Source organism: Cryptomeria japonica, chromosome 1 (genome assembly GCF_030272615.1).
Source record: "Cryptomeria japonica chromosome 1, Sugi_1.0, whole genome shotgun sequence".
Taxonomy (NCBI): Eukaryota; Viridiplantae; Streptophyta; class Pinopsida; order Cupressales; family Cupressaceae; genus Cryptomeria; species Cryptomeria japonica.
The window spans coordinates 165,945,429-166,017,517 of record NC_081405.1 but is presented as its reverse complement, the minus strand read 5'-3'; the positions used below and the strand labels follow the sequence as shown (position 1 = coordinate 166,017,517).

At 36.3% G+C, this 72,089-nt stretch overlaps 2 protein-coding genes across 2 annotated transcripts; both read right to left on the bottom strand.

Moving 5' to 3' along the window:
- Positions 1-10,069: 10,069 nt before the first annotated feature.
- Positions 10,070-10,651, bottom strand: LOC131065070 (putative ripening-related protein 1). The gene has a single exon (XM_057999471.2). The coding sequence runs from the start codon at positions 10,649-10,651 to the stop codon at positions 10,070-10,072; it is 582 nt and encodes a 193-aa protein (XP_057855454.2).
- Positions 10,652-39,588: 28,937 nt separating this feature from the next.
- LOC131856977 (putative ripening-related protein 1) lies at positions 39,589-40,170 on the bottom strand. Its single transcript, XM_059208947.1, has one exon. The coding sequence runs from the start codon at positions 40,168-40,170 to the stop codon at positions 39,589-39,591; it is 582 nt and encodes a 193-aa protein (XP_059064930.1).
- Between the last annotated feature and the right edge of the window lie 31,919 nt (positions 40,171-72,089).

The window sequence follows — 72,089 nt, the reverse complement described above, 5'->3', positions numbered from 1 at the left end:
AGCTGGATTACATAGGATAACTATGGGGCTTGGAACTGAACCTGCTAAAGATGAAGATAAGCCTAAGTGGTTTAACAAATGTGATGAGGCATATAGAACATTGTGTTTGTCTATTTCTCCTAACTTGCTCTTTCATATTGAGTCTTTAAATTCGCCAAATGAAATCTGGAAAAAGTTCGAAACACTATTTGGCACACAAGATTCAATGAGGGGTCATATGTTGGAAAATGAACTAATTAGTTTAAGTCCAAGCAATTTCAACACAATCCAGGATTTCTTCACTAAATTGAAATCACTAAGGTTGCAGTTAAAACAATGTGGAATTGAAAAGAAAGATGAACAATTGATTCTTAGTATTCTCTCTAAGCTAAATTCAGAATATTCTGTGTTTGCTTCTACCTTCTATGCTACTAAGGGTGCACTTGGTACACAATTTACCATGCCATCTCTAGATGATTTTGCTATCTCTCTCACTCAGGAACAAGATAAGCTAATTCAGATGGGCACTCTTAAGTCCTCTAAGTCACATGCCCTGGCTGCCAACCAAGGCACAAAAGAATAGAAAGGAAAAAGTAGTAATAACAATAGTAAGGATAAGAAACAAAAGAATAGCAAGGAGAAGAAGGATCAGACATCACTTGCTTTAAAAGCAACTAATGAGACCCAATCTTCCAAGGGCGACAAGCCTAAGAAGGAGAGGGTCCAATGTGCCTATTGTAAAAGACCTGGTCATGATGAACATAAATGTCTGAAGAAACAAATTGATCACTTGACACACATTCTTGAGAAGAATAATATCAGTGTTCCTGAGTCAATTAAACAGAGTTCTAGTGAGGGGTCTAACAAGGCAAAAGAAAACAACAAAGGGAAAGGAAAGGGCAAGGCCCTTGTTGCATTTGCTTCTTCACCATCCACTTGGGTTCTTGATTCGGGTGCTTCACACCACATGGCTTCATCTAAGGAAGAATTTGCATATTTGGAGCCGTGTACTATGCCTTCTATTTTGATGGGTGATGACACTCCTATTGAGGTGTGTGGGAGAGGGTCTGTTGATGTGAGGGATGGCACATTTGATGATGTTCTTTGTGTGCCCTCATTATCAACTAATTTCCTATCAGTATACCAGATCACTCACACAGGTTCAGGCAAGCGGTTTGAGTTCACTCCTGATTCAGTGGAGATTCGTGAGTTGCATAGTGATTCTACAGTTGCAGTTGGGAGAGCAGATCATCAGTCATGACTCTATCTATTTTCTCACTTTGCTCCTGATCCTCCTTTGACTGTTTTGCTCACTCATTCCAATGATGTGAGTAGATTATGGCATGAGCGGTTTGGCCATCTTAACTTCCGCTACTTGCAGCAACTCAACCAATAGAGTATGGTCACAGGGTTGCCTTCAATTCAGTTTTCAAGTGGTGTTTGCCAAGGTTGCATACTTGGTAAGCATGCCAAGGAAAATTTTGATAAAGGAAAGGCATGGAGAGCTTCACAGATACTGGAGTTAGTTCACAGTGATTTGACTAGTCCATTTTAGCATCCTTCATTCAGCAGGGCCAGATATGTCCTCACATTCATTGATGACTTTTCTTGATATACTTGGGTGTACTTTCTCAAATAGAAGTCTGAGGTATTTGATCAGTTTCAAGACCTCAAAACTTTTGTAGAGAAGCAATCCGGGAAAGCCATCAAAGTTTTGCGCACTAACAATGGTGGTGAGTATGTCAACCATCGGGTTGAGAGCTTTTGCACTTCAGAGGGAATTGATTTGCAGCATTCAATTCCATACAATCCTCAGTAGAATGGTGTGGCAGAATGGAAGAATAGGTCCTTGAAGGAAATAGCGAATTGCATGATTCACTCCAAATCTCTTGCACCACAGTATTGGGCAAAGGCCATTAATTGTGCTTGTTATATCCAGAACCGTGTTCCTCACCGAGCCTTGAAGGGAGTCACTCCTTTTGAAGCTTGGAGTGGTCCGAAACCATCAGTTAAGCACTTCTGAGTTTTTGGTTCTCCTGCATGGGCCCACATTCCTGTAGAGAAATGCAAGGCCTTGGATCCGCAGAGCAGACCTTGCATATTTGTAGGTTATCCTGATGGTATGAAGGGTTATCAGTTGCTCCACCCTACTACACTTGAGTTGTTCATTGAGAGGAGTGTTCAGTTTGAGGAGGGCTCCTCGAGCTCACTTTCTACCACTTCTCCAACTCCTTCTACTTTGGTATTGGAGTCACTTGGGATACATGATAGCTCCTCTGATGATTCAGATTCACCTAAGCAGTCTTCTACCTCCACTTCTGATGCAGAGAGTGATTCAGAGGACTCACCTCCTTCCTCTCCTAGTCATCATTCAGAGGTTGATGATTCTCCATCTTTCAGTCCACTTTGGGCTAGATAGACCTTGCAATCTGCAGGTGATTGGGTTGGGGATCCATCAGACACCAGGCGGACTCGTTCATAGTTCTAGGGTGCTCCACATGTCTTCATTGCTACTGCCTCAGATCCACAGTCTTTTCATGAGGCTTCTGGTATTCCTGAGTGGGATACAGCTATGCAGGAGGAGTATAGTTCCTTAATGAGGAACCACACTTGGGATCTCGTCCCTCTTCCTAAGGGAAGAAAACTTGTTCGATGTAAGTGGATCTATCGAACAAAATTTGTAGTAGATGGGTCGGTTGACAAGTATAAGGCTCGCTTGGTCGCCAAAGGATTCTCCCAGGTTCCTGGGATTGACTACTCTGAGACTTTTATGCCAATTTCTCGAATGAATTCCATCCGACTTGTTCTTGCCATTGCTGCAGCTAATCGTTGGGAAGTGCACCAAATGGATGTGAAGAGTGATTTTCTTCACGGTGACCTTCAGGAGGAGATCTACATGGAGCAGCCACAAGGGTTCCTTTAGGATTCTTCACTTGTGTGTCATCTTCGAAAGTCTCTCTATGGCCTCAAACAGGCTCCTTGGGCCTGGTATGCCAAGATGGACTCCTTCCTTCTATCAGTTGGCTTCACTCAGTGCCATTCTGATCCCAATGTCTACATTCTGCAATATGATTCACTCCTATTTTTGGTTCTGTATGTTGATGACTTGTTGATCACAGGGAGTTCTTCATCCACTATTGGGGCTGTCAAAAATGCCCTTCATGGCAGGTTTTTGATGACTGACTTGGGCTTGTTGCATTACCTTCTCGAGATTGAGATCTACCAATCTTCTTCTGGGATCACCATCAACCAATCCAAGTATGCTCTAGATTTTCTCTCGAGGTTTCATATGGTTGATTGTAAGCCTGCTCCAACTCCCTTTCTTTCTGGAGTCAAACTTGAGGCTCAGTGTTCTTCTCCACTTGTTGATGGCACTTTGTACCGACAGCTTGTTGGGAGTCTCACTTATCTGACTCATACGAGACCTGACATTTCATATGCTGTAGGCATGGTCTCTCAATTCATGTAGGAGCCAAATGAGTTGCATTGGAAAGCAACCAAGAGAATCCTTCACTACATTCAAGGTACTCACAGTTTTGGGATTCACTACACAGCGGGAATTGAGCTTGACTTGGTGGGCTACATAGATTCAAATTGGGCGGGCGATTCTCAAGATCGCAAATCTACTTCAGGTTACAACTTCTCACTTGGTTCAGGTCCTATTTGTTGGTCGAGCAAGAAGCAGTTTGCTATTGCCCTATCTTCTACTGAGGCCGAGTATCGAGGGCTATGAATGCCACCACTGAGGCCATTTGGCTTCAAAATCTCCTCACTGAGTTTGGTATCCAAATCAGATGGCCATCAGTCATATTTTGTGACAACTAGAGTGTCATTCAGATCTCATGGAATCCGGTCCATCATCAACGAACCAAACACATCGAGATCCACATGCACTACATCCGAGAGCTCATCCATGGCCACGTCATCGACCTTCGCTACTGTCCGACTTCCGCGTAGGTTGCTGATATCTTCACCAAACTCTTCACTGAGAGCAAGTTCCTTCATTTGCGAGCTTTGCTAGGGGTGCGGGATGCTTCATCTTCTGGGGGGGCTTCTTCCTCTCACTCGGAGTCCTGACTCTCTCTACTCTTTGGGGGAGTCTTTTTTCTCTCTCTTTTTGGGGGAATTTTATGTACATGGGTACCACATCAGGCTTGATTTGTCGAGACCCATTTCTACATCCACCTAAGCTTCGCTTATGGGGGGGTGTTAGTGTAGGTTTTTATTCCCTAGTGGGTTATTTATTTTTTCCCTATATTCCTAGGTTTTTTCTACACTTCTTTTAATCTTGCTTAGGTTAATAAATCATGCTTAATTAGGTGAGTGGTTATGAGGTGTCACCTTCCTACATGTGTGCATCCATTTTCTATCTTGGAAAGATACTTGCTATCTTTAGTCCAAGAGATGGTTGCTCTTGATTGGTCGGTATTGCCACCTCTTCCCTCTCCTTGGTCTATAAAAGCATGCTACCTGGCTTGTATTTGGTATCTCTTGATTTTGCATCCTCTTAATGCTATTTTTCTTCTAGCATTTGCATTACTCTCTTGGAGACTAACTCTGTGTTGCTACTTTGATTTCGTATCATTTGCATTCATAGTTTAGATATCTATTCATTTGCACTAGTTTTCTGGGTTTATAATCTTTTCAGATTTTATCAAAATCAACAAAAAATGTGAGATATTACCTATGATGTGGGTCCCACTAGGCATGCTAGAAATGAGAGCAGAAAATTATGCAAAATAAAAATATTGAAAATCCAAATGACAAGCTAAAACTAAATAATTATCAATCCCACACTCATGGTTAGGATGCTAGAAAGCAAACCAAATTATGCAAATTATAAAAACAATAAAAAGCACAAACCCAATTTACTTGATTTGATTGTCCTATGATTTGATGTGTGCTCGATGCTATGCTTTCAAAGATGATAGAAAACACTCAATGATGAATGGATATGTAAAACTAAGCTAAAATTGTATGCATGGTAGATTGATGTGAGAAATCAAAATGGCATTATGACATTACAATCTAGCATGAAAGTGAATGGATAATAAAGGAAAAGGGAGAATTTAAATAAGAATTGATGGAGATGAGAAAAGGCTTGAGAAAACGCCACTCATCTCAATTGGGGACAAATGGCAATGCAAGGAGTGACAAGTGTCCTATAAGAGGGCAAGTTCCATTGCAAGGCATGACAAGTGTAACCAAGAACACATGTCTATTTGGGAGATAAACACCCAAAATGAGTTTATTTTACTAATTTATTGAATAAGGGAATATGCACATGCTTTGGATAAGGTTAGCTAAGAGGATAGGGTTGGATAGAACCCTTGGGTTAGATGGTGGGTTAGGGTTAGATGGGAGGTTAAGATTAGGAACCATGTCCTCCAACTAAATTATTTGAATTATTTAAATTCAAATAAAAAGGTTTGGAGGAATATAGGAATGTGAATTAAATAAGATAAATAAAATACTCATCTTATTTAATAGAATAAAAGATAAAAGAGGTTAATTAATTAAATATTTCACATGGAGCATTAATTAATAACTTAGAAAAGAAAAACATAATTAATTTAATAATGTCAGTTATTTAATTAATACATGCAATTAACTTGAAAGAAGGTTGATTGCTTGCTCACTTCAACTTGAATGATTGATGTCAAATTGAATCAATGTGTGTGTATTCTAGTGTCTTGAATGTATCTCAAAATGAGAGGGGTTAGACCTCTTTTTATACTTGCCCATCAAAAAACAACTTAATTTTCTGACATGAGCCGACACATGGTCAAGGTTCCCACTCAAATTGTGTGACCATTAAGGGGCTCCAAAATGGGTCCTAATTGGCACCCTGGTCCTAACCAATCAGACACAAGAAAATGAAGGGGCATGAGGTGCAGGGTAAAAAATATGGCAAATATGCATGGTATGAGCATAATCAAGTCTTCAATCAGCCCTTGTGACATGAAATCCAAGGTGAGGGCCTAAATGAGGACAGAAATTGAAGGGAGTATAATTTAGGATGCTACAACTACTACCCTAGAATTGTGTAGAAATTAATCTTACATTGACATGAAGTTGTTTCCCTCTGCAAGTTTGTTACAATAAAGCAAGATTATGAATTAACTAAGTAAACTTAAAGAGAAATAATACAATTGAGCAACTGCAGATAAAGTCATCAGCAAATAAGCAAGCCCACGGGCAAGGTATCTCCCATATTTAACTACAAAGAGTGAAATATCTTCCCATAAGTGATTTCAGGTCCGCAAGAAGCTATACAATTGAAATTGATTAGAGCTACACTAGCCTTGAAATTAACAAACTATTTTTCTTTAATAGTAAATTATAATCTTGCTAACTATTCCTTTTATATTATAAAATTAAAAAAAATGTTTTCAACTAGTTTTTGAAAGGACCATTATTGTCATACATGTGTAAAGGATTACAATTAAAAATATTTTTAAATTAATTTTCTATCAACTGATTATCTACTTTTTTCATAAATCTATCTACTATATAATATTTAGACAGGGCACTAATCTATCCAAAATACCATGTAATTAGTCATGTAGAGAAAATAGAAACAACATTAAACACCTAATACAAATTGACAATAAAAAAGGATGACAACCGAATTGGACCTTAGACAATATAAACCAACAAAAAAATTATTATTTCTTAGACTTCTTATGGGTCCCTTAATCCATGTCCTCAATGAAAGATTTAATTTGATTCTTTGAACCATTGAATCTGAAAAATATTCTCCTTAAGTCAACAATTTGGGTAAGACTGAATAGGGACAACAAGATGGGGGGGGATGCATTATCCTTTTCACAAGTGTGAAATGAACTATCAGACTCAAACATATTTTGATCTAGAGCCACATCATTATCAACTACAATTTAATTACCATATATTTTAGAGCCACTAAAAAAATTAGTAAAATTAAAATTTCTGAAACTACAAACATCATCTTGAACATTATTTTGAATTAGCCAACCAACAACACCATAGTCAGTATCTTCAGAACCATTTGACCAATGGGGATCTTAGTCAACATTTTGAAAGTAAATATACCTCCTAAACAAGACTAGTTCCTTTTTCTCAACAAATATTCTATTTTTTAATTTTAAAAATAAAAAATGTTTCATGGAACTACCCATAGCTTAAAACATAGAGAATTAGTTATATTCATTCATTAGACTAAATGACCTTCAAAAATTTGAAGAGATAAGGGTAAAGAGAATGATAACAATAAGATGCAAAATATCACACCCTCTTGCAATATCACACCAACTCTTTTTATGATTTGGACAATTTGTAATGAAGAATTTTCTTATAGGTACTTAAAATAGGTATAGATAGTTAAGCATTTGTTTGACACCTTGCTCCAAAAAATAAAAATAAAAAGGATTTTGGGAGACAAATCAATTATGAACAAGCCTACATATGCTTGAAGTAAATAGCAAATTTTGTATCTTCCTTGAATTGAGATAGTTGCATATAAGATGTCTCAGCATCTAGCAACAAATCTACTCAATGTAGTTAATATTGCCTATTTGGTGAAAATAGGGAGTTTTTAATTTGGGCTATGGAAAAATGCAATATATGGTCAAAATAGGGAGGTTTTAATTTGGGTTGTGTATTGGGTGGGGGTGACAAAAAAGGATTTTAGGGCAATATTTTTAAAAAATATTGGGATTATTTAGTATGCCATGAACGCACGTGCTATAACCCAAGTTCACTAAGTGAAGCCCCCGTGAGTCAAAGAGATCCATAATCAACCTTTAGAAGTATTCAAATATAACCATGTTCTTGTAGCTAAACCTACTAATTCTAACTAGCGACCATCTGCCTATCATAATACTAGTATACAAAGTATCATCAAAATTAAACATAGCAATAGTATTCACCATTAAAATAAAGTCGAGTTTACAAGGCACACAAGCCCAACATCTTATAAACATAATAAAAAACACTAACCAACTCCTATACCAAGTAAAGAACTTAACATAAAAATAAGGGGGATTTCTAATCATTATTAATCAGGTTCCAATTGCACTTCAGCCTATCAACCTAGATGGCCAAATTTTCCTCCTGTGTATCCTCCCCACTTTCCGTGTCCACCTCTTTCTTCCCCTGTTTAGTCGACTTCTTGTTTTTCTTCTTTATTTTTCCTTCTCCAGACACCACTCCCATAATCGCCTTGCTCATCACACAATCGGTGATTTTACAGAGAACTAAAAGCCTCGCATAGATTATCAGATTTTTGTTTATAATCTTCATTTTTTTCTTGCAGGCTAAGAACCCATTCTTTGAGCTCATTTATCTCATCCTCCACATTATTGTTGTTTTGTCTATCCAATCGCATTTCCTAAGAATAGGGGACCATCTCATCATCTTCCATATTATTGAAGGGTTGTGGGCTCTGGTTAGAATTTTCAAAATCTTCCTCCATTTCACTCTCTTCCTCCATTTCTTCCTTAAATTGTTCCTCTTGGTCATCTTCTTCAACTTGGAAACTTAAAATTAAGGGGTTCCTCAATGTTTGCCATCATCTCTTTAGTTTTAGTCTTTCTTTTCTTTTCTTTCACACGGAGCCTAGCCGATCTTCTCTCCCCTGACCTACCATCTTTCCTTTCTTTTTCCAATACCTTCTCCTCCTCATCTTCAGAGTTATGTAGGTCCAGGTCAATTGTGATATTCTTCCTTACCGAATCTTTTCCTATCTTTTTGGCTTTAGCTGGGCTATTCCTAGGGGTTTACATTTTCCTCTTGTCGAGGTTGATATTCAAAAGAGCCACCTCCAAGGGTTCAATTTCTTGGAGCATTAGGATTTTTTTACCCTTGGAACTACCCAGGGGAGTAGAGTCTGGAGAGCGGAGGTGTTTGGATTTAATTAACTCAATCTTAACAGAGGACCCTTGTTTTTTCTTATTTTGATCAACATTAGTGGGTAAGGATAGAAAACAATTGTGATTCAGGGAGTGGTAAAAGAAAACAATTGTGATTAATCCTTGGTGAATCGGTGGATTGGCACAATTAGCAATGCGGGATTCTAGGGACGAAAACATAAAATATGGCATATTACCCCTTTCTCCATGCCTAATGTGATTCAGGATTGGGAAGTGGTACCCATGGACAGTAGTGTAACGCCCCTCTAGAGTAAAGTATTTCATGACAAGAAAACTAACAATTGGGTAGGGTCTAGGAAGTGTAGAGCAACCATACCCATTTTTTATTGCAACCGGCCACTCGCCCTTTTCAAAGAACTTCTTCATATAAGCTCTATAGTCTCCATTGCTTCACCTTTCCACTTGTTCACCTACATTTTTTAACCCGGTGACCTCTGCAATAAACTCTGGAGAAATTGCAAAGGTAATGCTCCCCACAGTGACTATAATGTCTTGCCACGAGTTGTAGAATCTTGCAAATAAGGCTCTGTTATACCCCTTCATAACAAGAAAATAAGGGGTTAAACGCACATTGAGGAAGAGCTCCCAAATTTCTTCATTATTCTGCAATTCTTCACAGTTTTTTGGTTTTTTCCTTTTGAGAGGGCCCACCATATTGATCTATGTCTTTGCAGAACACAACGAATAGATACAAAAGTGACAAACAAAGCTGATAAGATTTTTTAGAATCACTTTTTCCTTTAAACAATACTTTCTAAAAAGGTACTTTTTGGCTTGATGGGCTTCGTTATCCACACATGCGGGATTATTTAGAATTTAATATGTTGTAAATGAGTCAGACTCTCATTTACCAATATCATATTCACTTTTCATCAAAAAGAAATCTCAAGATCATTTTCTATTAGAGATACCATTTATTGTTGTATTGCAAGATGTAATAATCTGCATGAAAAATCATGGAACTTATATCTAAATTTATTTAAATTTATACCTCCTTTGAGATAATTTATTTTGCAATTATATAGATAACTACTAGTTTCAGAAGTACAATTACAATGGAGTGTGCATCTTACAAACGAGACCGGTACATTATTATAGAGCAACAAAGAAATGGGATTGCATAGGTACCTAATGAATGAGAGTGCAATGGATGTAAAGAAAGAAGGGAACGAGTTAAGCTAGGCGTCGGACCATGTGATACTCATCAGACCAGCATCCTTATCGTCGACTCCTAAGGCTTTCCATACGGCTGGAGAAGCATCTACGATATTGTTGGCGCAAGGGGGTTGGAAGTCATGAACTTTATCACACCCAGAGAAAGAGTCGCACTCGTCTACCACCATGGCCTTCACACTTCGTCCATTCCCTGGATTATTGATTTGTATCTGTTTGTGACACCGGCTGCCACCGGCGTACCAGCCGGTGGAAAGAGCAACTACAAGTTCGCTATTTTTGTGGTACTTTCCATCACATTCAGAAGGTCCTCCTCCGTCTTCATTCCTGTCAAACCCATTCAAACTGAGAGTAGCTTTAGTTTTCTCTGTCACACGGGGTGAGCATTTGTACTGCGGGTATTTTTCCCCTGACTTGCAGCACTCTGAATTATGTCGGCGATTACACTCGTGGGAGTTGCCCTTCAAAAATCCGCTAGGTTTACATGATGAGGCAAGGATTCTTTCACCATCACGCCTACTGCATTTCGCTGTGCTTATGCTCAGCATCAATACAAACGCTATTATTAACATCATCTTCATCTTCATTTTCCCTGCGAATGCCCAGAGAAATAAAACACATCTATTATATTGAAGAGGAGAGGAGAATACTAAGTAAAAGCTTTCTGTTATATTCAAATCAACAACAAAAAACCCTTCTAATAATCTACAGAATATTGAAGAGAAGAACAATAATTATTACCAGAAGCAAAAGTATCTGCAGATGTCCGAACTTAATATATTATGCGAAACAGATTCAGTGATGATTCTGCTTAATATATTTTGTGGAAACAGATCTTGTTATGAATCTACTTATAGGTAGGACACGACATCGTTAACAGGTAATCTCCTTCGTTTGCACCGCGTAGTTGTATTAATTTATTGTTATTATTAGTTTTAAAGTGTTCATTTATTGTTTGGAAAGCCCGATGAATCGTAATTTATATGGATTTATTAGCATGGCTACAGCGATTTCAAATAATTTGAAATGATTTTAAGCGATTGTACCGAAAGCCCGTTATAAATCATGCATGAGATGAGCTGTTCTTTTGAATGTTTTTTCTTCATCCGATTAATGGACGACTTCTTCCAGTCGGCTGTTAGCTTTCACGTCATATATTAGAAAGAAACAATTTTTCATTAAAACCTATGACAAGTGTGTGGTCAATAATTTAAAGATAATGTAAAATAATGTTTTCTGATATATTTTATGTAGATTTTTTATTTTTTTATTTGGAAGAAAATGATCATTATGATTTTGGTTAATTTTTAATAAACTATTTGTATCTTTTCATTAAATAAGATTTTTCTTACCTTATGCATTGTCTTTGAAATCAAAGTATGATAGGAATATATATTTTAGGTATTGAATATGAGTGTTGTGTTCATTCCTTCTAAAAACACAAATGTCTATCAAGCACTTGTTAATTATAATGTTGAATGTCAAACATTTCAAATTAAAACTCCTACCCCAAATTTAGAACATGGATGTCCCTAGCAACTAATCCAAAATCTCAATCATGACTTGATAGATCTACAACAAGTAGTTGCACTTGATACTAGAATAAGTGACCACTACGTCAATAAATTCAATCTCCAATTATTTCATAGGGATCTAACAATTACCCTAAATTTTGAAATGTTTTAATTCCCTATCAAAAGTGATAATTAGCATATATAAACAATTCTAAGGTAATGAAAGGCTAAAAAATATTAAATGGAGAGTAACCATGCTCTTAGAAATGATGAAATGTATTAATTTTCTTTTTCTTCACTCCCACTTGATCCTAACATGAGTATAAACAACATGTTTAATGTAAATCACATAATGGTATTGACATCAACATAGTAAATATGAAGCATAATAGTAGTCAACTTATCGCTTTTGGTAATGGGTGTAATAGTTTAACCTTTATAAATATGAATAAGTTGGAGAATTTAGATTCACAATGATTTTCAAACTAGCCTCATTATTTTTTGTACATGATGGTAACAAGATATATCTAGCATTCTATCGAGGGAAGAAAGTGATGGGATCATTCAATGCAATCGACTAGATGATAGTCATAATTCTATACCTAAAACATGAAAATTATTCATTCAAGTACAATGGCAATTTAACTACATCTACCAAAATGGGCATGGGTGCTCATAGGGTGACCTTAATGATCAAATTATGGAGCACCTTTAGATTGATTCCAATAATGACATTAATAATTAAATGATAAAATAATTATATCATACCAAGATAGTTTAGCTCGATTAAAAAAAGGTTATACACATTAAAATTAGAGGTGGCATTATGGCACATGTAGAAAAATTTGAGAAAATAATTCCATGCATTATAGATTGCATGGATGTAGATGATGAGAATTTGTATGATTTATTTGATGATGAATCATATGCAACATTTTAGAATGGTGGGAATTATTTGTTATGCGATGTTTTATTAATCTAAATTTATGGATCCAAAATGGAAATGCCTTTGAATTAGAATTAGTTCTCATAGAAGTGACATATATAGTGAATATTTTTATGATTGGTGTTAATTAGGATAATGATTTTCTAAATAGTGTTCATGTGGTGATGTGTGGACATGTGAATGTTATTTTACTCATATGGAGATGAAATTTTCTTATTAGGACCTAATGATATCTAGTAGGTGTTCACCTTCACCTAATAGTAGTGAAAAATATGATACTTTCATTTGTCCACCTATTTAATTTGATTATATATCCTTGAATCATGGCATGTGCATAAAAAAATCAATATGATATTTAATAATAAAAATCCTAAAGTTTTAATCCTACTAGATGAATGCATTTAATATGTTTCTAAATTGTACAATTTTTTTATCTAAAACCATAAATCAATTAAGATTTAATATATAAATAGATAAATTGTAGGAAATAAAATAGTGGCTAGCGAGAGAAATAGGGTTTCAAGATGCTTATCTAAGGCACATGATGAAGATGAAAGTGGCCTAGATGGAGTTGGGATATCTTCCTAGTGGATTGTTGGGTTTCTATTAGCCTTGGTTTTCCCCCTAAGGTTTTTGGTGGAAAGGCCTTCTAGGTTTTTTATTTCTGGTTGGTTTTTTCTCTCTCAACCTAGTTGGGGGCTTTGTGTTTTTTTCTTTTTTTTTTTTTCTTTCATGGTTGACAAGGCAAACCCTCAATCATTTTTCATTTTTTTGTGGTGTTTCTATTGGATATTAGAGTTGTTGGAATGTGTTGTTGTCATTGATGTCAACATATTCCCGTGTTGCAGAGAATTGGTGTATTAAATAAAGTTATTTTGGTTATTTGTTGTAGATGTGTTGATGCGGTTTAATGTGTTTTGAGATACTTATCTCTAGTTGATTCAATATGAGTTTCATGATTCTATGAGGTGATTTCATCGAGTTATGTGATCCGGTATGATGGTTGGTTTTTTAGTATTTTGTGTTGTAGAAATAACACAACTCTAGCTGGTATTTGATCCATATTGCTCCAGAATGATTATATCTTTCAAGTTGCAGATTAAAGAAAGTGTTTGGGATGTTCATGTGTGTCCTCAGATCGGGTGGTTCATGATTTGGAACTTCGTAAGCATATTTTTCAGTTTGTTAGTTTTTGTTCTTGAGCTTTGATGATGGTATAATGAGGCATCTTGTTATTCAAGTTGTTGCGGTGATTGTGGTGGAATTCACGTTGCTTTTTTATGTTCTTTGATTGTGTTCTATGTTTTTTGGTGGTTTGCATTGATCATGATGTGTGTTATTGAAGATCTTATTGGTTCAGTGGTATTCTTCATGTTATGCGACATATTTGATGGTGTAGCATGTTGCGGATGATATTGGCGAATTATTTGATGGTGTAGCATGTTCGAGGATTTGAATTGGATCCATGCTATGTCCTTGTCGATATTGTATTGGTCTAGTTATGAATTTATGTATATTGTGATGTAATTTTGTAATTAGGTCTTATGTGTTGAGCTGACCTTAAGGTTCAGGTTCATGATTGATATAAATAAGTATTGTAATCATGTAAGTTGTATGTATACAAGTGTCTGCAAGTTGTATGAGGTTGTTGTGTGTATGAATAAGTGAATCTATCATTTGGAAGTGCGGAAGACCCGAGAATATTTGTTGTATAGACAATGTGCTTAATCGAGACTATAATCAGGCATTTGGAGATGTTATTCCTTTAGTTCATGTAATCTAGATTGTTGCCCAATCTTTGTAAGCCAGTGATCCTTCCTTTGGGTTGTAGCCCTTCTTGTTTTATATTAGTGATCTCTAGGTAGTGTATCTTAATGCATGTGCATTCCCCACTATAATATTTACACATACTACTGCAGAGTATCATCTTATTGTGGGTAGGTTCCCATTGTGGTTTTTCACTTAAAACTGGGTTTTCCACATTAAAAATCCATGTGTTATGTGTGTTGTTAATTTGGTGTTTATCTTTTCTATTATTGTTCCTAATCAGATCTGAAGTTGTGCATAATTTAGTTGAGTTTGGTGAAAATTGATTCACCCCCACCTCTTAATTTTCTTGCATTGTTGTTGCCTTGCTATCAACAGTTTCAAGTGTTTCTTTGGGGTTTGTTGGCTCCCTATTATTTTGGCATAAGGGTTGCATTGTTGCATTGTTTTTGGCTTCTGTCTTGACCCACTAGTGTATTAGACCTCTAGAGCCCCATCCTATGGTAGGAATGTCCTTTTTGTTTTGTTTAATGCCTCTTCCGTTGGGATTCGATGGTGAGGTCTAGGGCGAGCTAGATGTTGTTACTGCTTTCTTATCCTACTTGGTTGACAGGTTGCATTGGGAAGGAGCTCTACCCCCTCTTTTAGTGATTATATTTCAAGACCTTATTGTAGGTTTGCACTTGCCTCTAGTGTGTTGTGGACTACTACTTAAACAATGTTTGCTAGCAGGTAGTGAGTGAGTGATGTGTCCTTTTTCAGCAATATCTTGGTTCTGTTCTTCCCTACCCCATAGTTTTATGTGGCTTGTGAGGAATTTGGTAGAGTGGATTGCCCTATTTTGACCCCTCTTGTGGTCTATAATCCCTGCTCTAGCTAGTGGTAAAAGTTTCTAGGTTCCTTGAGAGGTTTTTTTCTCTCCTTGGTGATCTATCACTCTTTCTTTTCTTATTTGATAGGGGTCCAAAGATTATTCTTCAACGTCCATATGCTAATGGGGATGGGTTCAAACTACACTAAAGGTTCTTCTCTTTTTGGAGGCCCTATGGAGGTGGATCTTTCTTGGGTGTTTGCTTCTCTTGTGCTTCTCTATTGTTCTTATGGGTAAATTGTGGGTTCCTATGGTTGTTCAAGATCTTGTGGATGTTGACATCCTCTCTAGAGTAGGTTATCATGTTGTGGTGAGTGTTACTACTAACTATGGACCTATTGAGGTGGTCCAAGATGTCTTCTTAGTTAGGCCTTCTACCAAGAAAAGGTTTAGGGACACCTTTCAAAATCCTTTGCGCTTTTCTATTCTAGTTCATTCCTTGGTCATATTTTTTTGTGGTTCATTGGAGTGCCTAGGTGATCTTGTTGTAACAAGGTTTAGAATTTTTTCTAAAACCCTTTCGATTTGTCTATTCTAGTCCATTATGTGACTATCTTGTTTTATGTATGTCTAAAATGGCTAGGTTTTTCTATTATCATGAGGTTTCTAGGTGCTTTCCAAAATCATATCTTTTTTAGAACTTTGTGGTCTCCTCCCTTATTAGAGAATGTCTTTGTTCATGAAGGTCCTTTAGGCAAAAATTTGCAAGAAGCCTTTCAAAACCTGCTATTAGCTTTTTGTTTCCTTGTCTGTTTTATTATTAGTGCAAGGGATTTTATTTGGAATATGGTTTGAGTTGCTCTCCTAAACCCCTCTGTTATGAATATAAAAGGGGTTTTCTCTTTTGGCTCTTCGTGGTCACACTTCTTGTGAGTTCCTCCCTGTTATGTTAAGGGTTTTGGCCCTCTTCCTCTTTAATCAATCAAAATTAAGATTTAATATATTTTATCTGTTAGGAGGTGCATTGGTTATACCAATAGTGAAGTATACTCTGAATAAGAGTTCAAAATAGCATAACGTAAATTTTCTATTATTAGGGATAACTATTTATAATCTAAATACAAATTTATTTGAAAATATAAATTGGTCAAAATATTTTTACAATATATAAAAATGATTCACTTAAGCAATTGATTACATTGCTTACATTCATTTTTTTTATTTTTGAGATGTCTTATTTATTGTTGTGAGTGGCATTTACCTTTGATTACCTAGTCTCATCAAGAAAACCATTTTTTGTACACCTTGTAATCATTGCAATCAAAGACACAATATTTCATTGAGGGATGTCTTGAAAAATATTTAAACCCTCCCCAAGAATACCATTGTATGCATATCCTACAACCACTGTAGTCCATGAGATTAAATTTTTTAGATAAATTTGCTGAACAATTATATACACCATATTTATTAGAATAGATTAAAAGTTAGTGTATAATTAATGACAATATAATGATTATGATATTTTGTTGAAATACAAAAAACTAAACATTGTATTCGATCATTATTCATATATATTAGTTACATATAAAATAATTTGTTTCTATTAATATTTGTTTTGATAATGGTGTAGGTTGGATCTTACCATTGATTTTTACGATCTATTAAAAAATATTGTTACGGTATTTCCATAAGATCCAACCTGTGTGAAGAAAACCTTGTCACTAGAGTTATCGAACAAAAGGATGGGTAGATAGGGGTCCAGAAGTGACACCCAAGACAACTAGAATAAGATAATAATCTTTTGTCTGACTTTCTAGGAATAATGACAATGGAACAATAGATTGTTAATACTTTCCTATACCTCTTCATGCAGGACACATTTATTCACAATCAGGATACCCCTCTTCTAGAGATTGACAATAGTCAAAATAATTTTATGATAGGTCATCCACTAGAATAAATAAATTTTTGGTATAGTTTTAGAGCTCCAAATATTCAATCATTTGAAAAAGGAATGAAGGAAAGGGAGAAGAAGCTCAAAACTTGAATTAATAAAGTACTGTATATCCTTAGAACAAGCCCGCGGCAGATTTTCTTTAGTTTCTATTTTGAAAAATTTTAAATTGTTCAGAATCCTAAGAAGTTCCTAAGCAGCAGTTCTAAGTGGAGGATCAAACTGTGTAGGGATGAATTTCCATTTAGGAGGGGACAAGCCACGATACCAATAAAACATTAAGAGGATACCATATCTATCAACTTGATCTTTGTTAATAGACAAATAAATTAGGTGAAACTTTAAGGGAGTATAGAAGCATAAGGATCCTTCTAGAATCTAATAATCCTACCATCCCTAGCCTACCCTATCAAACCTTTCTATAGTAGAATTTTGGATTTAATCAGATTATTCCAAATGTGAGGCCCCTTAGGAATCTATTCACTAGAAAGAAAGGATCTACTATTTCCTCCATTAAAGTACTTGCACTCCATCACATTTGACCAATTCACCTTCTTCGTAGTAAGTATCCAACCAATTTTAGCAATAAGGTCCAAATTGAGAGATTGAGAGTCTCTAATTCCAAGACCTCCCAACTCCATCTTAGAGTACATTGTCTGCTAGTCAACCAAGGAAATCCTAGTATTCTTCTTTTCCACTCTTGACCACATGAATTTCCTCTAGATTTGATCTAGTTTCTTTGCCTAGGTAGTGTGGATATGGAATAAATATATGAGGTACACAAATGCACTCTAGAGAGAAGCTCTCAGGAGTTGAAGTTTACTCACATTACTCATAAAGGATCCTTTACAACCTTTCAATTTCCTTTAGATTCTCTCAAGCAGTTTTGACCAAACAAAATTCTCTACTTTACTAGAATTGAGAGATAAGCCCAAATACAAAGTCAAAAGACTAGCAATTTGACAATTCAAAACTCTAGCAATGTGAATCTAGAGATGAGGGGAAACAGTAATGAAGTACATAGAACTCTTATCAAAATTGAATTTTTATCCAGACACAATCACATACTTAGATAAAATATAAATCCATTGTTTAGCTTCCACCACTAATACTAAACCCAGAATAAGGGATATCATCAACAAAGTTTTGATGCAAAATAATTAGAGGGGATAAAGAAGGTTCAACCCCTTTTAAGGAACCTTGGTGGATACAAGCCTTAATATTCCTACATAGAATATCTACCATACAAATGAATAGATAGGGAGGTAAGAAGTCTCCCTATCTAAGACCTTTAGAAGATGAAAAATAACCTTGGGGAGAGTCATTGACTAAGATAGAAAATATGGGCAAGTGAGAGAAAACCTCCACCATCTTTAAAAATTTTCCTCCTCCAAATCTATTGAGGACCTTCGAAAGGAAAAGCCATGAAACCTTTCCATATTCTTTGGAAATATCCAACTTTAGGAGCATGTTATTTTTTACTATTCTCTATAGGGTGGAGGGATTCATGAACCACGAGAATAGAATCAAAGATCTAACGACCTGAAATAAACTATTTCTTACATTCATGAAAAATTTTACTAAGAAAGATTGATTCTATTAACCAAATGTCTAGAGAAAATATTATATAGGGTATTACAAAGACTAATTGGCATGAATTCTATCATTTTATTAGCCCCATTCTTCTTAGGAATTATTAAAATATAAGTGTTACTCTTCTCTCTGAGAAGACTCAATAACGATCTAGGAACTCCCTAGCAGCTAGAATGACATCCTTGCACTCAATGTCCCAATATTCCTAGAAAAAAAGGCTGGAAAGCTATCCAACCCTAGGTATTTAAATGGGCCCATGGATAAAACCACCTCCTTTACTTCCTCCTCCATAAAACTATGTACCATAAAATTATTATCTTTTGAGATTACAAGGTTATGGACAACCCTAGGGATCTTCTGATAAATATTATTTACTATTAGGTCCTAAGGGGGAGGAGGGTTAATCATGGAGGAGAAGTAAATTACTCCTTAGAATCTATGAGTGTCTTCCTCTTTCGAGAGTAGATGATCATCTGAACTAATCAACTCCCTCAACCTATTCCTATTCTTATGACGAATAGCAGACTACTGAAAGAACTTGATATTCCTATTGCCTTCACTCACCCATTGGATGTGGGATCTATGTTTCCAAAATAGATCTTATTTTTAAAAAGTATTATGAAGATCATCCAAAAGACACTTTTCCTTTTTAACTCTATTAGGATTAACTCCAAAGCATTCCATGTCTATTTCCAAATATTGAAGTTGGGATTTCATATCTTTCTTCTGGGCAAAAAAATTATCAAAAGGGGATTTACTCCAACTTCTCATATTCTTCTTCAACAATTTTAATTTATAAGTGATTTTGAACATATTTGTGTCCTTAAAATAAGTGTTCAACCATTGAGCTATCAAATCTTTAAAGTTGGGGCGATGAGACCACATAAGTTCAAAATAAAAAGGGAAGAGTAGGATATGTCCAGCCAAATCTCAATGAAAGAGGATAGAAAAGTGATCCAAACAAAAATAGATCTCAAAGGAAAGGTGAAACTATTTGAAAATATCTCATGCTAGTGCAAAGGTTGCACCAAGAGAAGTTCCTAATCTCAAAGTCCAAATCAACTAATTTACTCTTAGCTAAAAATTCATGAAGATCTTGCATATTGTTAGAGAAGCCAAAAGAACCTCCAATTAATTCAGAGGTAAAAAGGAGGCTATTAAATTTTCCCATGAGCATCTAGTTAAACTTTGGAAAAAATTTAGCATAAATCAAGGAGTAAATCCCAAAACATTCTTCTCATGACCAGATTGTTGTGCACATAGATATTAGTGAAGATCCACTCCACTTTAGACATACCATTCACAAAAGAAATACTTTGATAATGTTTTTCTTGACTCCTAAGGATCCCCTTGATATTATTGGATTTCAATATAGTTTCCAAGACTTCAGAAGCACCACCAACACTCATAGCTATGGAACTAGAGAAGGGAAAAATGAAGTTGCACAAATTATTCAAAGCACCAAAACTCATTTTAGTTTCCTAAAGAAGCAAAATGTTTGGTTTAAATTCTTTCATCATATTTTTCACCAAGGTCTACTTGTGGGAACCATTTGTTCCCTATATGTTCCAACAAAAGACTGTAATTTCTTGAGTTTCCAAAAACAAACCTGCACTGGGGTACTTTTGCTACCATTAGCCACATCTCTAGCTACATTATATTTCCTCAACTCTTTCACTAACGTCTTCCCCAAATTTGAAATCTTTCCCACATATGTAGACTTTCTATCACTTTTTAACAATAGAGGTTGTGGACAAGGAAGATCCTTGAACAACTAAAATTCAATTTGCCTAGTTTGGAATCATCTTTAGAGAGCATACAAGGAGAATTGAATACCACTTCAGAATCTAGGGATTCTTCCAAGACAAGAGGACCCAACCACAAAGAGGAGCGACCTTCTAAGGAGAGGTCTTCGAGGCACTCATAGAGGGGGAGGCCCCTTAAGGAAATCTAGAACCACAAAGGGAACAGTATCCAAAATAGGGGAAGGTGAGCTAGAAATGTGAGGCCTTCCAAGTACCAGAGGACAAACAATCTCCTTCAAAGTATTCTATAAAGAGAGCACAACCTCCAAAGAGACTTTAGGATGAGAATCTAGTACCCCATTTAGTGAGGCATCCTTGTTGAGACTAAGAGCCTATGCAAGTGAAGCTTCCACACTCATTAACTTCAATGCACCTATAGCTTTAGATTCTACTTTCTTCCAGGTTGATCCCAAGGGGATAGAGCTAGAGCCAAATGCCTTAATAGTTGAGGTTCAAACCAACAAGCCTTTACCTTTGCCATGTAAGATACCCATTTATGACCACCACTATGATAATTCATACTAAGATGACCCATTAAAGATCAAAGCTAACAAAAGAGAGTCGAGTTTTCGTACTCAATCGATTGTCCAAGAACCTAGATGAGACTTCAACTCAACTGACAAAGGTAACGATGAGCTAGGCATAACACTAGTGTAGAACTGCACAAATACTAGTTTGGACCTTTGTTTAGTGATAGATTCCAAATAAATAAACTAGCCAAAGGAGGTTGCAATACGTGAAATGATTTCTTCATCCCGAAATTTTAAAGGGCTGGGAAGTAGATCCATGTTGGAATAGCCCCTGCCAGGTGGATATTAGGTTTGAAACCTAGATGCCACTTACAAAGAAGAAGCTATCACTTAGCAAAGAATTATGGCCCAAAAGAGAAAATATACATGAAATATTCCTTGAGCGAGAAGGAGAAGCAAAATATATAATTATGAAGAGCTGAGATAGATAGACTACCCTTCAAAGGCCACTTAGCTATCATCCACTTTCTAACCATAGCAATCTCCATAATTCTACCTAGAAACTTACTTTGTAGAGTATTATCCCTTGGATATTGCTAAGAAGTTTGTTAGAATGATGTGTTGTCATTAATGTCAACATATCCCTGTGTTCTAGTGTTGCAGCAAGTTTGGATGAGTTGGCTTGGCTAGTGTGTTGCAGATGAGTTGTTACAGATTAATGGGTTTTGAGATAAGTATCTCTATTTGAATCAGTAGAAGTTTTAGAGGTCTACATTATTCTTTGATCAAGTTATGAGATCTGATATTATGGTTGGTTTTTTAGTTGTTCGTGTTATTTGGTATTCTGGAATTTTCTCTGCATTCATCTAGAATTGCAATATATTGGTTTGTGGATCTGGTAGTGTTTGGGACATTCATATGTGTCCTCAATTTATATGGTTCATGATTTGGAGGTCCGCAAGTGAATCTTTCAGTTTGATAGTCAGTTTAGTGTGTGTTCTTGAGGTTTGGTATAATGATGATGAATATTCTAGTACATGTGGTGATATTGTGGTTGTTGTTATGGTAATTCATGTTGCTTGTGGATATTTCTAGATTGGTTCCTATCCATGTTGATGGTTCACATTGATCATTGTATGCGTTATTGATCATTTTCTTGATCTGGTGGTGTTCTTCGTGTTATACGACATTCATGATGATTGTAGCGTGTTGCAAATATTCGAGGCATAATTCTTGGAGGTGTTTCTTGTGTGTGGTATTTTTTTAGGTCCAGACTATGTCCTAAATGACATTGTTTTGGTCCTCATGTATTATTATAGTGTGTGAGGTTATTGTTTTGTAATTTTTGTTGAGGATTGAGCCGACCTTGAAATATAGGTTGATGATTTGTATAAATATATGTAAAATTCATGTGAGAGATGTATCTACATGTGTGAACATTGATTTGATCTTTTAGTAGAAGAGGAGAAGTGAGAAGAAGTGTGAAAGAGGAGTTTGTGTTATGTTCTTAACTTAAACTATAACCAAGCATGAGGAGATGCTATTTCATCAATTCATGATCCTTCAGATGTAATATGAATATTTTTGTAAGGCAGTAGCCTTCTCAAGGGACGTTGTACCCCTTCTTGTTTTATGATTTGAGTAGTGAGCTTTAGGCAGTGTTCCTAAATGCATGTGTATTCCCCATTATAATATTTCACTTACTCCTAATAGGGTATTATCTCATTGTGGGTAGGTTCCCACCATGTTTTTTCCCTTAACCAGGTTTTCCATGTCAAAAATATTGGTGTTATGTGTGCTTGATGTGGTGTTGATTTATACCTTCATTGTTAATTATCAGATCTGAATTTAAGTTTGAGTTGTGTGGAGTTTGTGAGCAAACTGATTCACCCCCCCCCCCTCCTCATTTTGTTGCATCATTTCCAACAATTGGTATCAGAGCTAGATCCTCCAGAAGAAGCTTGACCACTTGAGGTGATTCGAGATGGCAAGCTTTCCTTTTAAGAAGGATAGTCCAAGATTTGATGGAATGAATTAGAGTCTTTGGAAAAACTAAATGAAATGTCACTTGAGATGCATCGATGAAGATTATTGGAATATTAATAAGAATGTGTATAATTCTCCTCCAAATTGTCCTACTACTTTGGATGAGATAAAGGAAGCTAAATTAAATATTAGAGCTAAGGAAGAATTGTTGAGTGCATTGTTTGTTTCTGAGATGACTAATGTGATGGATTTGTAGACTTCTCATGAGATTTGTAAGAATCTAGAGACCTTGTATGAAGGTGACAACCATGTGAAAGTTTCTAAGTTGCATGGCTTGAAAGGAAAGTATGAGATGCTGAAGATTGGTGAAGATGAGAACATTGCCTCATTTATGCAGAAAGTGAATGAGCTTGTGTTCAACATCAGATGTGTCGGTGGAGTGTTGGAAGAATCTAATATTGTAGCTAAAGTGTTGAGATATTTTCCTCCTACTTACAAGCATAAGGCTGCTGCTATTGAGGAGATATGAACTATAACAGATGTGACTAGAGATATGTTGATTGGTAAGCATGTTGCTTTTGAGTTGAGCGAATTTGGTGAAACTCTTCCTAAATATGAATCTTCATTCAAAGCTATTGCATCTAAGAAGCAAAAATATGATCCAGGAGAAAGTTCTACAAGGGTATCCAAATATGAGAAGGAGATGAAAGAGATTAAAGAAGAAGAAAGAAAGCTTGAAGAGATTGAAGCCCTGATAGCTAGAAGATTGCCTAAAGGTGGCAATAAGTATGAAGGGAAGTTGCCTCTTAAATATAATTCATGCAATAAGATAGGACATTTTGCCTCAAGGTGTTTGGAAAGAGTTTCTAAGAAGCCATTAAAGACATATAAGCCTAAATATCAGAAGAAGTGTTATTTTGCTACTAATGATGGTGTGATAGATGATGCGTCTGAGAAGGGAAATTTGGGAGATGAGTGGGTGTTCACTGCTATCAAGGAAGATGATCTGGTAACTGTTGATTCTAATAGTTGCATTATTGAAGAGAAAGCTTTAGTTGCTAAAGTTAGAGAGAAAGATGAATGGGTTATTGACAGTGGTTGTTCTCATCATTTGACAGGTGATAAGAGTAATTTTGTGAGTATGGAAAAGTATGATGATGTTGTAGTAAGATTTGGAGATGATAAAGATTGTATAATTTGTGGTAGAGGTTCTATTTCTCTTGATTGTAAGCATAACACTGATGATGTCTTGTATGTTGAAGGTCTAAAGCATAATATTTTGAGTGTTGGATGGATGGCTGATAAGGGATATGACTTGCAATATAAGAATGGCAAATGTAAAATCTTGAGCAGCTTCGGTATTCAGATTGCATTAGGTACAAAAACTAAAGGTAATATATTTCACTTGAATGTTGGTGATAAAAGTTGTTTGATTTCTCAAATTGATGAAAGTTAGTTATGACATAGAAGGATGTGTCATGTAAATTTGATTGCATGGTTAAGATAAGTTCTACTCAAGAAGTGAGAGATTTGCCTAAGTTGGTGAAGCCTTCTAATCCGGTATGTAAGGAATGTCAATGAGGGAAGCAGACAAGAGTTTCTTTCAAAAGAAAACATTATACTTCTAATGGAATATTAGATCTTGTGCATATTGATTTATGTGGTCCTTCTAGAGTGAGAACCTTGCAGGGTGACAGGTATTTCATGTTGTTGATTGATGACTATTCAAGGATGATGTGCGTTACTTTCTTATGGGAGAAGTTTGAATCCTTGTAGAAGTTCAAGATTTTCAAAGATATGGTTGAGATGGAGATTGGTTCAAATGAATATGAAGTGTTTGAGATCTGATAGAGGTAGTGAATTTACTTCCGGTGAGTTCAATTCCTTTTGTGAAGAGCATGGGGTGAAGAGATAGTTATTTGCTCTGTGAATTGCTGAGCAAAATGGTGTTGTGGAGAGGAAGAACAAGACAATTTAAGAAGCTGCTATAACCATGATGATTGAATGAAATGTTATACATATCTATTGGAGAGAAGTTGTGACTACTATAGTATATACCTTTAACCAGGTTCATATCAAAGGTGATATTGGTAAGAATCCTTATGAGTTATGGTTTGGTCATGTTCCTACAATCAGATATTTCAGAATTTTTGGTAGTTAATGTTATATCGGAAGAGATGAAGATCTAGGGAAGTTTGATGCTAGAAGTGATGAAGGAATCTTTCTTGGTTATTCCACTAAGAGCAAGGCCTACGGGTGTTATAAAAAGAGATTGAGAAAGATAGTTGAAAGTGCTAATGTGAAGATTGATGAAGGAGATGAGTATTAGCCCAGATGCTTTGGATATGGTTCAGATGATCAAGATGTCAGTGCAGATAAAGGGAAGCCAGTGCATACCGAGAATAAAGTACAGATTTCTCCAGAAACGCATGAGAATGAAGGAGAGATAAATGCTAGTTCAGAAGAAAGAGCTCAAGAGTTTGAAAATTAGGAAAATCATACGAAGACTCCTAGGTATGTAAGGTTGAATCATTCAGAGAATCAGATAATAGGAGATAAGGATAGAGGTGTGATGACTAGGAGAAGAATTGTTGAAAAGTATTGCTCGATTTATAAGATTGAACCTAAAGATGTTAGTGAAGCTTGTAAAGATTAAAATTGGGCTAAAACAAACAAAGAAGAATTTAATCAAATTGAGAAGAATAATACATGGATTCTTGTTCCTAGACCTAAGGATAAAAATGTAATTGGAACTAAATGGGTGTTTTGGAATAAATTGAATGAGCAAGGTGAATTTATTGGGAATAAAGAAGACCTATTTGTAAGAGTTATTCTCAGATGGAAGGTATTGATTTTGGGGAGACTTTTTCTCTAGTAGCAAGAATTGAAGCTATTAGATTATTTATTGCTTATGTTGCTTACAAAGATTTCAAATTTTATCTGATGGATGTTAAGTTGGCCTTTCTTAATGGTGAGCTAGAAGAAGAAGTATATATTGAGCAACCAGATGGTTTTCAGTTGACAGATCATAAAGATATGGTATGCAGATTGAAGAAAGCACTATATGGATTGAAGCAAGCCCCAAGAGCCCGGTATGCCAGATTAGATAAGTATTTGATGAATCTTGAATTCAATAAAGGTAAGGCTGATAGTAATTTGTACTTCAAGATTGATAATGATAACATCTTGATTGTTGAGGATTTTGTTGATGATATTATTTTTGGTGGAAATGATGGTTTGTGCAAGAAGTTTTCTGATGATATGTAGAATGAGTTTGAGATGTCTATGATTGGTGACATGAAATTATTTTTGTGATTGCAAATTACTCAATTGGATAAAGGTACTTTCCTATCACAATCTAAGTATGTGAACGAATTGTTGAAGAAATTTGGTTTAGATGATGCAAAGCATGTTGGTACACCTATGGTGACCAGATGTAAGTTGACAAAAGATGATGATTCTCTAAAAGAAAATCGGACTAGATACAAATCTATGATTGGTGGATTGTTGTATATGACTCGGACTAGACTAGATATAATGAATGTTGTTTGTCTTGTTGCTAGATTTGAAGATAATCCTAAGGAATCTCATGTTGTTGCTCTAAAAAGAATTTTTAGATATTTAAAAGTGAGAGTTGATTTTGGTTTGTGGTATCCTAGAGATAATGATTTCACGTTGAGTGCTTTTATTGATGCTAATTGAGCAAGTGATGTTGATGACGGAAAGAGTACTAGTGGTGGTGCATTTTTCTTGGGTAAGAGATTGGTTTCATGGATGAGTAAGAAGAAGAATTGTATCTCTTTGTCTACTACATAAGTTGAATACATTGCTACTGCTAGCAATTGCACTCAGGTGATTTGGATGAAATGGATGTTGAAGGATATCAGAGTTAATTTTTATAAGCCTATTGCTATATATTGTGACAATTCAAGTACTATAAATATTTCTAAGAATTTGGTGCTACATTCAAAGATTAAGCATATATCAATCAAGTTTCATTTCTTGAGAGAGAAGGTGAATGAGAAGGAAGTTAGATTGGAGTATGTATCTCCAAAGGAACGAATTGCAAATATTTTCATGAAGCCTTTTTCTAAAGATACATTTGAGTATCTCAAAGAGAAGCAAGGGGTGATTGGCCCTCCTGACAAGAACTAAGATGCATGGAGTTGCATCAGTCTGGTGGACTTCATAGAGATATCTTGTGATCTGGATTGATGAGTGAGGCTGCTACTCAGGGGGAGTAGTCAGTGTGTGGTTTGGTTGTTCAGATTTGGTTGTTTGTCATAGGGGGAGAGAATAACTATTTGTATGTGCCTTTTGCATTGATGTCAAAGGGGAAGAGAAGCATGTGAAAAATTTCTATATCCTGTGCTGATCTCTGAGAGAGAATATTTCAGTTTTGAGGAGATTGTTGGTTATTGATTTATTTTTTTACATTGATTGTTTTCACATTCATATATTTCCATTAATGGCAAAGGGGGGAGATTGTTGGATATTACTGAGAAGTTCACTAGAATGATGTGTTGCCATTGATGTCAACATATTCCCATGTTCCAGTGTTGCAGTCAGTTTGGATGTGTTGGTTTGGCCAGTATGTTGCAAATGAGTTGTTGTGGATTAATTGGTTTTGAGATAAGTATCTCTAGTTGATTCAGTAGAATTTTCAAAGGTTTGCATGATGTTTTGATCGAGTTGTGAGATCTGGTATTGTGGTTAGTTTTTTTATTGTTCGTGTTATTCGGTATTCTAGATATGGCAGAGTGTTTGGGACGTTTATATGTGTCTTCAATTCAAATGGTTCATTATTTGGAGGTCTACAAGTTAATTTTTCAGTTTGACAGTCAGTTCAGTGTGTGTTCTTGAGGTTTGGTATAATGATGATGAAGATTCGGGTGTGTGGCGATTTTGCGGTTGTTGTTGTGGTAATTCATATTACTTGTGGATTTTTATAGATAGGGTCTCATCCATGTTGATGAGATGCATTGATCATTGTGCATGTTATTGATCATTTTCTTGATCTGGTGGCATTCTTTGTGTTATGCGACATTCATGATGATTGTAGCATGTTATGGATGTTCAAGGTGTAATTCTTGGAGGTGTTTCTTGCATGTGGTGTTGGTTTAGGTCCAGACTATGTCTTAGCCAATATTGTTTTGGTCCACATGTATTATCGTAGCATGTGAGGTTACTATTTTATAATTTGCATTGAGGGTTGAGCCAACCTTGAAATATAGGTTGATGATTTGTATGTAATATTCATGTGAGAGATGTATCTGTATGTGCAAAAGTTGATTTGATCTTTTACTAGCAAAGGAGAAGTGTGAAAGAGGAGAGTTTGTGTTATATACTTAACCAAAACTGTAACCAAGCATGACGAGATGCTATTTCACTAGTTCATGATCCTCCGGATGTAATCCAAATGTTTTTGTAAGGTAGTGACCTTCCCAAGGGTTGTATCCCTTCTTGTTTTATGATTTGAGCAATGAGCTCTAGGTAGTGTGCTTGAATGTATGTGCATTCCCCATTGTAATATTTGACTTACTCCTAACAGGGTATTATCTCATTGTGGGTAGGTTCCCATCATGGTTTTTCCCTTAATCGGGATGTCTATGTCAAAAATCTTGGTGTTATGTGCGATCTTGATATGGTGTTGATTTATGCTTTCATTGTTAATTATTAGATCTTACTTTAAGTTTGAGTTGTGTAGAGTTTGTGAGAAAACTAATTAACTCCATCTCTGAGCTTGTTGCATTGTTGCCAACATTATCCATCTTGGCTAGAGAATGATACAACAAAGGGTCTTTGATATTTAGACATGTTCCTTTTTCAATATGCTCAATTGAAACCCCATTTGTAGGAAATGAAGTGCCCACTATTAAAAAGTTCCTTCCAACTACCCTGGGGATTATTGCCCACAGAGTCCATCGAGGAAGGAAATGACCCACTACTCTTTACCTTAGCATTGACATCATTTCAATCAGAAATAGAATGAGCTTCCAAGATGGTCCCACCCTTACTAGGGACCCCCCTTCCACATGTATTTTAAGGAACATGAGAAGACAATCCACATGATAGTCCTCGTTTTGAGCTGACATTTGGATTGTTCCAATATCTTCATCGCACACATCCTTTACATGCACCTTCTTACTTGCAAAAAAATCTCTCCCACCACAAGTAGAGATTATTTCAAAATTCCACAATTTGAGTGTTAGAAGCATGGTATATTACAAACTAATAAGAAGATGATATGGATTGGTAGATGGTCGCCCTTCTATAAGTTCTTGTAAATTTAGTACCAATGGATCAAGTCATGAAAGTTAGTTTATATATTTGAATAGATTATGTGTCCTATTTTGAACTTTGATTCTATTTCTTTTTTTCATTTTATTAGGCAACTAGATATAGTTCATTTTTTTTGGAAAAATGGGCTTTTAATATTGAGGGTAACTAGAATATCCTTTCTTGTAGGTCTTCTACTTTGGCTAAATCTAATGTTTTTCTTGAATTTATTCATCAAGATCACACTTAAATTCTAGATCTTGAAACCCATTGTGTATAAATATCATATACCTCAAGGATTTGTATGCTATATGGGGCTAATATTTAGTTAGAAAACTTTAGATTTAAAAATTCATCTTCTATATTTATCTTATAGGCTATTTTATTTTGAAAAACCTCCCACCAGTTTCCACATTTCTCATGCTAGGTTTTGGGACTGAAAAATATTTCAGTTGGCTTTACACTAAAATTGTGGTTGGATAAATATACGTTATTTCAATTAGCTTTGTGTTACATTAATGGTCACACCAAATTCCCTCATCAGTTTTTTCATGGTAGATAAAGCAAATTTTATCCTTTCCACTCAACTTTACCACCTTTGCTAAGTTTTCATCTATTTTTAACTAATGCATGTTTGTAATCTCATCACTTATCATCCCTTTCTCTTATTTTATTATGTAAATCCAAAAATGGAGCTCATAAAAATGCCACCAACTACATCCACTACAAACTTCTGGAGGCACACTTTGTATCCTCCCATTGGTCTAGTCTCAGGGTTTGAAGCCACCATCACCATATTCATCGTCAGTGTTTCATCGACTTTTACATAGACTTTAGGCAGATTTTTATTTTATCTTTCATGGCATATGTCCACACTACCCTTGTATACAAGAGTTAAAATGTCACAAAAGGAAAATATATTTATCTCTAGTTGGTCCACAGTAAAAAATTGTTTTGCTATTCCCTTTTAATCTAGTATTTGTATTTATTTATATTGCTTCAAGACAGTTATTTATCTTCTCTCCAAGACATTTGAATTTATTTGTATTTATTTTTCCAACTATGTAGACAAGATATATGATGAAATATAGATACTGCAATGGAAAAGTGGTTCTCAAGGTCAAAGAAAACAAAGTAGTATGGTTCTAAGCCTATGTAATGGTTGAATAAAATTTTGGGTTTTTACTTTGGCAATTATTTGGTTGAGTTGGAATGGCTTTCAAACTTTATAGAAGACTCTTTTTTAGAGAATGGACCAAAACCACTATTTTTCCCTGAACTTGGAGCTGGATTGAAGGACAAACATGGTGAAGAATAGAACTTAGATAAATTTAGTAGCTCAAGTCCTATATCAGTATTGGAAAGCAGCTCTTGCTATGGAAAAAATTCCACTTCTAGATTAGAAATTAGTGTGCCAAGAAAAATAGAAACGAAGAGCTCAAGACTCCCATTTTGCAAGTGGGCTTCAAGGATTCTTTCCCTTGCTTCCTTTGATATTATATTGGAAAATGGCCCAAAATATTTCATGTAGTGATTCAAATTATATTTTTTTGAGCAAGCATAATGCTATGCCTAAAAAAAATTAGTGTGGCTACTCATGGGAATAAGAAAAAGGTGCAATACCTAGTGAATGTCAAGGAATGCATGCATTGTGGCATACAAAAATATTCATAGTGGAGAGATAGACCTATGGATCCCAAGACAATACTAAAGCTTGTGTTGTGAGATACAAGTCTGGAAGACTTCTTCCAGAATATAGATCTACTACAAATCCTACATTCTTAGTTGAGAAACACCTCGATTCCTATAAGAAGGTCTTTGAAATGAGACATAAAAATGAATTGTACACAAGTATTTCAACAACTTTTTTAATTCATTTGCCTATGTCTTGTACAGTCAGTATCTGAGGGAAAACATCCATGGTGGTTAATTTTTTTGTAGTGTCATATTGCTGCATGAATCACCATGTTAGAAATTTTGAGTGGGATTGCCATATGAGAGTCTTTGAAACCTTATGTTATATATCATTGTTTGATTTGTAAGATCCGCATAGCATAATTCCATAAACAACCAATCAAAAAAATATCAAAATAGCCGATCACATTGCGCTTTGTATGACAATTGTTTAATTAGATCAATCGTGTTATTGATTATAGGGTTTTCCAAATAATCTAAGGGTTATTCCACTCCAAATATAATGTAGTAGCAATGGGTGAATATAAACATATGGGATGTTTGTGACCAATATGACCAAGTGTAAAGCTTTTGGAAAAAACATGTTAAGTTACATAAGTAGATTAATTTATTAATGCCATATTTTTCGTCTCTGATCTTGTATCTTACAATTTGTTTCTACATCTTGAGAAGTTTTTATGGTTAAGGACTCTTTTCCTTTGGAATGATCATTGGTGAATTAGAATTGGGGATATCAAGGAGTGTTGTTGTAGAATCCTTAGCTAATGCTAAAGAGGTTTTCTTTTATTGATAAGTTCGTGGTGCTCAAAACCTATGATCTTCAATTTCATTCTTATCAATGGCAGAGCTACTTTTATGTATATCATATGGAAACAAATTAGTTTGAGATAGCAATTCAGTGACTACCTCCATGGTTGGAAATCATTATCTTAGGTACATCCTCAACCACTATGGCTATGTTTTCAACAACATCCTCATCAATATCATATTCCAATCCAAGGCTAGCAACTGTTTCACTTCTTGTAGGAACTAACTCTTATTTAGTGCATTACTCTAATTGTTTTGTCTCTTATTCCTTTTCCTTCTCTTGCCATGCCTTTTTATATTCCTCATTTTTAAGCTTCATGAATTGATGGGAATTTTCATATATATTATTGGCCCTGGCAATAGGATCTTCAATGTCTTCAAAGGATCCCACCAATACGACACCATGCTAACAATTGTCATACCATTTCCATGGAATCATACCAACAAATTTAAATATATATGAAAAAACACAAGAATACAAATGTTGATGTCTTCAAGGGATCCCACCAATACAAGACTACGCTAACAACTTCCATAACACTTCAATGGAATTCATAATAACAACTTCAAAATACACATGAGAAAAAACAAGAATAGAAATACTATTATGATGTTGAAAAATTAGGGTTTCCACCATAAGAAGGATGAAAACCGCTAATTTAAGACTTAGGGACCATCACATTGAAAAAGAGGGAGGTAAACCCAATGGATCTAGCAACAAACCAACAAGGATAAGGGTTGGGAGTTCTATTGGATTTACTGATTATTTGATTTAAATTGGCCTCTTTTAAGTTGAATTGTAAAAATGTTGAAATTAGGGTAAATATGTAAGAATTGATGTAAAAACATAGGAACGGTAAGCTCCTAATTTTTTGGGACCATAGCGATAGTCACTCTAGTCCTCCACACTTTTCACACTCCAATGGGCGATTAATTTTTCACTATAAAAAAGTGAATTCTAAATATCTCAACTTCATACATGTTGTTGCACACACTAGAGAAGAGAAATAGGTTGGGAATAGGGGTTTGCCTTAGGTCAAACTCTAGTTTTGGAATTAACCATGAAATAGAAATGAAATATGATCAAATTATAGTAATGGAAATGTTCTCCTTTTGAGGGAGATGTTGAATAATAACTAAAACACAAATTCTATACCTCCTTGTGAAGTTTTGTTTGTTTTCACACAAAATCAGGATTACATGAAGTCTTCAATAACATAGAACATGAATGTTAACTCCAACGCTTGAAAGAAGACTTATTGCTTGCTCACTTGAACTTGAATGCTTGATGTCAAATTGAATTGATTTGTGTATAATTCAAATGTCTTGAATGTGTCTCAAAATGAGAGGGGTAGACTTCCTTTTATACTTTCCCATCAAAAAACAACTTGATTTATGTACATGAGCTGACATGGGATTAGGGTTTCGCTCAAATCTTGTGACAATTAAGGGGCCCTGAAATGGGTCCTGTTTGGGAGGACTAGGGCACTAGGCACTCTGGTCCTGAGGGGACTAGAGCACTATGCCCTAGTCCTGACCAATCAAGCACCAGAAAATGAAGGGTAATGAGGTATAGGGTCAAAAATATGACAAATATACATGGTATGAGAAAAATCAAGTCTTCAATTAGGCCTCGAGACAAGAACGTCAAGATGAGGGCCCAAATGAGGACAAAATTGTAAGGGATTAAAATTTAGGATGCTACATTTAGCCCCCACTTTAGTGGGAATATGACACTAAGCATACTCTCGATAAAGTACAAAGGTTTTCATTGAAAACTTTTATCAAGATGCTAAGGAGGCAAGACACACCAAGCCCCTAGTAGATTTTATGTATCCCACAACTTGAAGTTCAAGATAAAAGGGACATCATAAGAAAGAGAGAGAAAGAGAACCATGACTACTATCCTAGTAAGGTTCACTTACCATGAGTCATGAAAAGAAAAATACCAAAATTACAAAACAAAAGAGTAGGGTTGCAAAGTAACTTGAGTATTAAGATATGCAAATAGAGAAACATTGAGTGGAGTATATGCCCCCACATTAAAGAGATTGCATATGCCACAATGGGAGCAATTGATTTAAGGTAGTATATATTCTTCTAAAATACAAGCATGTTATCACAATGGCATGCCCCCAAGAAGGATAATCATCACAAAACACAAAACACATAAGGATTCTACTTAACTTTGGGGTCAATATGCTCTTATGATAAATAATGTATATCATGTATATATTTTTATTGAATTGTCCTCATCCCCCAAATAAAGTAGAACCACAATGGAATAAGGGCACATGTGTCTTTTGAGTCAACATGGGAGAGACCAAAAGAGATCTCAACACTTTGCATCATCCTCAAGTAGACAACACTAGGGAAAACAAATAGAAGAATTGAGAAAAAAATACAAGGTTACAAACAAGATAAAGAGGTGAGAGAGAGAGAGAGAGAGAGAGAGAGAGAGAGAGAGAGAGAGAGAGAATTTATGGAATGAATGAAGCTAATCAATAAAGTCATCCACCTCCTAACCTTTCTCAACATTGTTTTGGGAAGGTGGATAATATGCAAGAGGAGAAAATTTGAACACAGTTGGTGGAGCTACCACAAGTTCCAAACAAGGACCATGATCACTTTGTCTGTTACTAGGAGCTAGGATTAATTCTTGTGAAATTTGTTTAGATAAATCATAGTCAACATCAACATATTCATATTTATCATTGGAATAATTAGCATTAATATTGTTAGAATGAACATCATTTCCATCCATCTCTTCATCAAGATTAATAAAAATAAGATCTTTAATAAAAATAGAACATGAACCATCATCTTTCTTAATCATTTTATGTCTTGGAGATTAGGTTGAACTTCCTCCCTATGGTTAAGCGAAGGCTAGGAAAATGGGATCATATCAATATTTGGTGTCTTTGGGGAGGAAATGGGTTGAGAAGCAAGTTCATGAGCCTTAGCATGACATCTCCGTCGATTTTATATTGCACAATGGTTTCTTTTAGTTTTACCTAAGGGTTGTGAAGGTTTAGGATCAATAGGAATAGGCTTCTTCTTATCTTATAAGGGAGGATGCATGGGAGAATATTTTTAGGTTGAAAGATAGGAGATGTTGAGTGCTTCCCTTTGTAAGATGTAGGATGCAAAATCGCAACATATAAAGGAGGAATTGAGGGTGTAAGAAGGAGGTAGGTTCCATCATGAGGAGGTAGAATAGGTTTATCATGAAGAATAAGAATGGGTTTAGGATCTATAGGCTTACTCAAGGATAAAATCATCTCATTCTTCCACTTTTGATATGATTAAAAGAAAGAATCGCTATGAGGCTTAGAGGCTCAAATTGTTTAGACCAAAAGTAATGAAGATCAAAATATCTACGTCTCACCATTGGTTGGTACTTGCTATGATTAATTACTATGATTTTGTCATTAAGAGGTAATTTCAAACACTTATGAACAATAGAAGGAATCACTTTCATGGAAGAGAGCCAATGATGTCCCATCTTCACATGAAATATATATGATGTAGTAATGATAGAAAAAATGACATCTAAGCACTTGGTATAAATCTCAACGGGAAGAGTAATAGAGCCAATAGCGGGACAAGAGAAACCACCACATATTTTAATCACCACATCAAAATTATCATACGTTACTTGAGGAAATTGTAAGGTATAAAGATATTCTTTAGTTATCACATTTACAATACACGTTGGATCAACGAGCACACCTTATGAGAGTATGTCCATGATCTTCCCAGTGATATATAGTGGACCATCTGGTGCTTCAATAGTCTCACTAGGATAAAAGGTAATGCACAACTCTTTAGGAGGTGTAGGATTATCAATAGGATTCACCACATTATTAGAATCAAGGCCAAGATCATTAGGGAAAAGGAAGGAAGGAGCTATAGATTTATTTCCTTTGTCATTCACACAAGCTAAAAATATGGTATTGTTATCAATAAGGTCTTGAATTGTACTCCTTAAGGAATAAGACCTTTTAGGGTGATGACTAGGCTGATGATGATATTGGCAAAAATCTTTAGAATCATTATAAGGTGGCAAAGAATTTGGATGTATCAATTGGTTTGATGGGAGGAATTTCCAACATATTTTTGTTCAATAATTGTGTCATAATGCTATGCAAAGATTTAGAAAGAGGAGTAATTATTTTTTAAAGTACTTTGATAGAGGCACAACTATTGTCGCACTTGCTACCTGGGTATTGTTGTTGTCATTGAACTTGATGAATCCCTTATTCAGTTTAAACTTTACAAAAGGTTGTTGAGTACTTTCATTCTTATCAATTGGAGTCATTTTAGAAGATTGTTCAAATTGACTCACTTGAACCTGATAGTTATGAAGCACTATACACAATTCATAAAGGAAGTAAACCTAGAAAAGAGAAGCTTATTCCTAATATATTTTTTCAAATTAAAAATAAAAATTCTTTGAAAATCATGATCAAGCATAGGATAAGAAATTTGAGAATACAAATGCTTATATCTACCAATAAAATCAGTCACTTTTTCTTTAACACCTTGCTTACAATGAATCAAATTAGCCAAAGTAATCTTAGGACCAATTTTATTCTGAAATTGTTGAATGAAAGCATTAGCTAATTTTTGTAATGATGTAATTGAATGAGGAAAAGAACAATACCATTGCAAAGCTTTATCTTTAAATGTTCCCATTAACAATTTAGCCAAAAGTCTTCGATCATGAGCAAAATCACTACACAAAGTTTGAAATGTTTTCACATGAGTCAAGGGATCACCTTTTCCATTATTAATCTCTAATTGAGGTACTTCCACATGGAGGGACAACATGAACAATGTTGTTAGATAATGGGCTCACTACATCAAATGTGGGCACATTAAACTTGGATTGGTTCATGGAAGCTATTTGTTGTTGTAAGGATGACATGGTTTGAGATACACCATTAATGGTTGCTTCGATGGATGGGTTGGAATTAGACATGTTGGATTGGCATGGAGGAGTAACATTATTAAATGAAGGAGGAGGTTGGGAAAAAGGAGGTGGGACACTATGATATGTAGGTATGGGAGATGATTGGGTGACAAATGAAAGACTCAGAGAAGGAGGGATAGAATAATTTTGATTGTTAATGTTTCCCCCTTGACTAACATGTGTAGAAATAATATTTTGTGTGGAAGTACTCATGATGTTAGATGTGAAAGTAGACACACTAGTCATAGAAGTAGTAATAGGAATAGAATGATTAACTTGACTAGGAGGTTGAGTATAACTAAGGACTTTACCATAAATTTTCATAGGCATGATATTAGTGTCAACAATATGAACAAGGCCACACAATAAATCAACACCAACTTTATCACTTTGAACCATTATTTTTAATCCTCCAATCAATGGGATAGCCTCACTTTCCGGGTATTGTTGGCTCATCCATTGTTGAATATTTTCAAATTCATTGTCAATCTTCTCCAATTGGTCAATGGAAACCCTAGTTAGTTATTCACCCTCATCATGAGAATTATGCAAAGAATGAGGATAAATAACATCAATTGTTGGAATAGAAGAACCACCCACATTCTCATGAAACAATTTATCCAAACTAGGCTCCATATCCTTAGTAATTAAACCTTGAGCAACCTTAATTCTAAAACTTCATCTCACAAGAATATTATAGGTAGGACTAATAGTAGAAAAACTCATGCACAAAGGAGGGAAATTTGAATTTAAAAATTATGATTAATTTTTTTGTGAAAAATGATTGATTAACCAATTGATTAAGAAACTTGACTTGTGAATTTGAAAGATAAATGCATCTAAATAATAGCATAACATTCATAAAGATCATATTTGAAAATTATGCAATCCACATGATAAAATTTAGAATTATAAATTAGGGTTTTTCTAAATTCAACCACTAAATTTATGTAATTCAATTCGAAAATGAGATCTAAGAGGAAAATTTTTAATTTTAAATTAAATGAATAAACAGATCTAAAATAATAAACCCAAATTAGACAACCCACAAGCTCAATTTTAGAATTAAAAATTGGGGTTTTTGTGCATTTAACCTCTAAATTTTTGAAATTCAATGAAAAATTAAACTTGCAAATGTGAATTTGATTTTGAAATTGCATAAACACTCAAATATAACAAAATAAATCAAAATTACAGGTGTGAGGAGTCAGGTTCACCAAAATGTGATGGTGAAAAATTAGAATTTCCACCACAAGAAGGATGAAAACTACTAATTTTAGTCTCAGGGAACATCACATTGAAAAAGAGGGAGGTAAAACCAATGGATCTAGCCAAAAAATAACAAGGATAAGGGTCGAGAGTTCTATTGGATTTACTGGTTATTTGATTTGAATTGCCCTTTTTTAAGTTGAATTATGAAAATGTTGAAATTGGAGTAAATGTGCAAGAATTGATGTCAAAATGCAAGAACAGTAAACTACAGTTGTCAGATCAAGACACGAACTTGGATCTGAGAAATGTAAATGTATTTGGATCTATACATAAAAGGAGCTCTTGATTTGTTAGGACCACAGTGACAATTGCTCTAATCCTCTGCAATTTTCATGCTCTAATAAGGGATTGATTCATCACTGTAAATAAAGCCAATTTTGAAGATCATATCTGTGTACCTGTTCTTGTGCACACTAGAGAAGGAAAATAGGTTCGGAATAGGGGTTTCTCTTAGGTCAAACCCTAGTTTTGGAATTAAGGTCATGAAATAGAAATAAAATATGATGAAATTACAATAATGGAAATGTTCTCCTTTTGAGGGAGATGCTAAATAATAATTGAAACACAAATTCTATACCTATTTGTGAATTTTTGTTTGTTTCCATGCAGAATTAGGGTTTCTTGAAGTCTTCAATAACATAGAACATGAATGCCAACTCCAATGCTTGAATCTTCACTCTAACTCTGCTCCAATACTTGAAAGAAGATTGATTGCTTGCTCACTTGAACTTAAGTGTTTGATGTCAAATTGAATTGATGTATGTGTATTCTAATGTCTTGAATGTATCTCAAAATGAGAGGGGTTAGACCTCTTTTTATACTCGCCCGTCAAAAAACAACTTATTATTTTAACATGAGCCAACACGGGATCCGAGTTCTTGCTCAATTCTTGTGATAGTTAAGGGGCCCTAAAATGGGTCCTAATTAGGAGGACAAGGGCATTGGGTGCTCTGGTCTTGAGGAGACCAAGGCGCTAGCACCCTAGTCCTGACCAATCAGGTACCAGAAAATGATGGGGCATGAGGTGTAGGGTCAAATATGGCAAAATATGCATGGTATGAACAGAATCAAGGCTTCAATCAGGCCTTGGGACACGAACACCAAGGTGAGGGTCCAAATTAGGACAAAACTATAAGGGCGTACAATTTAGGGCGTTACAACTACTACCCTAAAACTGTTTAGAAATTAATCCTACATTGACATGAAGTTGTTTTCCACTGTAAGTTTTCTGCAAGAAAGCAAGCTTATACATTAATTAAGTAAACTTAAAGAGAAATCTACAACTGAGCAACTGCAGATAAATTCACCATCAAATAAGGCAAGCCCACGAGCAAGGTATCTCCCCTATTTAACTACAATGAGTGAAATATCTTCCCATAAGTCTTACATATAATTTATTTGTGTCTTGTCTTTGTATGCATTTATTGTTCAATTCCGCAAGTAGCTATACAATTGAAATTTATTAGAGCTACACTAGCCTTGTAATTAACAAAATATTTTTCTACAATTTAATTACCATATGTTTTAGAGCCACTAAAAAAATTAGCAAAATTAACATTTCTGAAACTGCTAACATCATCTTGGATTGGATGGGTACCTAATGAATGAGAGTGTAATGGATGTAAAGAAAGAAGGGAACGAGTTAAGCTAGGCGTCGGACCATGTGATACTCATCAGACCAGCATCCTTATCGTCGACTCCTAAGGCTTTCCATACGGCTGGAGAAGCATCTACGATATTGTTGGCACAAGGGGGTTGGAAGTCATGAACGTTATCACACCCAGAGAAAGAGTCGCACTCGTCTACCACCATGGCCTTCACACTTCGTCCATTCCCTGGATTATTGATTTGTATCTGTTTGTGACACCGGCTGCCACCGGCGTACCAGCCGGTGGAAAGAGCAACTACAAGTTCGCTATTTTTGTGGTACTTTCCATCACATTCAGAAGGTCCTCCTCCGTCTTCATTCCTATCAAACCCATTCAAACTGAGAGTAGCTTTAGTTTTCTCTGTCACACGGGGTGAGCATTTGTACTGCGGGTATTTTTCCCCTGACTTGCAGCACTCTGAATTATGTAGGCGATTACACTCGTGGGAGTTGCCCTTCAAAAATCCGCTAGGTTTACATGATGAGGCAAGGATTCTTTCACCATCACGCCTACTGCATTTCGCTGTGCTTATGCTCAGCATCAATACAAACGCTATTATTAACATCATCTTCATCTTCATTTTCCCTGCGAATGCCCAGAGAAATAAAACACATCTATTATATTGAAGAGGAGAGGAGAATACTAAGTAAAAGCTTTCTGTTATATTCAAATCAACAAATAAAACCCATCTATTAATCTACAGAATATTGAAGGAAGGAACAACAGGTATTACCAGAAGCAAAAGCGCAGATGCACAAACTTAGTATATTCTGTGCGAAACAGATTCAGTGATGATTCTGCTTAACATATTTTGTGGAAACAGATCTTGTTATGAATCTACTTATAGGTAGGACACGACATTGTTAGCAGGTAATCTCCTTCATTTTTACCGTGCAGTTTTAATTTTTTATTTGTTTGGAGAGCTCGATGAATTGTAATTTTTAGGTATTTATTAGCCTGACTACAGCGATTTCAAATAATTTGAAATGATTTTTAAGCGATTGTACCGAAACCTCCGATATAAATCATGCATGAGATGAGCTGTTTTTTTTAATCCTTTTAACTTCATTGGTTTAATCGATCGCTAAGGGAACGAGGGCTGCCTTCTTGGAGCCGGCAGTTAGCTTTCGCGGAGTCCATTAGAAAGAAAACAAGTTTTCATTCAGACCTATGACAACAAGCGTGTGTCAATAATTTAAATATAATGTAAAATAATGTTTTATGATATATTTTATGTAGATGTTTTTATTTTTTATTCCGAAGAAAATTATCATTATTTATTTTTGTTATTTTTTAATAAAGTATTTTTATCTTTCTATCAAATAGGATTTTTCTTATATATATATTATGTAATAGGTTTTTCTAACAATGTCATTGTCCAAAATCTACCTATTTCTTCTTGTTGCTTTCTAGGTATATGTATTTTTTAATATGAGACTCTTTATCCTTGTGTTGTCTTTGAGACCAAGAGTGTGATAGGAATATATATTTCAGACACTGAATATGAGTGTTGTGTTTATTCCTTCTAAAAATTCAAATGGTTGATCAAGCACTTGTTAATTATAATGTTGAATGTTCATAATCTCAAAATAAATTTCTAACCTCAATTTATAACATAGATGTCCCTAAAGACTAATCTAAAATCTCAATCATGACTTGATAGATTTACAAAAATTAGTTGCACTAGATATTACAATAAGTAACCACTATGCCAGTAAAATTCAACCTCCAATGATTTGATAGGGATCTAACAATGACCCTAAATTTAGAAATGTTGCAATTCTCTATCAAAAGTGATAATTAGCATATAAACGATGCTAAGGTAATTTAAGACTTTAAAATATTAAATGGGGAGTGACCATGCTCTTAGAAATGATGAAATGTGCTCTGCAAGCAATGGCGGGTGAGAACTGCCTGATGTGTTCTGAGTTTTTGCTAGAAGGGAGGAAGGAAGCTTGTTTGGACCTAGAGGTGACAGTCTGTAAGACGTTTTAGGGTGGGCCTCTCTGGTGGACACCACGTTCCTTCTTTCAGAGATTGTGGGGATTGCCTTGGTCCCTCATGATGGGTTCTTTGTCTTTCCTGCAGTTTTGAAATTCAATACCTCTGGGGATGCAATCTCCCCCACGAAGTTAGAGGAAAGCGGATCACAAGGTGATTTTGTTTCGAATGTCAACGCCCCTGAGGGCACTCGTGATCCTCTGGGGAGTTCTTCTAGCACAACTACTCTCCCAAGGGCCCCTGGAAAGCTCTATTCTATGGTGGTCAGACACCATCCACGGGAGGGGTGACAATCAAGAAATCTAAGCATGGTACCTATGTCAATATCTAGGATGTTTCTTTGAATCAGCCCCTGACGAAAATGGCTAATGCACTGGTTGGTATGTTTGTGGATAGGCACCCTAATATTGTGGCAATTCGGAAATGCGCTACTGCTAAGTGGTTAATCAAGGGTTGCCTCTCTATCTCGACCCTCCCGAAAGGTATGTTCTATTTTTCTTTTTCTCCTAGCAGAAGATTGTGGAAAAATTCTCTCCTCGGGCCACTAGCTCCTTAGGAAACAACAACTCTTATTGAGAAAATGGCGCCCAGTATTTCTACCTAACACTCTCTTGTTGGGTGTAGTTCTGACTTGGGTTTGCCTAGCCTCCGTCTAAAGTATTCAGATGAGGAGATTATCACTGGTATTGCCAACTTGTTTGGCCAATTTATTGCGGTGGACTCTGTCACCCGACAGAGGTTGAGGATGGTGTTTCTCTCGATGTTGGTGTGGCTCCTGGCTCTATCTTGTCAACCTCAATTGTGCTAAAATCCCGATTTGCCTCCTGGACTCAACCCTTAGAGTTTGAAAACTCTACTCTCTATTGACAGTGTTGCTCATCTGTTGGATACCTCGCTAATGCTTGTCCTGGTGAACTCAAGAAGGACCCTAGGCCTAAGGGTAAAGGACAGAATTTACCCCTTTCCTCGTTTAACGTTGGGTCGATCCCTCTAGATGTCGATATATCTACCATGGATAAGGTCATCCCTTTTGAGGATTCGCGAGTGGTTCTAGTGGCACACATTCCAGTGGCCCACTTTACTGCCTCAGAGGCCAACAATGTTTCCCCCCAGAGGTTGCTTTGGATTTTTTTATCCCACTCACTATGGGGGATCAGGTTGTGGAGGAGGTGCCTTCAAACAGATCAGTGATGATTCCTCTTCCTTCCCAAGGGTGGGCCAATGTCCCATTTCCTCCCTCTCACAGGAAGAACCCCCCTCCTTTAGATAGGATGCCAACTATGGAGACCCCTTTGATGGAGCCACTGTTGTGGGGTATCACCCCCAAAGATACCTCAGGTTTTTCTATGGATACCCCTTCTTGGTCTATGGTCTTCAATAGATTGTCCCTGCCTAAGGATCCATTATCTAACAATCAGGTGCTTTCACCTGGAGGGAGGAAGACTACGGATGTGGGCAAGGACTCGAGAGTGGGAAGGAAATCCTTAAAGGATGTGAGGTAGACTACTGCAATTAAGGATGTGGCTAATGGTTGTCAGGGTATGTTTCCAAGTAGTTCTTCTTCCTAGAGAATAAGAAATGATTATTCTCTCCTAGAATGTTAAGGGTCTTAATGGGCCTCATAAGAAAATTCTGGTGAAGAATCTCGTGAAAGATATTTTTATTTTCCAAGAAACCAAGATGAGTTTTGAATCCTATTTGAAGGTGTGTAACTTCATTTGGCCCTTTTCTCAATTGATTACCATGCACTGATGGTTCTTCTGGTGGACTTACTTTCCTTTGGAGAGTGAATAATCTTTCGGGGTTCTCTGGTTGTTCAAGATAAAAAAAATTTAGTGCATTGATTTTGAGAATAATACCCCTAATGGGTGTTGGCATTGAGTTGCCATTGATGTCAACCAGTATTGTAGGTTACCGGTAGAGTGTGTCAACCAGTATGAAGAATATTGAACTAGCATAAAGAAGAGATGTATGTTCTAAGTTGACAGATGATATCACCGGTATGAGGTGAGATGCAGGAGTGTCTTGGCACGCTTGAGTGATAACCGGTAAGGCAAACCAGCATGATGGTTGGTTGTTTATTTGTGATGAAGAGGCGGAATATTAAAATGAATCACAACAACACCCGGTGAGCAGAACAAAAAGAATGGCATGAAGACATACCGGAAGGCAAGATGAATTGTCAAGAGGATGTGTTGTCAATAAGAGTGACTATTCTGTTTGTTGGTTATACCAGTAAGGTGAATGGAACCGGTAGTCAATCTTGGTCAACGAAGAATGCCAAACCGACATAGAAAACCAAGCAGAGGTGGATGTCGAAAAAGATTACAGTTGGAAGCCAAGTGGTGATAAAGAATAGGTCGGTGGAGTGTGCATCGACGTATCTGTCAGCAAGCAGGTCGACTTTTATGAATAACCCACAAATCATAGAGGATGCCAGAAGATTGCGGCTCGAGGAAGACAAGCTGGCAAGTGATTGAATTTACCCTGCAAGAGGATTTGATCTGCATACCCGTTTGCTAAAGGAAACAATCAAGCCATTAATGGCGTATGACAGAGAAAAACAGAAAAGCATGGTGCAGATCTCTAGATTTAGAAAATGCACATTGGAATGTGAGGCGTTGGTGGTGTTGATTGATGACATGAAGATAATCTCTCTGGAAAAGCATATCGAATCAAATCAAATATGGATCGAGCTGGTGAAGGAAAAAAACCTAACACAACACTGTTTGAATGTGGTTTTTGGCGAGAACCTTAGATGATAAATATGTGAGCTCACGACAAAAATCAATGATGATTGAAGTGGAGAAGGAGAGTGAAGTGAGATTGAGCAAAGAAAAAGATCATCTTTCTTAAAATTTATTCTAAGAAAGTTGCAGAGTGAGTTAGTAGGCGAACTGGTGAGAGGGTTTAACCATCAAAGACAGAGGAACCAGTAAACTGTTGCAGGTCTAACAGTTAAGCTAATTGGTGAGGTGTGATTGATCAAGAAATAATTCGAGTGTGGTCAAGTGTGAAGTGAATCCAACAGTCATAGGGAGTGAAGCTTTTAGCTGAGTAATAATTTGCATAAAGGTATTGTTGTAGGGTGTGTGGAGTGTTCACAAACCAATAAGATTGAAACTGGTAGAACAAAGTATAGAAGGGTTGCAAAACATCATTTGTAATAGGGAATTTATTTGTGTATTTGAATCTTCATATTGTCTTCAATAAGTAGGTGATTAGTGTAGGGGTTGTAGCTCCTTTAGGTTGTAGCCTATAAATTGTTCAGGGGTTGGTGCTCCTTGGGTCGGTGCCCTGAAATTGTAATCAGATCATTTTTATTGTGAGGCTGGATTGGAGCAGAAGATCTCTAGCAGCTATTCTCACCGAGGTTTTTCCCACATTGGGTTTTCCTCGTATATCTGATGTTTTTGTGATGTATTCTTGTGTATGTGTTATATTGATGTTATAGAAAATCCTTTCACACACTTAGTTTGCATTTTTTTGTTTACCAGTCAACACTCTGTTTGTTTTATATTGTACCGGTATATCCCTGATTAGGAAATAAGTGTTTAAATCACTGATTCACCCCCCTCTCAATGATCCATTGTGTCCAACAATGGGAACTCAAAACTCACTAATGTTTATGCTCCTAATAGTATTGTTTAGAGGAGGGAATTATGGTGGTCTTTAATTAAGCATTGGAATCTCAACTGTGGTCCCCGTTGGCTTTTTATGGGGGATTTGAATAGGATAAAAGCACAAAATAGTGTCACGTTTCAGGTCAACTTATCAACATAAATGAATTTAAGTAATTCTAACTAAAAATTAATTTTAGTCAAACACATGGCCTATAGAGATTCGTTATAACTATCTTATATATGGGCCACAACTTTTCCAATTGAAATTGTCTACTAAATGTATATTTTATACCACTTTGGGTCTAACTACCAATTTTATTTTATTTTTTGAAGAACTCAATGTTTCAACAACTCCTACTCTTATAAAAAAATAAAAATTTCTAAATGAAAAAATACCCTTTTATAGATCTACGAGTGAATATTCCAAAATATATCTTTTAATATTTTAATTAGTTTTTATATTTTATATTTAATATTTATTAAAAGTAGGTCATCAACACTAAAATATAAGGTTGATTATCTTGTAAATGAAAAATAATAAAATTTTGAAAAAAAGTTTGAAAAAAATAAATGCCCTAGAGAAAAGAGTCTATATCAAGATGATATAATTATTTTCTAATTTGGATAGATAATTAATAAAAAAGGTGACGCCAAATGGACAGAGTTATATTTCGGTACGCACAACTTTTCAAATTTATTGAATTTAAATATATATACATAATAAATAGTTAAAAATATATTTTTACACTGATGTTTCAAGTTATCAATAACACACAAAAAATTGAAGAAAAAAAGGTAAAATTTACTATATAAAGTGCAATGCCTCATGTAACTTCAATTTCAGCATTTTATCAACAACTAAATTATAGTGTTTACTTTATAAGAAATTATATTCAAATTATTATTTAAATTTTTTTTTAAATTACAAACATAAAATGCACAAAAAAATATACATTTTATTAGTTTACATCATTTTAAAATTCAAACCATATATATTTCACTTTCTATTGATTCAATTTAAAAAGTTGAATCAGCATTGGTCATTTCTTATATAAAAGTGTGACACAGCTTTGTGCTTTTACCCAATACTCTCTTGTTTCCCTCGGAGAAAAAAGGAGGGACATCAAACTTCTCCAAGAGTATGTTGGATCTTCAAGATTTTTTTACTAAAGGAGGCCTTATTGATTTGGATTTAAAGATAGGAGCTACACTTGGTCTAATCAAAAAATGGGCAATAACCTCATCCAGGTCCGTCTTGACAGATGTGCTATATCCTCATCCTGGAACATCTTCTAGTGTTGCCACCTCTCCTCCTTTATTTGCAATGGGTCAGACCACTGTCCTATCTCTATTAATTGGCAAAACACTAGACCCAAAAGAGGATTTCCTTTCCATTTTGAAATGATGTGCACTCTTGCTCTAGAGTTCAAGTCCCTCGTAGCTCAATGGTAGAATGTTCATATCCTTGGCACGACCATGTTCAAAGTTGCCCTAAAGTTGAGACTGTTGAAGGATAACCTTCATGCATGGAGTAAATCCTCCTTTGCTGGCATCTTTTCTCAAAAGAAGCCTCTTAAAGATATGATTGATGCTTTACAAAAAGATATGGAATCCCTTGGGGCCTCGGAAGAAGATAGAACCCAAGAATGTGCTTTACTAGAAGACCTTCACAATATGATCATGAAAGAAGGACTCTACTAGAATCAAAGATCAATAATCCAATGGGTAAAAGAGGGAGATAGGAACAAAAAATTCTTTCATCAATCTTCATGCCAGCATAAAAAGTGCAATAGCATCAACCTGAACTACTACGACCTAATGGAACTTATGTGACTGGTGAAGAGGACATTAGTTGGGAAGCCATTTCTCACTTCTCTTCATTGGTCAACCCTTTGGCCACCCAAGACCCCGTTGTTGTTGATATTTTCTCTGGACTTATCCATTGTATACTAGATACCATCAAGCTTGATGAGCTAAGGGTTATGGAAAGGATTTTCTCAAAGGAGGAAGTCAAGGTGGTAGATTTCTTATTTGACCCTTAAAGATCTTGGACTAGATGGGTTCTTCCCCTTCTTCTTCCAAGAATATTGGGAGATTGTGGGTTCGAACATCACCTTGGTGGCTACAAAATTCTTGTTTTCACCCAAGATCCTTAAGGAGATCAATAAAACCTTCATTGTCCTGATTCCTAAAAATGACTGTGCTAATAAGATGTCTGATTTTAGACCTATTAGCCTTTGCAATGCCCTATACAAAATATTGTCCAAGCTCATTTTCAACATGACTAAGCCCTTTCTCCATTCCTTAATTCACGATAATCAAAAAGGTTTTGTCCTTTGTCATCAAATAGCAAATTTTGTTCTTGAAGTTTATGAAATGTTTCTTGGCATTTCCTTTCTTGAAATATCTAAAGTTTACTATATGGTTAATTGGCATTTACTTTCATTAGTTTTAAGTAAAGCTTCAAACACTGATGTTTTCAGTTTTAATCAATTGAGCTCCCCATGGATCCTTCAATTCTTCTGACGGTTTGAGGCAAGGAGATCCTTAATCTCCCTACCTTTTCATTCTTACGGTGAAGGCTCTGGGTAGAAATCTCATGATGTCTCTGCAAATTGGTATTGTAAAAGGTATTAAACCCTCTTCGGCTCCCTTTGTGATCTCTCACCAACAATTTGTCAATAACACCTTTCTGATGGGTGAAGCTTCTATTATGGAATCCAAGGGATGGAGGACCATCCTTTCTGATTATGTCATTGCTTCTGGTCAAAAAATCAATCTAGACAAAAGTGCTCTCTATTTTATGAGCACCAACTAACTACTCCAAAATACGATAGGAAATATTCTCAACTGCAAGGTGGCTTCTCTATGTTCCATATACCTAGGTCTCCCTCTCAATACTAGTAAAGTGGACAATTCGGTCTGGTTGAGACTATTGGAACTAATTCAGATAAATTTGGCTAGATGGAGAGGTGTGATTCTTAGTAACACGGGGAAGCTCCAACTTCTAAAAGATTCCTTGTAGAGCACCTCAATGTACCTTCTCTCCCTCTTTCACATTCTTGCTTCCTAGGCTAAGAAGTTAGACCAAATCTAGAGGAGATTCCTCTGAGATGGAGTGTAACAATGCAACAGAATGTTCCTTGTGGACTAGGAGAAGGCCTTCTATGCTAAGAATGTTGGGGGTTTAAGTATCAGAGGATCTCATTCCCTTAATGATTCTTTATTGGCTAAGATCGACTGCAGACTTACTTCAGGGGATGCGAAGTGGACCATGGTGATAAGAGATAAGTATCTAAATGGAAGATCTCAATACTTTATGGACTTAGATGTTACACCTAGAGGATCTTATATCTACAATAATCTCCTCAAGACTCATGACCTTCTTTCCAAAGGTTTGATATGGAAACATAGGAATGGTTGGAATATTCAGTTTTGGAAGGACCCATGGGTTTCTCCCATCCCTCTTTAATATCATCTTATATGTGTGGTGGTTGAAGATGATCTTTCCATGAGACTTGGGACTCTCCTTAGTGATTTTTTGGTCCCTCATCCTTCACTGATAGAATGGAGATTCAAGGTCCATGACTTTACCCAGCAAAAGAAATGTGCACTGGAAGAGCTTCTCAAAATTATTAATTCTATCAAGTTTTATAGGAGAGAAGATGAGGATGTTCTTATCTAGGAACCCTTGAAAGTAGGGGATTTTTCAGTTAAATCTAGCTATGAAATCGCCTCACCTTCCTCAGTGCCTTTATTTAAATGGGACTAGATTTGGAGAAATATGACAACGTCCAAGATTTACCTTTATTAGTGGACTATCTCTCATGGTATAATTCTAACAATCGATAATCTTATGAGGTGTGGCTTTTAGAAGGCTAATAGATGTGTTCTATGTGAAAAGGAAGAGGAGAGTATCGAACATGTCTTGTTCCAATGCCCCTTCTCCTAGAAAATTAAGTAGAAGACTGTGGGCATGTTTATCCTAGATTGAATCTGGAATAATGCCACCAAGGATAATCTTCTCAGAGGGAATGTTCCTTCCTCTCACCCTTTATCTAAGGAACTGTGGTGGAAAACACTTTTTCACACTTGATGGAGCTTATGGAAAGAGCACAATAACAGAATTTTAAGAGATAGAAGGTATGAGTGAGAAGAACTCACTAACAAGATTATCACTAATGTCAAGTAGAATATGGTTTTCTTTATGAAGAGAAAACATTATCACCCACTACTTCATATGGACTAGGCAATCACTAAATTGTGGGACATAGAGTCAACCCTTTTGGGCTTCATGGCCCCTCCTCTTGGTTTTTTTTATGCTATCATATGGATCCCCCCCCTCTGATAGGGGCAACCCGAGTCAAGTGGGAGTGAGTGGAGTTGTTAGAGACTCATGTGGAATCCTTGTCCTTTCCTATGTGGTAAATTTTGAGATCCAAACTTCAAGCATGACTGAAGTGGCGGTCGTTTATCACAGGTTAACTGTGACCAGGAACAAGGGGCTTAAGTGCATCATTGTTGAAGGCGACTCTAAAAATACCATCATGATTCTTAAAGGGGAAGAAAAACCGGATTGGAATTTTAATCCTCTCATTGCCAAGTGTCATTTCTCTTTTCTTCACTAGGAGACATGAGGTTTTGCCACGTGAGATGAGAAGGAAACTGTGTGGTGAACAAGTTGGCGGGGATGGGTGCCTATACTAATTTCAAAATTTGGATCCACTTGCACAAAATCCCGATGGAGGCTTGTGCCATGATTGTGAAGGATTCGTCAATTAATGATGAATAATCTCAATATTGGCTTTTTTGTACTTGCCTTTATGCCCCTTTCCTTGTTGGTTAATGAGACGAGACTTAAATATTATTGTCAGTACCATCTACCACTATTTTCCACAGGCTTGTCACTTTCTAAACCTAGTTTCATGTTTTGCAATTATAAATGGCAATTTGATTCAAACTGAACTCAGAAAATGCTCTGAATTTAAGAATAATGGAGAGTTGTGGGATAAGGTGATTAAAGGTAATCTAGATAATTATGTGGAAGGTATGAAAAGCCATGACCCTAAGCTCTCTGCTACTTTCACTCACACTTGGGACAATGGGAGTGTGAAGAATGACAATATTCCTTTGTGGTTTTGGTAGAGAATATTGTGAAAGTGACAAGGTTGGCCCTTGATGGTGTGTCCTTTTCGAAAAATCCCAAAGGGAAATACAAGGATGACTTTTAGCATTTTTCAAAACCAAGAGAAAGGGTATCTAGGCTTCAAAGTGGATACAATAGGGAGGTGCTCCCCAGAGTTTGGAAGGAAGTAGCCTTGTTGATTATGAGATATTTTACCCTAGATGGCAGGAAAGAAGGTTCCATTCAAAGGTCTTTCCCATATTTTTGAATAAGGGAAAACAGTTTTTAAGGGGACCAAAAACCCCATACAACGGGTTTTGAAGGGACCCGAAACCCAAAAGATTTTACCAGGATCTAGAACCCAACAAAGTAGACTATGCAAAGATAATAACAATGAAAATCACAGCTAAAAGCTCGATGATTATGGGAGATTTCAATACTCCCTTAAAAGAGGATGAAAAGATGGGAGGCCTTCCTTTGCAGTTAGATGGAAGACAAGATCTCATGGACTTTATCAATGATCAAGCTTTGATGGATGTGGGTCTCAGAGGGATTAATTATACCTGGACCAATAGAATAATTGGCTCTGATCTCATTCAAGTTAGGTTGGATAGATCCTTGATCTCCCCCGATTATCTCTCTAAGTATAATTATTCTCTAGCGTCTATCATTAAGATTGGTTTTGATCATTATCCTATCTCTTTCACTACCAATCCTACTTAATCAAAACATAATTTTCCATTTAGATTTAAAAAAGCCTGGTTATCCGACCCCTCTCTGGCAAAATTTGTTTCTGAGTGGTGGATTTCGGAGGTTGAGGGTACTGCTTTATTCAGAGTGGCCAAAAATCTTAATATTATCAAAGCCAAAGTCAAAATCTGGAATAAAGAGACTTTTGGAGATATCTTCAAAATGAAAGCCAATATTAAGATAGATATTAAAGAAGTTCAGGATAAAATTCAAGTGGAAGGCCTTTGTAAGGATGTGAGGAATTCTGAAAACAAGCTGCTTTCCAAATACCATGAAATTATCTCTAATGAAGAAACCTTTTGGAGACAAAGATCAAGAGCGTTATATTTGAAGAAAGGTGATAAAAATACCCAGTTTTTCCACGTGACTGCTCTTAAGCATAGGGTGGCCAACAGGATCTCCATCTTATCCAGTAATAGGGGTATTTTGTCGGATGAAGATGAAATTAGAAAAGAATTTGTGGATTTCTTTAGTAATCTTTTGGGTGGTGAGGATTCTCTGGATATCAGAAATCAAGACCTTCTTGCTCAAGCTATCCCTACCATTTTAAATGAGGATGACAACAAAAATCTATCTAGGATCCCTTTGAATCAGGAGATCAAAAAGGCAGTTTTTCCCTTTCTTGGAGACAAGTCTCCTGGTCCAGATGAATTCCCTATGTTCTTCTTTCAAAAAATTTAGAATATTATGGAGATTGACATCTGTAATGGTGTTAAAGAATTCTTTGCATCTAGACGGCTTCTCAAAGAACTCAATGCTACCTTTATTGTCCTCATCCCTAAGATCCCTGGAGTTGATTCTCCCAATAAGTTTACACCTATTAGTCTTTGTAATTCTTTTTACAAGATTATATCTAAGGTGCTCACTTCTAGAATGTTGGATATCCTTCCTCGCATAATTTTTCCCAGCAAAATGGTTATATCCCTGGTAGACAGATTCTAGATTCCATCATTTTGGTTCATGAGAACATTCATTCTCTAACTGTCACTAAAAACAAGGCTTTTTTTTGAAGTTGGATATGTCCAAGGCCTATGACAGAGTGAATTGGTAATTCCTTTTCAGAATTATGAAAGCTTTTGGGTTTGGGGAAAAGGTGATACAGCTATGTTCTTAGCTGACTAGTACTACCTCTTCTATTGTTATTATTAACGGATCTCCCTCCAGTTTCTTCAAAAGTTCTAGAGGCCTACGATAGGGGGATCCTATCTCTCCTATCTTGTTTACTATCTTGGCAGAAAGTTTGGGCAGATTTATTATGAGAAGTGTGGAGGAAGGGAAACTCAAAGGCCTTAAGCCTTCCTCGTCCAACTTAACCTATACTCGTGAATAGTTCATAGATGACTTTATTACCATGGGAGAAGCTACCATAAGAGAAGCTATAAATATGAGTATCGTCATGGATTCCTATGAAGCTGCTTCTAGGCAAAAAAAAAATTGGGATAAGAGTTCTTTGTTCTTCATCAACACCCTTGTGGATAGACAAAGAAGGATTGAAAGGATCCTTGGATGTAAAATTACAGAGTTTCCTTCTACTTATTTGGGTCTCCCTCTGTGCTTAAAGCCTTCAGAGAATTTCGGGATGAAGCTGGTTGATAGATTTAACTCCAAACTGGTTGGGTGGAAGGGAGCCCTCCTCAGCTAAGTGGGTAAGGTGACGATGTGCAAGGCTACTCTTCAAAATCTGCCTATCTATGCCCTTAGTCTGTTTAATATCCCCAGGAAGTTTGCTAAGGCCATTGAAAGAATACAAAAAAAATTCTTATTGTCGGGAGTGGAAGATAAAAATAAAATCCCCCTTATTGCTTGGAATAATATTTGCACTCCTAAGGCTTTTGGGAGCCTGGGAATAAGGAACATTATGACTATGAACAATGCCCTGTTAGCTAAACAAATTTGGAGAATGAAAGAGGAGGAAAGGGAATGGAATTCCATTTGGAAAAAGAAATACCTTCATATGTAACTGTCTGATGAAGAATTTATGGATAATTCCTTCCTTGTGGATGGCTTTGCTATTTGGAATGTTGTTCAAATGGCTAATGTTTGGGCTATTGTTGGAAGAAAGTGGAAACTGGGTATTGGGAGGATTATCAGATCCTTGGAGGACAGATGGCCAATGGATAAACTGCTGGAGGAAATCCCCATTCTTAATGAATGGAAAGACTGGTTTAAAAGAAGGTATGGAGACCTTGTTAGGGACTACTGGAGAAATAGTAAGTGGATTGAGTTTAGCCAGGTTTGTCGGGCCTAAGATTTTTGGAGACCTTTCTCTCTTCCAAAATATTCATGGAGCATTCTGAGGATTGTATGATTTGGAAGGAAACTTCTGATGGGCGATATTTTATTTCTTCAACTATCTCTATACATTAAAAAGTTCTAGATGATATTCCTCTGTGGGCGAAAGTGTGGATGAAGAATTTGACTCCCAAAATTAATATCTTCTTTTGAATCTTTATCCAAAATAAGGTTCTAACCCTTGATAATCTGCATAAGCGTGGATTTTTTTTTCCTAACAAGTGCTCTCTTTGTTGTAGGGAGGAGGAGTATTCCTAACATGTCCTCTACCAGTGCACTTTTAGTCAGGATATTTGGAATATAGTTCTTAATAAGTGGAAGTTGAGTTGGGTTTTCCCGAACTCACTAGAAGAGTTCTGGCAGCAATGGTTTTGCCCTTGCTCTAATTCTAAGAATGCTGAGCTCTGGAAACTTATTCTCCCCATTGTAACCTGGAACATCTAGAAGGAGCGTAACAACAGGATTTTTAGGGAAAAAAGTGCGAACCCTGAAGTGGTGGTGGATAAAATTTATAGAGGAATCCATGATTACTTATATGGCATTGATACTGGATTATCTGCTAAGGAATATTTTAATCAAAGATGGAATCTTTCCAATAGCAGAAATAGCAAGGATAAAGGTAGAGATGGTCTTTTCTAGAGCTTTCCTCCACAGGGATGGATCAAGGCCAATTTCGATGGGGATCTAAGGGAAATCCTGGCAATGCTGGATATGGGGGTATTGTTAGGAATTTTGTTGGAGGTTGTCTTGTGGCTGTTGCTAGTCCTTTGGGTAACCAAATGAGCCATTATGCTGAAGCTTCGATTGCCCTTAGTACTCTGATTATTGCTAAAAATCTCAATCATGAAAAATTATGGTTGGAGGGAGATTCTCTTAATATTATTAAATGCCTAAAGGGTGAAGCTGAGCCTTCGTGGTCTATCGAAAATATCAATTTTAAGGCCAGAGAAATTATTACTAGTTTTAAATCATTTATTATTGAGCATGCTTTTAGGGAAAAAAATGTCGTCGTGGACAGTCTTGCTAACCTTGGCGTTATATCTGAAAAACAAAGCATATGGAATGGTGAAGATAATATTGTTGGTGTAAATAAATATTCATTTTGGATATTATTACACTTACTTAAGTTAACTTAGGATAATGCATCTATTCATAGTTTGGATTTGAGACACTTAGGGAAGTGTGCACATAGAGATAGAGCTTGTAGGAGAAATTCCACCTTTTGTGGTCTTATTTTGCTGTTACACTCCACATTCGGTGGGTCATCCACCTCTTGTGGAATATTATATTATTTCTCCTACCTACCCCTAGTATTTCTTACCTACCCTTGTTTCTCATTGAGCCACATGTCATATTTGTGTGCTCATACATCCATATGGCCTTGCCTATATAAGCAGGCCTATATTCATTGTATTGGTTAATCCAGTTGATCATTTTACATATTGATGAGAATATAGTTTGTTCTTGTCATTCTATTGTCTCTTTTATGCTTTTCATTGTGCCCTTGATCTTCGCAAAATCCTACATGGTATCAGAGCTCATGGGGCTTCATTGATCAGTTTTTAGAGACATCGTGGAAGGCTTCTATTTTCGAATTTGGGGATCTTCATTTTTTGGGGGCATCATATAGCGATTTGGACATCACCGTTGAATCCGGGAGGCCGTTTCCATAAATTTCGACTATAAAGTCGACCTATTTTGGTGAGAAAAAAAATTTCCCCATTTTTGCTATTATCGTACGGATTTCGAAAAAAAAAATTTAAAAAAATTTATTTTTCCAAAAAAAAAATTTTGAAAAATCAAAAAAAATCAAAAAAAAAAAATTTTTGCATTGTTGGGGGTCCGCAGACCCCCCCATACTCTGTCGTACCTGCGTGTCGCAGGTGTTGCAGACCGCGTACCTGCTGTAGACACGTACCTGTAGCAAACACGTACCTACCAGCCCGTACTCCTCCGTGCCCCGCTCGCCGCCGGTCTCCGCCTTCCGCAGGCTACCGATAGCACCTGTCCATGCTGCCACTACCTCTTCTCCGGCGACCGTCTACCACACGCCGCCGGCGAAAGATTTTCGGCAACCACCCAGCCTCCGACCCCGCCACGCGAAGCCTAGTCGACTACCAGGACCCTGCCACACGGCTCTCACATAGCGAACCGTACAACACATCACCCACCACGCAGAGCCACCAGGTCATCGCGCACGTCAGCAAATCCATACAGTACAACCTGCACAGTCATCTGCCACATCAGCCTGTCCGTACAGTACAGATGCCCAGTTAGCAAGGAGGCGAAGGTTTTGTGATGGTCATATGGCCGTCAAATTTAACACAGTGAATTGCTAACGTCAGCGCCACATCAGCAGTTTTTTGAAAAAAATTTGACCCCTCTCCATTGAGCTTTTCAGTTTTGCAGTCCAACTTTGAAAGGCCATATCTTGCTCATTTTTGCTCCTTTTTTGGTGCAATTTTTTTTGAAATGGGCTAAAATTTCATGATCTTCATAGTGGTGTGGTTATTTTCTGATTTTGGTGCACAGGTTTTTTAGAATTTTTGGATTCTCTCAGCTGTACCTATCCAATCCTCAATTCTGCAACTTCAAAGGCCTCGTTTGAGCTCATATGACCTCCTTTTCAGGTGCCATTTTTTTTTAAAGTGTTTATTTTTTCATCTACTTTTATAATCTATGATCAGATTTCAGAGATTTTGAGTGAAAATTGTACTTTCAAATATTGGTCTTATTTGGCCTATTAGGTACTTGTAAATTGCTTGGATCTTAGTTAGATCTCTTGCATTATCAGTTTGAGACTCTTTTGGCCTTATTGAGGTAGTTGTAAAATTGTAAATCAGAAGTCCACTTTGCCATTTTTTGCAAGTGGCCCATTGTATACGCACTACTTATAAAGTGCCAAATCATCACATTTGGGGGGGGGGGGGGGGTTCTTTGATTGAGTGAATTTGGGGGAGTGTCTTGTGTGATTGTGCCTCTCTTTGTGCTCTTTCCATTTTTGTTGCAATGAGTCCTAATAAATTTCCACCTTTAACTCCACATAATTATGCATCATGGAAAATTAAAGTATGGAGTAAATTAATGGAAAAGGGTCTCACACATTAAACATAGATGAAACAATAACAGCACCACTTGATCCTAAGGCTAATCCAAATGCTCAATTAGAATGGCTCACAAATAATTGCATGGCTCTTGGAACTTTACGCAAGTATGTATCAGATGACCTCATTTTTCACATTGAGAAGTGTAAAACAATCAAAGAGGCTTGGGATATGTTTCAGAAATTGTATGGTCAAGTTGATGAAATCAGAGGCTATCAGATTGACAATGAGCTCACCAACTTGGATCCCAAGAGTTTTGATACAATCCAATATTATGTCACCAAAGCAAATGAGCTAAGAGCAAAGCCTAAGGATTGTGGAATTGACAAAAAGGATGCTCAATTGATATTCAACTTGTTGGACAAGCTTGCACCAGAATATGCAGCATTTGTATCTATCTTCCAAACTCATCGTTTGACAGTGGGGAGTTCTTATGTTATGTCTTCATTTGATGCTTTCACATAAATGTTAATATTGGAACAATCTACGTTGTTGAACATGGGGTTTCTCAAGTCTTCAAAGTCCAAGGCTTTGGTGGCTAATCAAGGGAATCAAGGAAGTCAAGGCAAAGATTCCAACAAGAAGAAGAAGCAATCTAAGTCTAAGCCACACCAGGAAAAAGGACAATCATCCTCTCCATCACAAGGCGATTTTTCATCCTCTTCCAAGAAGGGGACACCACCTACGAAGGATAAACCAACTTGTGCATATTGCAAGAAGTATGGTCATGATGAGCATCGATGCCACGCAAAGCAAGTTGATGAGTTAACCAATCTTCTCAAGAAAAACAACATCAACTTGCCATCCGCCTACACAAAGAAGGATTCATCTCCTTCCTCTTCCTCACAGTCTAAGGGAAAAGGGCAAGCATTTGTGGCTACAACAGGTTCTTCACAGCAATGGATACTTGACTCGGGTGCCTCATATCACATGGGTTCTACAAAGGAGCAGTTTTCTTCATTGGAGCCATCTAAGGTACCTCACATTTACATAGGTGATGACACACAAGTAGAGGTTGAAGGGAAAGGTTCAGTTGACATGGATGATGGAACATTTGAGAATGTTCTCTATGTTCCTAACTTGTCTACCAACCTTCTCTCCATCTACCAAATCACTCACTATGGGAATGGGAAAAAGGTTGAGTTTACACCAGATTCAGTTGTGGTAAAGGAACTTGATGATGATGCTTTGGTAGTAGTGGGACAAGTCAATGACAACTCAAGTCTTTATTCATTCTCCCACTTTGTGCCAAGTTCACCTTCTAGGGCCTTGCTTACTCATTCAAATTTAGAAAGTAAGCTATGGCATGAGCGGTTTGGTCACCTCAACTATCACTATCTTCAGCAGCTAAGCACTAAAGACATGGTCACAGGTCTACCTTGAATTAGTTTTTCAGAGGGTGTATGTTCAAGTTGTTCCATGGGCAAGCATCTCGAAGAGAAGTTTGATAAAGGGAAAACTTGGAGAGCTTTGGAAGTTCTTCAACTTGTTCACAGAGATGTAGCAGGTCCATTTCCAGCACCTTCATTTAGTAAGGCCTGCTATGTTCTTACCTTCATTGATGACTACTCCCGCTTCACTTGGGTCTATTTTCTCATTCATAAGAGTGAAGTATTTGACAGATTTCAGGACTTCAAGACTTGTGTGGAGAAGCAATCAGGGAAAGTGGTCAAGATTCTTCACACAGATAATGGAAGGGAATATGTGAACAAAAGACTTGAGGATTTTTGTACATTTGAGGGGATTGATCTTCAGCATTCTGTCGCATACACTCCATAGCAGAACGGGGTTGCAGAACGCAAGAATAGAACTCTCAAAGAAATGGCTAGTTGTATGATACATGCACGTTCTCTTGATCCCGCCTTTTGGGCATAGGCTATCAGTTGTGCCACACACATCCAGAATCAGGTTCCTCACAAAGCTTTGCAAAGTATTACTCCTTTTGAAGCTTGGGCTGGTAGGAAACCAATTGTGAGACATTTCAGAGTCTTTGGGTGTCCAGCATGGGCTCGCATACCTCCGCAGAAATGCAAGGCATTGGAACCACAGAGTCGACCTTTCATATTTGTTGGATATCCTGAGGGTGTTAAGGCATACAGATTGATGGATCCAGAGACACATGAGGTGTTCATTGAGAGGAGTGTTCACTTTGAGGAAAGCTCTCCTGGCTTAGCCTCTCTACCTCCTCCACCTTCCTCCATTGTGGATAGTGATGTTAGTGATTTAGATGATGAGACTCCCTCAACTCCGACTCGCAGGGTTACACCTCCACAGGGTCCACTTGCAGTTGAGGAGCCTCGTTCTCCACCTCCACCTAGACCTCGTTGGGCTCAATAGACACTTGAGTCTACGGGTTCTCTTGTTGGGGATCCTGCAGATACATGAAGAACTCAATCACAACATTAGGATCTTCCACATGCATTTATTGCTACCGCTTCCAATCCATAGACATTTATGGAAGCATCAAGGGTTCCTGAGTGGGACCAAGCTATGGAGGAAGAGTATAGTTCCTTGATGAGGAACAACACATGGGATCTAGTCCATCTCCCTAAGGGGAGAAAGATGGTTCGATGTAAGTGGATCTATTGGACCAAGTTTGCAGCGGATGGTAGTGTGGATAAGTATATGGCTCGGCTTGTTGCAAAAGGTTTTTCTCAGGTTGCAGGTGTTGACTATACTAAGACCTTTGCACACATAGCCAAGATGAACTCCATTCATTTGACACTTGCTATTGTTGCAGCTCATGGTTGGGCTGTACATCAGATGGATGTGAAGAGTGCTTTTCTTCATGGTGATCTTGATGAGGAGATTTATATGGAGCAGCCACAAGGTTTCATCTAGGATACTTCCTTGGTTTGCAGACTAAGGAAATCTCTCTATGGCCTTAAACAGGCCCCCAAGGCTTGGTACGCCAAGATGGATTCCTTTCTTCTCTCTGTAGGATTCACCAGGTGTCATTCCGATCTGAATGTCTACATTTTGTGACAGGATGACTCTCACTTGATACTTGTGCTCTATGTTGATGACTTGATCATTACAAGGAGTACTTCATCCATCATTAGCAGGGTCAAATCTGCTTTGCATGACAGATTTGCTATGACTGACTTGGGTCTTTTGCACTACTTTCTCGGGATAGAGATTTCATAGTCACCTTCCGGGATTACTCTCTCACAGCCCAAGTATGCTCTTGATCTACTTGCACGCTTTCATATGGCTGATTGTAAGCCTGCCCCGACTCCCTTTCTTTTAGGAGTCAAGCTTGAGGCTTAGTGTTCTTCTCCACCAGTTGATGCCACTTTGTATCGTCAGCTTGTGGGTAGTCTCATCTACTTGACTTATACACGCCCTGATATTTCATTTGCAGTTGGCATGGTTTCCCGCTTCATGCAGGAACCACATGAGCTTCATTGGAAAGCCGCCAAACGCATCCTTCATTACATCCAGGGTACACATCACTATGGGATTCACTATGCAGCAGGCACAGGACTTCGCTTGGTTGGTTACACAGACTCCGATTGGGTTGGCGATCTAGTGGATCGTAAGTCTACTTCTGGTTACAGTTTTCACCTTGGTTTGGGCCCCATTTGTTGGCAGAGCAAGAAGCAACATGCTATTTCTCTCTCTTTGACTGAGGCTAAGTATCGAGGCATTGTTAATGCAGCGACTGAGACCATTTGGCTCCAGCAGATTCTCACAGAGTTTGGATTCACCACTCCACGGCCGACAGTTCTACATTGTGACAATCAGAGTGCTATTGTGATCTCAAAGAACCCGGTCCAGCACCAGCGGACCAAACACATCGAGATTCATATGCACTGTATCCAAGAGCTCATCCAAGAGCAGGTCATTGATTTGCAGTATTGTCCTACAACAGAGCAGGTTACTGACATATTCACCAAACCTTTCACCGAGAATAAGTTCCAGCAGTTGCGAGCTCTCTTGGGGGTGCGAGATGTGTCATTAGGGGGGGGTAAGCTGACTTCTCCTTCCTCTCTTATGGGGGGGACTTTTTCCTCTTTGAGGTTTTGTCCTTCTTCTTTGAGAGTCTTTTGTACATTCATCTCTCTTTTGGGGGGGAGTTTTTTCCCACTGGGTTTTCTCCCTTTCTCCGTTTGTGAGAGATTGCATTGCATAGTTTTGCTTGCATTTGCATATTGTACATGGGTACCTATCATGGCCTAGTAGCTGGGACCCATCTTGTATTGTTGACTTGAGTCTTCATTCCCCTAAGTTGCACTTAAGGGGGGGTGTTGGTGTAAATAAATATTCATTTTGGATATTATTACACTTACTTAAGTTAACTTAGGATAATGCATCTCTTCATAGTTTGGATTTGAGACACTTAGGGAAGTGTGCACATAGGGATAGAGCTTGTAGGAGAAATTCCACCTTTTGTGGTCTTATTTTGCTGTTACACTCCACATTTGGTGGGTCATCCACCTCTTGTGGAATATTATATTATTTCTCCTACCTACCCTTGTTTCTCATTGAGCCACATGTCATATTTGTGTGCTCATACATCCATATGGCCTTGCCTATATAAGCAGGCCTATATTCATTATATTGGTTAATCCAGTTGATCATTTTACATATTGATGAGAATACAGTTTGTTCTTGTCATTCTATTGTCTCTTTTATGCTTTTCATTGTGCCCTTGATCTTGGCAAAATCCTACAAATATTGATTTCAATATTAAAGACCTAATTAGAAAGGACAGAATTATGGGGAAAGAAAGATTGCATTTTAATCATGGTTGTATTAATGATTAAACATCAAAACTTTAAAAAGGAGATAATAGCTTGTCAGAAGGGCAAAGTTTTAAATAAGAATATTAAAAAATTTCACGCTCTTTGGGTGCTTATTTTCAAGTGTCCAAGTGTCATTTGGAAGCTCGCTTCGAATTTGCTGAAGCAGAAAAATTGCAGAACGAATTCAAGAATGGGAGGTGACCTTAGAAGAGAGGAACCCGATAACCCTTCTAAATGGCGAGAGATGCCCAAGGTCTAGACGAAGCTAGAGAAGGGTTTTATGATGTTCATGGAAAAACTGGTAGATTATGATAAAAGAAGAGTTAACTTGGTGGTTACTAGAGTGACTGAAAACTTGAAAAATGGCACTTTCAAAATCCATGGTGTCAAATTCAAGCTGGACGTAAACCTCATCTCTACTGTCAGAGGTATGCCCCATACTAGCCTCAATTTCTTTAGGGACCTGAAAGTCTCCAATAATGTTGTGAAGTTCTTTCCGCGCAAAGATAAGGAAAGAGATAAATTAGGCAAAGCATCTTGGGGGTATTACGAAGCGTTTAATATTAAAAAATTTGGGGTTTTGTACTTAATGCCATTATGGAGTATATCACTGTGGAGAGTCGCTTCACTAGGGTCCATACCTATCACTTTGTGCTTCTGAACCACTTTAGGCATGAGAAAAGGGTGTCTCTTCCTTATTACCTTTTCAGGTCCCTATCGCGCTCGTTGAACAAGCACAGTAAGAACCCCTCTTCTCATGTGCTACATTATGGTCTTATTTTGCTCATTTATGAGCATTGTAAGATTTTGGTGATTCAAGAAAACAAAAGGCTATCGATATCCCCAGGCAAAGGCAAGAGGAAAAGTGAGGATTCTAGGCCCAACAAGGATGAGCAGAAATAGAGTAAAAAGGCTAAAAAAGGCTCTGCAGAGAAAAATGTGGAAGACACAGATTTGAGCCATAAACATAAGGTTGTCGAGGTTGATCCTGAGTATAGGGGAAAAGAAGGTAGTGATATGGAGACCAATGATACTGACAGGGCGAAGAGATGGAAAGATGGGGAAGTGGGGGAAGAGGAAGGAGGAGAAGAGGAAGATTCTGATCAGAACAGCTCGGTCAAGGAAATATCTAGAATGGACAATGGTAATAAGAAGGAAAAACAGGAAGAGGATGAGGGTAATAAGGAGGAACCTAACCACAGTGCGAGCCCTGGTGATCTCAATAACTAGCCCATGGAGGAGCCAGATAACCAAAAAAATAAGGAGGACAAGGAAATGGAAACAGATTTGAACAAGGATAAGGAAGATATGAGCATGGAAAAGGATAGAGCTGGTGATGAGATGAATACTGGTATGCTTATCTTGGATAATCTTAAGAACCAGTCTGATGCTCATTTGGGTTTCAATAGATTGGTTTATGAAAGAATTAATAAAATGGAAAAAAAGGCTAAACATCAGGAAGACCAAGGACAGAAAGGTGAAAGCAACCTGGAGCGATGGAAAAAGGAAATAGACAAAAAGGTGGAGAAGCTAGAAGTTCAGATCAGCAAGCTAGAGGAAGGGAAGGTTGCCATGAAGAACTTCCTGATTCTGATTCCAAAGATCCTCAACTCTGCGACCAAGAACATGGAGGAAATAGCCAAACACCTTGATGGTCCCAGCCCTACCAAGTCTATTGTGGACCTTGATGTTGAAGAGGCTGCTACTGAGGCTGGGAATGTGGATAGTGCTCCTGGAGCTGCGGCTAAAAGGACCAAGGCGAGCTTGAAAAAGGCTACCTTGGCTTCATCAAAGGAAATCCCTATCCTCAGAGAGAATATCAAAGAAATGCAAGGGATTAGCGAGAAATTGGCTAATTCCCTTAAAAACATAATGTAATTTGTCTTTTCTCTATTTTCCCTGGTTATTGCTGGTAGTGTTGGACTTTTGTGTTGGCTTTTGCCTAGCAATTTGCTAGTTTTTTCGTTGTATGTCCCATTTAGTTTCTTAATGCTTTTATCTTTTATGGTTCCTTTGTAAAGGGTTTCGGGGTCCCTTCAACACCTAGTTTTCCCATAATCAAAAACAATGAAAACCACAGCCAAAAACCAACACATCTGACTCTACAACTTCCAACAAAAGCTGTGAAAAAGAATAGACATAGAAAACCAGCAGGCCTACCAAAAAAAAAAAAAGGGGGATAGAAACTCCAAAGAGACAAGCTACCTAAGGAACTACAGGCAACCTAAAACAAATAGAACACAACTGCCCACAATGGTTAAGACAACCCCTTCACTTAGGATTTCCCTTTGGGACCCTTCATGTGGGATCGAAGGGTCATGTCAAAAGAAGGGGAGGACCTCTTAGATAGTTTACCTTTAACCCTTATCCATCCATCTTCAACTTTAGCAGCCTCATCTTGCCACTCCAACAAATTTAACGTAGGAAAATCAACAGTTGAGGGATAGCCAGCAAGCAACGAAGCTCCAGCAGGCATAGCAGGACCTGGGTCAGAAACACCCTTGGAAATAACAGCAGGCACAAGGACTGCTCCAGCAACCTCCCTAGACACATGAACAACACCCTCAGACCTGTCAAAACCAACAATAGGGGTAGATCTAGTAGCATTTGACACCTCTGAACCATCGAATGAGAGATAGCTAGCAAGCAACAAAGCTCCAACAGGCATAGCAGGACTTGGGTCAAAAACACCCCTAGAAACAACTGCAGGCACAGGGACCGCTCCAACAACCTCCCTAGACACAACACCCTCAAACATGTCAAAACCAGCAATAGGGGCAGATCCAGCAGCATTTGACAACTCTGAACCACCACTTGGCTCCAAAAAAACCATCTCACCATTCGCAATAGTGGCTGGAGGAGCATCTTCAACAAAATTTTCAAGAGAAATATCAGGCCCTGTACCCATCTGAGAAGATCCCTTTAACACCGTGTAATGGTGGGAGGAAGCCCCAAACCACCAAGACGGAGGCTTCTTTGCTTTAACTTTGTGTAAATCACATTTAGCTACTACATGACCTGTCTTGAAGCACCTTCTGCATTTGAAGGGAATGCCTTCATAATCCAGAGGTTAGATCCAGAAACCCTTGCGAGTTGATAGTTTAATCTCCTCAGGCAACCCCTTAGAAGCATCAATGTCCACCAAGATACAAGCATATGTAGAATGAAGGATATCAGAAGACTCAGCATCTACCATCAAAAAATCTCCCAAAGCATCTCCCATAACCTCAAGAAGTGGATCCACCCAAAAGTGAAGAGGAAGGTTAGGGAGTCTAACCCAGATTGGCATCTTATAGAAGGATTCAGACAAAGGAATGAAGTCCTCATGCCATGGTTTAATCATCAAAGGGTAACGATTATCCCAAATAAAAAAATGATCGCAAAGAATAATCTTTCTGTCAACTACATTTTCAAACTTAGCAACAAAGAAACCCTTGGCCAAAGGGAAAATCTACACTGAGTCTGAAATAAGGGGCTCCCACTGCTTAGAGACCCAATCATGAAGCCCTGGAAGACTGGGCTAAAAGACCAATCAATCTTTCCCATGTTAAATCATCTCCGATATGGGGTAAGAATGAACTTCCCTTTCTAGATTATATCTTCTCTATCTCAATCTACTTCAAAAGTCATTGAAAAGGGTAAAACCCCTCTCCACCAGGGTCTCATCCGTAGATTGTATAACTTCCACCTAGGTTTAACCTCCTCCGGTGGGGTCCCCTCTTTTAAAGTTGGGTCTACCTATGACCCCAATTTGGTTGTTTACCTTATTGTTACCCCCTCTAATTCTGGGGAATAGGCTATGCCTCACTCGTGTTCTAAAATGCCCACTAGGACAAACCATGCCCGAATGGCCAAATTTAAGGCCATTGCTGCCACCAAAAAGGATCAGGAGGTGGGTGTCCAGCCTAAAAGGCAAAAAAAATTGGTTAATGAAACTGATGATGATTCTAATTCTAAGTCTCTTTCCTCACATACTTCGAGGTCAGATTGGTCCCTTGCTAAAATGTGTGGTAGCCCTAGCCCTCCCCCTTGAACCCTCCCTCCGTTGGCAATCCCAACACTTAGAGCACCACCATGGCACTGGCTAAAATTGTGAAGGACCTACATGATGATGTTCAGAAATAGGAATAGTTGATTAAATGTCTCTTCATGCAAATGAATGTGGCCATTAAGAAGATTAATCAGTTGGAGGCAACGGAAGTGATTGAGACTAGGGGCAACACTTGGTTGGATGATTTGGATGAGGATAGGGTATGGAAAACTAGTAGTGATCTTGTTGGCATGATAGGGGTAGTGGGAATTGGCAAGTAGAAATATTGATGATATGGACCCTAGGATCAAGATGGTGGATAGCAAGCTTGAGGTGGAAGAGGTCAAGAAAGCCCAAGAGGCCCTTAAAATCCAAATTGAGGATGAATTTTGCTTACAGGAATGTTGCTAGAAAGCATAATGCCTCCCTAAAGGTTGTCCATTATGAGATGGAAAGGAAAAGGGCTAAGAAAAGAAGATGCATGAAGTCCCTAGCCACGGGATCTAACCCCACTGCTTTAATGGTCAAGGCCACCCCTGACTCCATACTAGTCTCCTCTAGTTCTGGTATTGGTTCAAGTAAAAAAATGTCCTTCTCTGATAAAGTGTTTAGTTTGTGCCAAGATTGGCAGGAAAAAGGTATCCCCATGTAGTAGAACATCACTTTGTATCTATGTGGTGTGGTTGTTTAATGTTGGTGTTTTTGGTTTTTCTCTATTTGCTAGTCTTTTATTTTAGATGTAGGCTCTTTGTCTACCCTAAGTTAGGTTTTCACTATGTTTTAGTGGGGTTTTTTTTTGCTAGTTGTGCATCCATAATGCACTCTTGGTATCGCTTTGCGGATATGTATTGGTATGGGCCTATCTCGCTTAAATATTAATCAAACCATAATAAATATGAAGCATAATAGAAGTTGACTTGTCGATTTAGCTAATGAATGTAACAGATTAATCTGTATAAATATGAATGAGTTGGAGAATTTAGATTCACAATGATTTTCAAATTGGTCTCATTATTTTTGTACATGATCTAGCAGCAAGGTATATAACATTATATCTATGGAAGAAAGTGATGAGATTATTCAATGCAATTGAATAGATGATAGTCATAATTTCATACCCAAACATCATTATCCATCCACCCAAGAATCAAGAATTATTGAAAAATGAATAATAGTGTTGGAATGTAGCAATGACATTTTGATATTTGTTTTTTATATTGATTTCTTGGACCTCACCCTGCCTAACTAGACACAATTCACACTACCATGTATATGGGAGACTAGTTCCTAGATTACTAATAGAATTAAACATACTCCAAATAGAAGTAGATAGCTACAACTATTGTAACTATGGTTTCCATTGTCAAAAGATAGACCTTTTAATGCCCAATATAGCCACTAGACTTATAGAATCGACAGGAGGCAGTTAACCCATGTCACAAACCCTAGCGTTGCGTTGCACAATGCAAGGAGACCAAGGGTGCATACCTTGCAACAATCCCCCCCAGCGTAAGAGAGGGGTTTGAACCTGTAACCAAGCTTTGATACCACTTGTTACAAGTGTGGTTGTCATTGCACCAAAAGATCGACCTGTTAATGCCTGATACAACCACTAGACTTATAGAATCCACAAGAGGTGGTTAAACCATGTCACAAACCCAAGCGCTGCACTGCAAAGCACAAGGAGACCAAGGGCGCACACCTTGCAACAATAACCATGTCCTCCAAATTAAGAATGGGAAGAAAAAGAAACCTATAACTTGAAAATTATTCATTGAAGTACGATGGTAATTTAACTACATCTACCAAAATGAGCATTGGTGCTCATAGGGTGACTTTAATGATCAAATTATAGAGAACCTTCAGAGTGATTCTAATAATGACATTAATAAGGAAATGCTAAAATTAATATATCATACCAAGATAGTTTAGCTCAACTAGAAAAATGTTATACACATTGAAATTTAAGGTGGAATTATGACACATGTAGAACAAACTGAGGAAATGGTTCCTTGTGTTATAGATTGCGTGGATGTAGATGACAAGAATTGTGATGCTTTAACAAATGATGGATCATATGTAACATTTAAGAATGATGAGAATTCCTTGTTTTTGTGTTGTTTATTATTTTAATTTATGGATCTAAAATGGTAATATCTTTGAATTAGAATTTATGCTCATAGAAATGAAATATATAGTGAAGAGTTTATGATTGGTGTTAATTAGGATAATAATTTTCTAAATAGTGGTCATGTGGATGATGTGTGGGCATGTGAATGTTATTTTACTCATATGGAGATGCAATTTTCTTATTAGGAAATAATGATATCTAGTAAGTGGTCACCTTTGCCTAATAGTAGTGAAAAATATGATACTTTTATTTGTCCTTAAATAATGATATCTAGTAAGTGGTCACCTTTGCCTAATAGTAGTGAAAAATATGATACTTGTATTTGTCATTTCCATTTTATTTGATTATAGATCCTTAATCATGGCATGTGCATACAAATTCAATATGTTTTTAATAAAAATATTGATATTTTAATCTCATAGAATGGATGCATTTGATATTTTTCTAAATTATACAAAAAAATTATCTAAATATTTAGTTAAGTCCTAGTGCTACAATTTCATTGTGATAGTTATCTTTCTTCACTTCACATATGAACACACCCATAAGAGTATAGAAGATAATAAGAAGAGTATAATTTTTACATGAGTTGTAATCAATCTCATTCATTAGAGTATGTGCAATAGTTTTTCAACAATTTAATGATTTATTGTAGGAAAAATATATTAGAATGGTTCAATATTTTATTTTCTTAGATAACTACACTACTCAATTAAAGAATAGTCATGTATTCTATTAGTTTATTGTAATTGATTCAAAGAAAGGTATTCCTCATATTTTTTAGTTTTTTAAAGTTGGGTATAGAAAAGGGGACCATGATGGAGTAAGTGCATGCAACAAGATAGCTCTAGTTAGAGAATAACTAAACATGAGAGGTGATGCTATCCTAAATGATGTAGAATCTATTGTTAAGTGGTGTAATATGAATTATCATAAGGAATGACGATTTGAAAGTGTCTAGGTTATTTTGGTTGGTTGATGAGGGGATAGTGTGAGATAAATTTCATTCATAGAGAATCAATGAATCACCAAATATGCATATATTTTAAAGCTCAAATGTAAGTACAAGGAATATTTGAATATAAATATGATCTTGTCTTTTAGAGTTGCATGTTAAATATTACAAGGATTATTGTGAGTCAAGTGAGTGGTTGGATGTATGGATTCTATAATATGTAACTCCTTTATCTCAATCTCTTTCATTTTTTCTTAATGACATGGGGATATCATTTGAGTTTGAATATCTTTCATAACTTTTACAAATGAGTCATGATTATGTATTCATTTCACACATGGGAATGAAGAGAGATCAAGGCTCTATTAGTTGTCATAATGCATGTAGGAAAAAATATTAACACAAGCTATGGTACGAGATGATGGATTCACATATCATATAGGATCAATTATTATTGCTAAGACTTGGTTGTGAACATTCATGACTATAAATAATGACATGTCTATATTTCAAGACTTTTGAGTAGCACAAAATCATAATTATGTATTAAAAAATAATTATATCAAGAAATGTTAAGTTAGTTAATTATCACACATAACCAAAAAAAAAAAAAAAAAAAAACTATGGATAAATATTATGCTAATAATAAAGAAATACTAGATAGTCTAAAGGTAAGAGGTGACACCTTAAGCATAGTTGTGTAGTATTTAAATTTCTAGATGGGATAGGTATGGTAATCTTCAATAGTTTTTTTTTTTCTATTTTTGAAATTATTTTTGTAATTGTAATTTATGATTTTTCTTATTAAAATATATGAATGAACAGCATCTTACAAACTTTGTAGAATATATAGTGTGCATTTGTGTTCAAAAATATTTTGATGTTCACATTTTGTTGATAGTTTCTTTATAATTTGAGACCAAATAGTAGGTTGAATAATCATTGACAAGAATATTGTTGAATCAGTTATGCAAATTAGACTGAAACAATGCAACTTTTCACACACTGCAATTATTTAAAATTTCTTGTGACCAATATAGGCTCATGAAATGGTATTCATTTAGTGTTTGCCAAATCGTATGTCAGTGTTGAAATGGACACACAGAAAAATATTAGCATCATCTTCATCTTCATCTTCATCTTCAGTGCAAAAGCCCAGAGAAAAATATCAGCTGACAAATAGAACACATCTATTATATTGAAGAGGAAAGGAGAATACTGAGTAAAAGCCTTCTGTTATATTCAAATCAACAAATAAAACCCATCTATCAATCTACACAGAATTGAAGGAACAAACGATAAGTATTACTAGAAACAAAACTGTAGGTGTTCAAACTTAATATATTCTGTGGGCAGCAGATTCAGTGGTGATTCTACTTAATATATTTTGTGGATGAATCTACTTATAGGTATGACACGGCATCTTAACAGGTAATCTCCTTCCTTTGCACCGCGTAGTTTTATTTATTTATTGTTATAATTAGTTTTATTTTGTACATTCATTGCTCCGAAGGTCCGATGAACACTAACGTTTATGGATATTAATATGAAATGATTTTAAGCGACTATATATATATTACTAATCACAGTCCAAGATGCATCTTGTATATTACATAGATGTTTTCATTTGCTGTCATATATATATATATATTAAAATGGTAACTGTATTAAGAAGGTCAATCTTTAGTCTCACTCCTTTCATTTTGAGAAGTTGTATGAGGTTAATGAAAATATGTTTTTAACAAAATGCATCATATTATGACATTTTTATATAGAATTTTTTTAAGAAAAATTATTGTTATTGTATTTTGTTAATTATTTACAAAGTATTTTTTATGTCGTTTTTGATCAAATATTTATTATATTAAATTTTACAAAAAAAATATTGATTATTTTTGGCAAAGTATTTTTTTTGAAGTTGTATGAAGATACTATTAAACTCTAGATATACATCTTCATGGTATTAATATTGACTGTGTCATGATTTTGATTATTTTATGATATTGTTCTTGTGAGTTTCATTATTGTGACATTTTATTGTATAATGTTCTTTTATTTTATATGTATTTTAAGTAATTAGATTATGTGTTTTAAAATATTTGAATATTTTGTTGATTTGTGATTGATATTGTGACAACATGCACATGAAAATGATGTGTATGTGTTGTAGACACCTAAAAATGTCTCATTGATCATGTACTAATTATTCGTCCAATCGATTATATAATTATTTAATTATTTAATTAAGTTAATTAATCTTATTCTTCTAATTCATATTTCCTAATCATCTTACTAATTAATTTATTTCAATTCTATCATCATTTAATCATTTAAACCATTTTCTAATATTAATTAAATATTTATTATTTAATTAATTCTGATTAATTCTAATTTATATCCTTTAATTTAAATAATCTTTATTATTTAAATAAATTTCATTTTCAATTTATATCTCTATTCAGTTAATAAATTGTCATTAACCCTTTTCTAACTATTAATTAAATATTTGTTATTTAATTAATTATGATTTAATTCTTTTAATTTAAATAATCTTAATTATTTAATTAAATTCAATTTCTAAATAATTAACTAGTTTCTTTAAATTATTTAATTAGCTAATTAATTCTTCTAATTTTAATTCCAAATCCCCAAATGCTAATTTCATTTAATTCTCCAAATTCTTCTAATTTAATTTAGTTTATAATTTCTTCTAATTTCAAATACATGTGCATGATTTCAAAAATTAAATTCAAATTCAAATTCAAGTTCTAAATATATTCAAATAACAAATTGAATTTAAAATAAATTCAATATTTGAATTAAATCTCATGCAAAAATTAAATTGAAAATCCAAGTTAAAGTTCAAGCACATGCTAAATTAATTAATTCAATCAATTAATTAATTAATTCACTTATCTCTTCAATTCCTATTTCTATCTTTTAGTTAGTTTTTTCTAAATAAATCTCTCGATCCGCTTTCAATCAGTTAACTATCTCCTCCTCTTTATTTCCTCCAATCATTATTTTTCATCCTTCAATCAGCTTTTTCACAATCAGTTGACTCATTTAATCTATTCAATCTATTATGTTCCGCCTCCAAATTAGCAGTTCAACTATCAATCAGCATGTGAGCTCACCTAAGTTCCACCTCTTGATCAATCGGTTCCACCTTTCATTGATTGATAAATTTTACATTCATGTTTCTTGTTTTGCATCATTTCATTGAGTTTGTTTGAATTCTATTAGGATAGGGATTCGTGACTTCTCCCTTATTTATAGTTGATTTACATGATGAATTTTTACATACGACATTTGTATCTATGTGAAAATAAATGAATGAGTTTGAAAATAAATCGCCACTACTATTTTTAATTTCACATTCTTAAGTTATTCATTGGATGTTGCATTACAAGGATTAATCAATGTGGGGAAAGGAACTTTCTTTAATGGTTTGTAAAAAACCCTCAATAATTTATTAATCATTGGGGGAAAGGAACTAACTCTAATGGTTTGTTAAAAATACTTCATAATTTATAAGTTGATCATGAAGGGACTAGCTTATTGAGTTTAGATGATAATATTTTAGACAAATTTATGATGCACATTATACATGAATTAAGTTATATAGTACTTAACCAATCATAAATCTTGATATTATGTATATTTTATCAGCATTACTAGTACTAGATATGTACTTGTGATACTTTCATAGAAATGGCATGTATCTATTTATTCTTATG

Excerpts from the sequence above, each read along its gene's own strand:
- LOC131856977 (XM_059208947.1), bottom strand. The coding sequence starts at position 40,170 with ATGAAGATGAAGATGATGTTAATAATAGCGTTTGTATTGATGCTGAGC.
- LOC131065070 (XM_057999471.2), bottom strand. The coding sequence starts at position 10,651 with ATGAAGATGAAGATGATGTTAATAATAGCGTTTGTATTGATGCTGAGC.